Genomic DNA, 71,442 nt, shown 5'->3' on the forward strand with positions numbered 1-71,442 from the left:
ATCAACTGACAATTATACTTTGTAAAATGATAGAAAGACTTGTTGAACTTCTAAATCATATTACCAAACAAGATTAACTGAAGTGTGGAAAATATACTTGTTAGTTCTTCCTGTAGTACGTAATGTTTAATTTATGCAAGATATAAGCCTTTTCTTTACTTGACACGGTTTTCATTTTGGATGCACCTAGGAATATCTATTGAAACAGTCGTTTGAATTCTCTCTCTCCATCAGTGTGTGTGCTTTAGTTGACTTAGCTTTTTATGTTTTTCTCTTTCTTTTTCAACATCACTCATTTTTAACAGGCAATTGATGCCATTGATAATGGAATCAATCAGTATGACACTGAAAAACCTCCAAAATATGTAAATAACACAAACTTGTCTTCAAGAGTGGGAAGTCTAAATTTGGCCTGGGTGGATCCTGATCAATCATCTGACACAGAAAATGAGGCCTTTCAACGAGCAATGACTCTGGCTGGCAGTGAGTTTTTGGAGGTATCTCAAGTCTCCTTTTGCGCGTGTGTGTGTGTGTGTGTTATGTTAAAATATTTTCTCAAACGCCTGTTAACTGACTGGCAGCTCTTTCTTGAGCATACATTGTGATGTATGATTGAAGAGCAGACTAAAAGACATCAAGCGTATTCATAATAATAACCAAATCTTCACTTTTCTTTAATCACAGAGTGTTCAGTTCCATGCAAAATCTTGGTTACCAGCACAATCAATTGTAATGGAGTGTATTGCAGCAAGAGATAGTATTGATTCTAGTGGCGAAATCATGGTGCTGATGAGATCTTGCCCAGTAAGTTGGCATTACCTGCTTACCTGCCTTTATTGATAGCCTGATGAAACTGACTTTTGTTTCCAACCTCTAGTTCCTCTGGTTTTGTCGAAGGGTTGGAGTGGAAGGGACTAGGTCTTAGATTTCGATTTTAACCAGCCTAAAATTAGAAATTATATAATTATGATTATTTTTAACAATATTGATTTTTTCCAGTTTTACTTGGGTCAAATTCTGTTACTGAAATGTTGAATATCTCTGTTCTGTAGGTTTCGTACTGAATATATGTATTTGTTGCTCATTGTAAGTGTTAATTTTTAATTAACATGTTGCTGAATTTTCTATGGAATTGATATTTTAAATAAGCATGGCTTACTTTCAAACATCATAAAAAATCATTAGGAAGCCACGTTGTCTAATGTATTTTACAGGATGATCTGTTGAAGTTTACGAAATCTTGCTGAAGTCTATACAGGGAGCTAGTAACTGATGGGGGTTCTGATGCTTTATCCATGTGATTGGCTTTTGACATTTATATGTCAATTAAATATCCAATATCTGAATTTATTGTATTTGGTACACATATGTTTATGATAATATCGCCAAGAGCCTTGTAGCTCAACTAGTTGGCACCTCTTGGTGTATCCAAGCCCCTGCCCTCATTGTAATTATTGAATTATCAAAAAAATTTGTTTATGATACTTTCATCCCCCCCCCCCCCCCTCCCAGGTGTGTCTTGCACATGACGGTGTAGTGTTTAAGTAAAAAGGGAAAATAAGATAAATGGCTTATGGTTTAGAGTTGATATTGCAACAAAACATAAAACGAAAAAGAAAAGCAACTGACTTTGGTTTTTTGAATACTAGATTAAAAATTTGAGATGGCGTGTAATAAATTGTTTTGGTATTTGATATCATCCTGCTTGTTATGGAACATTCTTGCTGAATTTTCTTCTTTCAACAGTGGAAGCTTCACATTTTTGAGCTTGAGGAGGAAATGAAGATTGATCCGTCCATCAAATATGTCATTTACCAGGTACCTATAAATGATACTTGTCTTAAAATATTTCATTTCTCTCCATATGGTGAGGACTTTTTGAGAAATGAGGGACTGTTTGACTGTATTCTTTGTAGATGAGTGGCTTAGACAATATATTAAAATATTTATATTACTCTTTATATACAGGATGATAGGAGTGGAAATTGGCGGTTGCAGGCAGTGTCAGTGTCACCTGACAAATTTGAGAGCCGGAAACCTCTACCATATCTCTGGAGGGGTTTGGAGCATGACAAACTCTCTGAGGTTGCAGGGATACCTGGTTGCGTTTTTGTCCACATGAGTGGGTTTATTGGTGGAAATAGAACTTATGAGGGTGCTCTGGCTATGGCACGAGCATCTCTCAAGGCCTAGGAAAAGCTATTAATTAGAGATACTGTATTCACAGCTTTTGAATGTTATCTGGAGCTATTATATCCCTGATCTCTGTGACTAGGCCTCTTATGATAATTTCAGGGACCTTTCAGATATGTGTTGGACTAGCCATATGGCATACTCAATCTAATGGAGTGCTTAAAGATAAGCGTTAATCCATCTTTTGAATGAGTACACCAAGGCATTGTCACACTAATTATTACTTTGAAGAGGTACATATGATAAAAAGTAAATTTATTAGAATTGGAACTCTTTTTTGTCAAATGAAAATTGCATTTTGTTCAAGATCATGATTGGGTTGAGTGTCAAAAGGTTAAATACCTTGTCGTATAATTTTTTGAGTTTCTTTCTGGTTAATTATTGCTGCTGTCATTTTTAAAACCAGTTGGTATGCAGACTCAATCATTTATATTGGAATTTTTTGCTAGTAATCTTTGGTGCTCCTCATGTATTACTGTTTGACTCTAGTTCTAGATTTTATTTAGCTTTGAGTCTTGTAAAACTTGTCAAAACATCCTATTTTAAATGAATAGCTTCTTTTTGTTTCACAGAGCATTTGATGGCAAAAATTTATTTCCAAATTGGAGCCCTTATCGCAAATGACAAAAAGATATTTAAAGAGTACTTAAATCTGCAAATTTTATATTGAGATGAATTTTCATGTTCTCGTTTGCTGCTATAACAGTGTTGATGCATGCTCAATTTAATTGTAATTTGCATGCCTCACAAGAGACTTGAGCATCAATAGGGGTAAATGGAGGAAAAGCAAATATCACTAGAGGGGTTTTTTTATTCGATAAAGTTGAAGATCACACTACTTGTGTCTAGTCGTTTGAGTTGAGGGTGTGTCCAAGTTCAACCTCCTAGTGAGAAATAAATGCTGCTTCCATATTAACAATCAGTTTTATTATTATAATACATTTAGGTTCCAACTTCCAAGTAAAAATGGGTTTAATTAAAATATTTCCTACAGATTTCAACAAAAGCATCCAGTATGAATACAACTTGATCTTCATACAAAGAAGTTAATATATGGACAAAAGTAGATCAATCATGATGAGAGCTCACTGACATTCTCATTTGGGACAAAACTGGAGCTACTGTGGAAGCACCATCTATTTCTTCACTCTTCTGAAGTTATTGGCAATTCCTCTTTCGACCATTCGTATAGGCCCCCTTCTAAGTGGAAGACATTGGTATAACCATTGAGGACAAGCAAGTAGGCTGCTATAAGGGACCTGCATGGAGTAGCACAGGTAAATGTTAAGATCTCTCAGTTGAGCATTGAAGATGCAGAAGATAACCCATATAATAATAGTAATGCTGGCAAAGATGTATTACTAATTTACGTTTGCCACAAACATGTGGAACAAAGGAATATGCAAGACTGGACAAGAGACTAGGCTGACCCCATGCTTAGCCCAGTAGATGAGCATCATGAATGTTCTTCCCACTATATCGAGCTATACACTACAACTACAAGTTTCTCTACTCCTATAAATTCGTGTCTATCCACGTCTAAATGCCAAAACATAATTGCTTCTTCATTAAGCAGAATGACTTTAACCAGATAACATAGTATTAATATTTTATTGACACCTCTCCAATTAGTGTGAAATACAAATTTTGCAAAAGAATGCCTCTAGAGGGAAATTTGAAAAGTAGGCCACTGTCTAGCTTTCTATATGACCTACTTTACATTAGTTTTATTATTGAATTATCCTCATCTTAATGTACTTCAAATTTTGAATTTTTTTTAAAAAGAAAATTTTGAATTTAGTATAATGCACATGTTGAAGTTGTCTATAGTCTATAGTGCATTGCAATGAAATCTCAAAGGAGAAAAATACGGGAAGAATTGATAAAATTCACCTTGACTGTTGACCTTCTGGGAGATTTTGGGTTGGTTTCATTGTACCTCCAGCTGAGCAGGCTACTATTATCTTTGCATTTCTATCTATTTTTGATTCCACACCTGTTAGCATATGTCAAACAGTCAGTTACTTCTAAAGCTCTTACATAGTCTAAACTCTAAAGTCAATGCAAACAAGGGAACCATGATTTGACAACTATGTCATACTCTGTATGAACTCTGGATTTTCTTCTGTACCAGAGAAGATTCCAAAGAATGCAAATGCAGCACGTCTAGCAATGTCCCATGCTGTCCACTCCTTTATAAGCCTATATATTTGCACATTAATAGCTCCTGGTGGATGAGCCTACACCCAAAAGCTTTGTAATTATAATTGAGCATAGAAAAAGAGTATTACTTTAGCATCATATTTATTGCTCCTGTCCATAAACGATCTACATTGATAGAATAAAAAGTGAAGAATGCTTTTTTTGTTAATATAACAGGCTCAGTTGAGGCAGTTATTAAGTCTTCTCTACCATTTTCTTATATCCATCATTTTGGGTCCTTCTACGGGTGACTTGGGCAACTTGATTAGTAGAAATCCATATTCATCAGTGTAATAAGTATTAATTATTACCAAAGAGTGGGACTTGCAGTAGTTCCCATAATTTCAGTAAGCATGCCTAATTATTACTCCAGGTCAAAACCCAGGTCACTATAGAATTTCTTCTATTATTTCAACTTCTCTTTAGCTAATTTAGTTAAAAATGTAATAAGCAGATTACCTCTTTGAATTCTGCCTCAGGCCGTACATCAAGGATCACAAAGTTGTTTTCTTTCTGGAGGCGCAGAGCCTCCTTTACATCCACACTCCTTACCTGCAAAAAGAAATATATAATTGAGAATATCCATCTTATGTTCCAATATGCATCACCATATTCCTTCTAGTTTTTGTCTACCTTGAAACCTACATTTCATTCAACCAGAGTGATAAACTTGTGTTTCTAACCTTTTTCGTGATGAAATACATGTTCTCTTTCCCTCATATAAACACAAGATACATGATCTCATTCTCATTCTTCATTTCATGATGAATTATCTCACTCTATCCATTATTTTCATTTTTAGCTTTTATGCAGTTGAAAAGGCTGTAGTGGTCGTCGTTGCTCTGTTGATCTGTTTGTCCTCTAAAATCCTTTAGAGGTATGGATGCAACATTAAACTTTGATTGATCAGATCATGGAATGTGACAGTGTATCAACAATTCCACTAGACATTAATTTTTTAATTACTGTTGCTAGTGGCAAAAATAATTCCCATCCACTTTGAATGTGCTTTGAACCCCACACCACATGTATTTGAGAGTGCTGTTGCATAGACCTGTTGCATAAGATACAGCCTCCTACTCTACACTTTAGAATTGTAGAATTAATATCTTCTTTTAGGTCTCTGTGTGTATGGCTGTGTGCTTAAGAGAGAGAGAGAGAGAGAGAGCTGAAGCTGCACCTTTTTCTGTAGCAAATATTCCCTCTTAATCTTCCAGTCTTCTTCAGCTAACCCCTCCAATAGAAGAGTAGAAAATAAACAAATTCAGTTTCAGACTAGGAGATGAGCATATCAAAACAAACTTATAGCTATTTCAGTGATCATATTGTCTTTTGAATGTGAGGATTCTTATAAATTAAGCATGGCCTAGAACAGGAGTACCTGGTGATTTTGCAGGTTTTGTGGCTGCACTTCGGATACTCAGGGCCCTTGGCACAGTATGTGACAACAGTCTTTGCCTTGTGGAGCTGACTGATCTCACTGCTACCCGGAAGGAACTATGATCATGAGTATGTTTTGGAGAAAATGTTAGCAGTGATGAATGGAAATTAGGATGTAAGGAGGATGTAGATGAGTGTAGGGTAATTGAAGTTATAGTAGCCATTCTTCAAAGCTTCAAACAGCAATGAAATTTTTAAATATTAACAAGTTGTTAATAGTTTGTAAGTGCTATAATTTGAACTGCTGCTGCTTATTTTGCTTCTGTTATGTTGATGGATTTTTGGATACTTGGGGAGGTGGCCAGGTCATTAAACATTTTGGATATTTAGTTCTGTGGGAATCTGAGTTTGTGGTGGATATATAGAAGGACCGGTTCCTTTTGGATATCTTTCAACCCCATCACTTTTGTCTTCTTTCGGGGCTTTAGTAGCACTTCATCCGAGCTGGCTGCTAGCCTTTTAAGACTTTGTGTTCCTCTTCTACATTATGTAAGATAGTGCTATTGGCATTGAGTCTCTATCAAAATTAAGTTATTGCATTGTGTTATTACAGACAACTATTTTCACATTCAATTGCGATTATGAGTGGTTGATGAAATGTGGTAGGTCACACAAGAGTGACAAGACTATAGTATTTTCACATTCAATTGCGATTATGAGTGGTTGATGAAATGTGGTAGGTCACACAAGAGTGACAAGACTATAGTAAACAGAAAATGTCCTGACTACTCATAATCGCACAAGTCAACAAGTTGTGAATTTAGATATGTGATTTAGCGTCTCTAAAATTATTCATGTTTTCTAAGCTAAAATTTTCACCTCCTACTATAGGGAGTTTTTAATTTAATTTTTAAATAAAAATTCTAGTCTTTAACTTCCATTTATTATTCATTGTAGTCCTTTTGTCCAAATCAATTCAATATGTACCATTAAGATCACCAACATGATGTCGTTTTAGATAGCAAGTGTAAAATAGTGAAACTAATGGTGAAATTAATCACTAAAATGGTGTCATTTTAGATAGAAAGTGTAAAAATACTAAAACTAATGGCGCAATTAAACAAGCGGACTAAATTGAAATTAACCTATTTTCTAATTATTTGTAATTTGACTTATTTTTTTAAACCAATGATAAAGTTTTGATTTTGTAACTTTTTGTTTACTTTTTATTTTTTGTTTAATTAAGATGGTGAAGGACTGTCTAAATCTGTAGAATTTTTTTTTTTTTTTTTTTTTTTGAGGTAAACGATAGAAAAAGAAAGATTTCTCAATTCACCAAGAAGAAAAACATTTGCCAAAATCTAAAAAAGACCCTTGTTTTGTGATGAGTAGTGGGTCGCCATAAAAGGTGGGAAAGGTTGAATACTAATTTAAATTGGGGTCATGGAGTCATGTTATGTTAGGACCATGTTGGCATCGTTAAATAAAGATTCTCTTCTTTTTCAACATCAATCATGCAGTTATGCGAACACATGAGCCTCAACCTCACATGCCTCTTAATTTGTGTGTTACGACTTAAAAGGCGTCAACACTTTTGTGCTGGAAGTCGTATGATGTGATCTTAAGTGAGAACGAAAAAATGAATTTCTTTCAATTTCAGTCAAAGAATGAGTTATAAATTAGCTTAGCTTCCACCAAAGCTCAGTCAGTATTGGTTATTTGACTCACTAGTTCTTCACTTATTAAGAAAGGAAAAAACCGCGACTCTAAATGAGTTAAAAAAATGTGCGTTTTTATCAATGGATCCGCGGCTCTAACTGCGGCTAGCAGTTTTGAAATTGGTGTGTTATTGTAATTGTGTGTTTTACTTTTTTATCAAAAGAAAAGAAAAAAACCTAAAAAAGTCGATGAAAATATTTCTTAAATTAATACTTTTAAGGCATTTGATAATATTTTCCATATCCTTAATGAATTTGGTAATTGATTATTTTAGGAAAGTTTTGATACCACTCTTATGAGAAATATAAAAAATTATAAAAAAAAATGGTTACTTTTTTCTTTTCTCATAAAAAAAGTTGATAAAAATATTTCATAAACTAATACCCTTTAGGCATCCGTTAACATTTTCCATAATAAAAATAATTGTAGCTATTTTTTTTAGAAGAAAAATAGTGATAATTAGATGCAATGATATTGTTTTTATGCTTGTCAAAAATGTTGTATCATTATGAAAATATTCCAATTATAACATGCTATCTTTAATTATAAAAGAATTTTGTGACATTTTTGGATGGGGAAAGATTTGTTGGCAAATTAAGTTGTAGCAACTCTTGCAAAAATACACACATGTTAATGCCCCAAATAGACCCCATTTGGTGAAAAAATCATTCTTACCGAAAAATATAAATCTGGACAGGTGTTTATCTTAGTTTGCAGCAAATCCTTTATATTTTTGTTTTTTTTTTTTTTTTTGATTAAACGGATGGATATATATATATATATATTAATCAAATGGCAACAACCATTACAAACTGACCAGAGGCCAAAGTATAGGCAACACGCCTATAATAGTACAACCCGTTTTTATCTAACTCAATCAAAAAATTCAGATCAGTAGAGGGGGGGAAATCAAAAAACAAAATTCTCCATCATGGAACAACCCCTTTTGGCCAAGAAATCAACGCATTGATTCGCCTCTCTAACACATGCCCCACCCAGACCTGCACTAGTCTAGCTATGAGGGACTTACAATCATTTAACAAAGGAGAGTAACTACGGTTAGGACATTTAGCACCATTGAGCAACTCCACAATCACCTTGGCATCAAGTTCCACCTCTAGCTGGTTTATGCCCAATTGAATGGCCAAGATCAAACCATCCCGCAATGCCCACCATTCAGCACACTAGTGGTATATCCAATTGATCTTGAGTGCCCCTTACCCAAACTCCATGACAATCCCTGATTATTCCACCACCTGCCTTGTTAGGATTTCCAATAGAAGCACCATCAGTATTTAATTTGTGCCAACCAATTGACGGCTTATTCCATCCCGTAATGCCCACCATTCTTAGTTTTTTTTAGTTGTTAACTTGTTATAGTCTATTATAATAACATTATAGAGCATTGTCGACATTAATAAGATAGCTTTGCATGTACAGTTCAATCTAATTATTCAACTAAAAGTCTTGAGCACTAAGTCACTTTCTTAAACTATGGCTAATTAATCTAAATCCACCAATCACGTCAACTTAGGGCTTACCCGATTTGTACATTGATCGTATATTTTAGGACAGTAGTGATATATGAACAAGATCAAACGGTTCAAAAAAAAAAAAACCCTGACAAGTGGGTCCCACAATTCCCTCTGAAGTCGGTACAAGGTCCAATGCGTGCAATTTTTTTAAGGGAAGTTTTGTAATGTGCTCTGCCTCGCTAACAGTAGCACCGACAGCTGCTATCATGATTTCTAAAACTTTTACATTCTAGATCTCGCCACGTGGCCCATCAAAGCAATTTGGATTACATTAAATGAGTCAATCCTTAAACCGCGTCCTCTGCATGTATCCTCTGCATCTCATGGTTGTACCTTTTGACTTTAATTAAATTATTGTATATGCAATTTTATTAAAGGTATAAATGCATTTTTAGTCCTTACATTTTGGCTTCATTTCTATTTTGGTCCCTACATTTCTATTTTACCATTTTTAGTTCTTAAACCAATTAACGCGTTCCATTTTGGTCCTTACCGTCACTCACTTAACGAAAATATTCTACGTGACAAACAGAATGCACTGTTAACATAGTAAATGTCAATGTGTCCATTAAAATAATATTAAAAAATGCCACGTAACGAATAAAATAATATTAAAAATGCCACATCAGCATTTAATTTTTTTAAAAATAATTTATCAATTTTAACTAAATAAAAAAACAACATAATTAAAATTTAAAAAATACATAAGTTTAGATCTGGTTTCATCTTCAACAAGAACACAAACCCATATTTGAATATAAGATGAACACAAAATGCTATCTAATTTTCATTTTCTTTCCTCTCCTCTGTGTCGAAGCTCCATGGCCACCATGGCCGAAGCTTCCTCCATTTCCAATCTCTCTACCACTCAAATTAGATCTCACACACTTTGAACACTTGAGACCCAAAACCTGATCTGAGTCCATCTCTCTCTAGACCTTGGCTTCTCTCTCTTTGATCCAAAACGAGGCACAGCCTCCCTGTTCCACCACGGAACTCAGCCAACACCACCACGGAACCCAACACTCACAAGACTCTTGACCTAAGCCCAAAATCAACAAACACTCTCTTTAAACCCAAATCTCTTTACTCCAAAATCTAGAAGCTACTCTCCAATCTACAAGTTAAGAGCATCTTGAACGGCGCTTGATCCACAAAAATAAGACGTAAAGGTTAAAGGGCAAAACAGAGGGTAAGTGTTGGCTATATGTGTTTGTATGCTCAGTGTTGTGAGGCTTTGTGAGCATGTAACATGTGTAATAACACGCACACCTAGATTGGTGCAGGTGGAGATCGTGGTGGCTGGGTTAGATCAGTGGTGTTGGATCAGTTTTTTTGGGTCGCAGGTGGTGGGTAGAGCTGGGTTTTCTAGGTCTGGATTGGCTAGGTCCATTGGTGGGTTTAAAGAGAGGCTGAGATATTTTGCTTTGTGTTGGTATTGTTGAGGGATTGAGCTAGTTTTGTTCAATTTCGTGGGTATTTTGTTAATGATTGTATTGATTTAATTTTCGGATTTAAATATATTTTTTCTTTTGGATAATTTGGTTTGTGTATATATATGGATTGATTTTTTTTGGGTACAATATTCTTTTATGATTTTTCTGTGTTTGATTTCTAGGTTTGTATGATTTTTTTGGGTTTGCGCTTTTGTGTGTTCTTGATGGGTTTGTACGATTTTCTGGATTTGACGTGGCATTTATTTTGAGAGTAAATAGTTTATGTTTGTTATTGTGTTCTCTGTGTTTTTAAATTTGAGTTTGTGTTTGGTTTTGAGTTTGTGCTCTTATGTTCTTGTGTTGATGCTTAAATCTATGGTCATGTTCTTGTGTGTTCTCGTTCAAAATGAATTAGATCTAAATTTATGTATTTTATTGTTTTTAATTCTGGTTTTTCTTTTTTTATTTTGTTAAAATTGATTAATAAATTTCTAAAGGGGCGGGAAACCCATGTGGCATGGGTGATGAGTGCTACAGTAGATTTTTTATAATATTTTAATTCCTCCATCAGCCACCTCAGATATTTCCGTCTGTTGACTGACAAAGAGGACGAAAATAACACGTGCTAATTGGTTTAGGGACTAAAAGTGGTAAAATTAAAATGTAAGGACCAAAATGGAAAAAAGCCAAAATGTAGGGACTAAAAGTGCATTTACACCTTTTTTTAAATTAATAAATAGAAAATACTACCTCCTTTCCCCAATTGGCAAAATCATGAAACTAAGGGTGTGTTTGGATACCGCTTATTTTGCTAAAATTGAAAAATTATTACTGAAAGTATTGTAGATAAAGGTAAAAATTAGTTGAAATAGTACAGTGGAGCCCATGAACAGTGTCAAAAAGTACAGTGGGCCCATGAATAGTAGCAAAAATAAGCTGAATAGTGAAATCATTTTCATTTATAATCCCAATCCAAATGCACGCTAAAACTTCGTTTGGATTGCACTAAAAACAGGGGACGTTTGCGTTTGGCGTTTTTTCCTTGGGTCCCGTGCACTGTATAGGGGACCTGCAAGTACGAAATTCAACAAATTTTGCTTTAAAACTAGGTTTCACAGCACTATTCACACATTTAAAAATTATTTAATTACAGTGTTTTCAGTAATAAATTTTCAGTTTTCAGCAATAAGCAATATCCAAACAAACCCTAAGAATTAGCTTCATTCGAAATATAATTTACAAACCAAAACATGCATCTGTATTCTGTACCCATTTCTTAGCAACATATATTTATTTTCACATCGTATGGGAGTTTTTTTAAGTGAAAAAGAAAATAAATGAATGAGTATATTGAATTTTATTTAAAATGGATCTATATATATTAATAGGTAAAACTCAGAAAGAGTTCAATTAAAATTTATAATTGGAGTCCAATTTTCTACCATTTATCTCTACGATCTATCTTTAATTATTCCTTAATTTTGGTGCTACGTGGGGACTGCATAATATTATTAATTTCGGTGTCATCAACTCATAAATTACATATGGATTTACTTTGACAGATTTCATAATTTACTCTTTCAAAACCCTCTCTCCTTTTCTTAGCTCTTCCCCTTCTCAATTGCACGACTCTTCATTTCTCCAATTCTTCATGCCCGGGTTCAATTGCCTCTACCCTAAAAAATCAAAGAGCCACAACTATTAAATGAAAAAAATAAAAAATAAAAATAAAGATCTTTGTCCTTATTTAGAATTAAATAATGAAACCTTTAAGGGTCATAACTCCATTAATTAATTTGTCACTTGTATTTATATTTCACTAGCTGATTTCCCGCACGATATGCAGTGCAATTTATTATTAGTTTTTTTTCTTCAATATTTCAATATTGTAGCTTAACTGGTTGACCCATAAACATTATTATAAAAAAAAATAAAAATAAAAAGGTTCAAATCCTCACCCTAACTATCAATGTATAAAAACAAAATTAATAATTTTTATTCTAAAAAATAGTATTATTTAGTTCTTTTATAGACAAAATAGAAAGACAATCAGAGTAGTGTAGTGATTTGATCATACTATATATATGTGTTTACAAATTGAAAAATTGTATGATATAGTAGTTAATATAGATAGGCATGTTCCATGCCTACTACAAAAATACAAATATCCTTCAATTATTTTTTTTTTTTACATTCTTAGTTGTGTGTTACTAATTTTTTATTTTTATTTTTTGTTGGACATTGTTTCAGTTGTTGCAAAAACAACTGAATTTGAGAAAGAAAAAAACTACAATTCATATCAATTGTTTCTCACATTAAAAAAAAATTCAATTGCTTTTCATATAAATCTTAGAAAAATGATATTAAAATTTTATTATGCTTAAAATAATTAATATAACAAATAAACATATTTACTGTATTAGTAATCTTTCTAATTACATAAAGAGTTAGGAAATATAAGTGTTTAAGATTAATTTTAGTGAATTCATAATTATTTATTTTTCTATGGCCTTTGTGTCAATTGTTGTCAAAGCAACTAAACATGAAGAAGAATGTCATATTGTAAATAAATTATTATTATTCCAACAAAAAATTACTATTTCTTATATAGATTTTATAAAAATAATCATATAAACTCATTTAATATAAAATAATTAATGCACAACTTCAGATGCATTTACTCTATTGGCTAATTCAATGAGTTCATATTTTGATATAAATGCAAATCTTGTTGAAGTAAAAGTCTAAATAAAGATTGTAAGGGGGTGAATTGATCCACGGCCCAAAAATGACCCAGAATATGGCCCAATAAGCTCACTACAATAGATTTGTTAGAGAATAAGTTGGATATTGATCGCTTAACAAGTTAACATTAATCACAATGAGAAAAGATGCCAATGAGATGACTTAGACCACAAATTATGAAGAAAAAAAGATCATCGATCAGGCCTGAGGAATGTTTGTTATATATATATGTATTTCTTTCTTCTTTGAACCAATATTTCAGTTCTTTGTTCCAAAGCTCTCTTTTCTCTCTCTCTATTCTCTTTTTTTGGGGATCCCCTCATAATGATCTTCATTTCTCTTTTATATTTACATATAGATTATCTTAGTCCTACACTTGGAGGGCTAAGATCGCATTCCCAGGACTTCTGTCTCATCCGGAATGTACTAGTAAGTTTTTGTAGTGCAATTTGAGCTGTGCCACCGCTGGTCATGGTCATTTCCTCATTAATGCGGTTAAAGGAGAAGTTGTCATGCATTTAATGCAGAGGGGATAGCTTCTACACCCTTCTCCTTTCATCTCCCTCGTAACCCATGCCGAGTCTACTTTATTCCCTCTTTGCCGATGATTTGGTTCTCTTTGCCAAGGCCACTCTTGAAAACTGTGAGGTAGTTAAAGAGGTGCTTGACATGTTCTGTAAGGCTTCAGGTCAGACAATTAGTGGTGCCAAGTCAAGAGTCTTCTTCTCCCCGAATATTGATCAAGATAGTAAGGAAGAGTTGAGCTCCACCCTCGGATTTCAGTCGACGGACTGCTTGGGGAAGTATCTTGGATTTCTTATTAAGCACCGTGGGAGATCCAATCAGGATTTTAATTTCGTCTTAGATAAAGTTAAGAAGAGGCTGGTTGGTTGGAAGGCGAACCTTTTGTCTTTGGCAGGAAGGGCAGTGCTCATCCAAGCTTTTTCTTCGACCATACCAGCTTATGTTATGTAGTGCAATATGCTTCTTGGTAGGGTTTTGGAGGGCATTGATAGAGTAAATAGGAACTTTCTTTGGGGTCATCCGAAGATAGGAAAAAAATGCATTGGGTGGGTTGGAGGAAGGTAACAAGACCAAAAGAGCATAGAGGGCTGGGATTACAAACGGCTAAAGGAAGGAACACGGTTTTGCTTGCGAAGTTGAATTGGAGATTTCATAGTGAAAAAAATGCTCCATGGGCAAGGGTCTTAAGACTGAAATATTGTAATCATCAATGAGTAAATTCGAGGAATGAGAACCAGCTGTCTAGCTCAAGAATTTGGAAGGGTTTGAAAAAAGGAGAGGATACTTTTAGGAAGGGTGTTAGATGGATTCCAGGGTCTGATAGCAATCTTGACTTCTGGCAAGATAATTGGTCAGCTCTCGACCCCCTTAGACAATCCATCCAAGGCCCTTTGACCCGTGAATCATTGCATCTCAAGATTAAAGGTGTTGGACATCCGGGGGGATAGGATTGGTCAAACATCCAAATGGATCTGCCAAACAACATTAAACGGGTCATCCAAGCTACCCCAATCCCTCTAGTTTCTAGATCTGAAGATAAATTGGCTTGGAATTTGTCCTTTAAAGGTGTATTTGACATGAAATTAGCGAACCTTTTAACGCTAGAACCTGATATTGAAGCTCCATTCAGGGGGAAATGGATTTGGAAACTTAAAACCTTGCCTAGAATCCAAACCTTTGTATGGAAGTGTATGCACAAAAGCATTGGTGTGAGGGAATGCCTCTCGGCAAGAGGGCTGAACTTGGATATTGTTTGTCCTACCTGTCAGGTTGGTTCTGAATCGATTTTACATGCTTTGCGTGACTGCCCCTTGGTCAGAAATATTTGGCAGCAACTTGGTGTATCACCAGCAGATCCATCCTTTTTACAGAGAGTTTAGAAGATTGGCTCACCTCCAATTGTAAGGCTGATTCCAAGTTTGATGAAGGGCAACCCCAATGGCATCAAGTGTTCCTATTTGCTATTTGGTTGATCAGGAAAAATAGAAATCAATTTGTATTCAAAGGAAGACCTCAATGTCCTAATCTTGCTAAAGAAATAAAGGCTCGAGCATTGGAATATATGCATTGTGCGTGTAGCTTTACAGCTACCAAAAAATTGGTTTTGAGAAGGATCCGGTGGGAGAAGCCCGATACTGGATGGATGAAGCTTAATACGGATGGAGCATCTAGTGGGAGTCTTGGTTTGGCTGGAGGAGGAGGTGTAATTAGAGACGAGGAAGGGAATTGGGTCATTGGCTACGCTAGGAGAATTGGGTCAGCAAACAGTTTTCTTGCTGAGCTTTGGGCTCTTAGGGATGGTCTCTTCTTATGCTTACAAGCTCACATCCAAGCTGTGATCATTGAAATGGATGCCAAAGCCATTGTAGATGCATTCTCTCATCAGAAAAACTCTAATTCTATTATTTCCTCCCTTATGGATGATTGCCGGCAGTTGGTTTCTTAGATCCCTCAGTCAAGATTTAGACATGTCTATAGGGAAGTCAATAGATGCGCAGACTATATGGCTAAGTTAGGCACTTCTATGGGTTCTGATTTTACTGTGTTCTCTAGTCCACCTGTGGACGTCATTCCTTTCTTTGAGGCTGATAGCCATGGTCTATTTGTAAACAAGCTGTGCCCTGAATCTTGGCTTTCTGTTTAGTTTAATGTCATCCCCCTTTTTACCAAAAAAAAGAAGAAGATATTTTAGCTTCATGCACTTCTCATGGTCACTACTCGTCCCCAAGGTCAGTTTGTGCTCATCTTGTGGTTAACCAATGCTTGTCCCCGAGGTCCGAGATGCATCCTCGGAAATGATCTTGGTAGTCCATTTAAATGAGATTAGGAGCCTCGTCCACACAATGATAATCTCAAAGAATGTGCTACGTGGCACAACCCATACTCTCCAGTCTCCAACATAAGGTCTATACTTTTATATTGACTGGTTGATTTCTAATTTCAATCATTGTATTCATTAAATATTTTTGAGAAAAAAAATCATATTATAAATTGGCTCACTTTAATAGGCTTGTAGCTTGATAGGCTCCTCCCATCCTTAGTTCATGCCTCCCTCTTCTACTTAAAGAAAAAAAAAAAAAAAAACTTAGTTTAAATCTTGATTCAAATTAATTTGATTTTTTTAGTTAACCCCACCTACATAGAATAATATTCTCAGATTTATATAATTGGCAAAATATACAATTGATTACTTAAAAAAAAAGATTTAAAACTATGGTTATTTCATGATTATTATTCTTGCCATGAGCTCAAGACATCAATTAATTTTTAATGTAAATAAGATTCTAATATAAATCTTTTAGTTATAGACAATTTGTTTTTACCAATTTAACTTATTGAAATTTACCTATTCAATTAAATACTGATGTGCCCATATTAAGCTTGTTTGCCAAAAGATCAAAACATATAAGGAAAAATTTAATGGGTGCCTTAAGGCATTGATTTAGGAACTATTCATAAAAACTTTTTATAGGAAACTAATTTTTTTGATAGTTTTTTATATTTATCACATGACATCAATTAATTTTTAATATAAACGAGATTCAAATCTAAATATTTTAGTTATAGACAATTTTTTATTATCAATTTAACTAATTGAAATTTACCTTTTCAATTAAGAGTAAGTCTACAGGCACAAAGTATTGTACAACATTTTTACAAAATGTTGATGTGGCTAACCTCTTATTGGTTTTCATCTAAACCCATCATTAATATCACTTTTTCATTTACCAATAATTACTCATTACATTATATTTATCACATGACATCAATTAATTTTTAATATAAACAAGATTCAAATCTAAATATTTTAGTTATAGACATTTTTTTTTATCAATTTAACTAATTGAAATTTACCTTTTCAATTAAGAGTAATGCTACAGACACAAACTATTTTATAATATTTTTACAAAATGTTGATGTGGCTAACCTCTTATTGGTTTTTATCTTTTTTTTTTTTTGAGAAAGTTATTGGTTTTTATCTAGACCTATCATTAATATCATTTTTTCATTTACCAGTAATCACTCACCACATGAGCAGTTTGTAAAATTTTTTGTAAAATAGTTTGTATTTCTAGCATTATTCTTCAATTAAATATTGATGTACGCATATTCAGCTCCTTTGCCTAAAGCTCAAAACATACAAGGAAAAAATGTTAATAGATGCAGCATTGATTTAGAAACTATTTATAGAAATTTTTTATAGAAAAAGAAAAAATTAATTAACTTTTTTGACAATTTTCTATATTTTTTATGACAACAGTATTAAAATTTTCTTAAAATAAGTAGTAACAAATGTTCTAAGAGCACCAGTTAACCGACCATAGGAGAGACATGAGCACACAGCATAACTTTTTTTTGATACCAATAAAACAAAGTCATTACACAAGTTCTGGAGTAATCCAGCTCTGATTTCCTGGGATGGTAGCTGCTAGTTCAGCTGAGCACACAGCATAACTTGAACATTCTTTAATAAACTTAAAAAAACCAAAAGTCAAAAGTACAACAACAAAAACATTGTACAACTACGAAGGAAAGCAGAGGATAAAAACCCCAATCTTCCTCCACCTATATATATATACCATACAAATCTCTCTTCACACGTATCTCACAGTGTATCTCACTCTGCAGAGAACACACATAACATTTTGCTCCGCCATTTCCATTCTTTCTCTCTAGTAACTGACTGTGAAAACCCAAAAAGCAAACCAAAAATGGAAATTTTCTACTATTTGTTGTTTGGTGGATTGGGAGCAGTGGTGGCAGCAGTGGAGCTGAGCAAAAATAACAAAGATCGAATCACGACCACACCTGCTTTCAATTCCTTCAAGAACAATTACCTTCTTGTTTATTCTCTCATGATGGGTGAGTCACAGTTCCAAAAACCAGAGCTTTACATTTATAATTCATTTATAGATCATCTGGATCTTATTTAGTATACCTCTCTTCAGATCTCACTGTATCTTTTTTAGTTACTTTGAGATCTCAGTGTGTGTGCTTTTTTCTATGTTTATGTGTAATTATATGTCTGTATGTATGTGAGTTTGGTGAATTTAGATCTGATCTGGTCTCTGTGAATTACAAAGTCCCTTTAGAAGAAGAAAAGAAATTCTGGGTCTTTTTTGTTTTTTAGATTTGGGATATGGTGGCATTGTGTTTTGGTGATCTGGGTTTTGTTGATTGAACATTTTGGGAGTGCTTTTGTTGCTTTTGAAATGTGGGCAAAAGTGTTATTGAAAGTTTGTTGCTTTGATTTTGAAGTGGTTGAGACAGTGGATCTGGATTGCATTGCTGAAGTTGATGGTATCTGGTGTAGATTAGGAATTGAGGGAACAGAAGGTTTTGCTCAAACTGAGCTTTGTACCACTACTTGGCTTAGTTTGAAAGCTTTTACTTTTTGAGGATCCATAGCTGACCCAAAAAATTTGGGACATGCACCAATGGGTTTTGAACCCACAACTTTGCCCTCCACCCAATATTGTGGGAGGACGAAGTGCCATTTGAGCCACAGCTCTCTTTCATTGTTTTCTTGGGAACCAAGAGGAGTGTTGATGTTTTTGGACATCCTCTGTTCCTGTTGTTCCCTATGGTCATTGGCGTGGTATTATTATGTTCTGGTCTGTGAATGATTGAGTTGGTTGGATCTAGTTAGTTTCTAAACCATAATACTTGCTCCGCAGTGGATATATTATTATTTTCCTCATCAATATGTACTTTTTTGGTTTATGGTAAGCACTCTTATAAATCGACATTATTTTGGCTTATATTGAGTCACAGGGATTCATTAGGAAGAAACATGAAGTGGATATAGATAAAAATTTGAAGATCTAACACTAGTTACTCTAGAAAAAAATAAGTATTCGATATTGGACATTTTAATTTCTAGTTATGTAGTCACATGAACCCGTTTAAATTTTGATAACAATTTTTTTTGTTTAATAAATATTGATGAATGAAAAACTATCTTAAAAGCAAATCAAAGTAAAGGGCTGAACTAGCCAAACTCAGGCTCAGGGTTTTACAGCCTACCAATTAGACTTAGCCCAAAAATAGATAAATGAATAAAAAGCTTAATGAATAGACAGGTAACAATTATTACAGAGAAAGCAACCTAAGGGGAATCCCCTAATTCATACAAGGAGTCCTATTTCTTGTTGGAATCTTTTGTTCACCCAAAACTGGTAAGCCTGAATATTATATCTGCAATATTAGACTTCATGACTGCATCTTCATCATTATGGTAATCAAGGTGTATGATAAATTGATCTTGCATGTAATTATAAATATCAATTCTGGTTTTAGTTGAAAAGGAAAAAAGTTGTTTATGTTGAAGTTTCTGGTGATAGTTGTAATTCTTTACCTAATGGATTACTGTTTATGCGGCAATAGCTGGGGATTGGCTGCAGGGTCCTTATGTCTACTATCTTTATAGTCAATATGGTTTTGGAAAAGGGGAGATCGGACAGCTGTTCATTGCTGGGTTTGGTTCATCCATGTTATTTGGGACAATTGTTGGATCTCTGGCTGACAAACAGTGAGATTTTCATAGAACTTTGTTGTATTTTGTCTTGTGTTATTGATTGAATTCAGTTTCTCATGATATTTTGACTTCATGCACTTAATGCAGGGGTCGAAAGAGGGCATGTGTGACGTACTGCATAGCATACATACTGAGCTGCATCACCAAGCATTCTCCTCAATACAAGGTTTTGATGTTGGGCCGTATTTTGGGAGGTATCGCCACTTCTCTCCTATTCTCAGCTTTTGAGTCATGGCTTGTAGCAGAACATAACAAGGTGAGGGGTTGTTGCTTTACCCTTTCATGTTGATTGTTAACTTGCAAATTCACATTCAGTTGTATGGTTGATATAAATGTTCTGCTGGGTAGTCAATGGGGACTGCTTATCACTTGCAGCTGATAATGTGGAGCCATTATGCTCTCTTTGTGTTTGAAGGTAGGTGAGTAATAACGTAAATGGTAACTTGTATGGTTTAACCCTCCAGGTATTTTGACTGACCAAGCAGAGTATACGGATTTTTAATTTTCCAAAATCTACGTAGTCTCTATTTATCCCCCACCCCCTTCCCCCAACAGGGAACCGGCAGGGTGGTCAGTGAAAAATTAATTTTGTATCTTTTCAATTCCATATTGACATAAAATTCTTTATATAATACCTATCAAAAAAAAAAAAAAAAAAAAAAACTTTATATAAGCAGATTTTCCATCTCTATAGTTAATCCAAGCGTCTGGTCTGATGCAGTCATCGGCAGTAAGATACCCAAAAGAGACTGTAAACATATAATTAATGAGAGTTCTCAATAAATTCAATGTAATTAGCAGAAATAGATATTTATGCTACTTGTCAAAAAAGAAAACATATTTATGCTGCTTATAAATTTTCCACACAATTATTTTAGAATTCCATTTGCCCACAAGTTGTTTTAAATTCTAGAATATTGTAATTAGAAGGAAAAATAGTACTAGTACTCCAAGGAAGAAAACAAAAAAGAGGAAGAAAGAAAGGTTGCTTCCTTTCATGGGTGTCTGAAAGACTGAAACCTGGAAGCTGGACTGTTTGAAATTTCTTCAATTTAACTGCCTCATTCTGTCCTAATTTAATTATTTGGAAACTCTTTCACAATGCGATATTATCAGTGTCAGTGTCCTGCTCCTGCTTCTACTTCTACTTCCTGAATTCATTATTTGGTGTCTGAAGGATATAGTTTGGAAATTATCACATTTTCAGCTTTTTTTTTTTTTTTTGTTAAAACCAACTTCCAGTATAATTAACAACCGATATTTGATATCTTCTATGAATGTTATCTTCTCATATTAATAAATATTAATTGTGTTTTCCCCTTAATCTGTGCAGAGGGGCTTTGAACAACAATGGCTGTCAATCACATTCTCAAAGGCAATATTTTTTGGCAATGGTCTTGTTGCCATTATTTCTGGGTTGTTTGGTAATTTACTAGTTGATACGTTTGCTCTTGGCCCTGTGGCACCCTTCGATGCTGCTTCCTGCTTTCTTGCTATTGGTATGGCCATCATTTTATCATCATGGACAGAGAACTATGGAGATCCTTCTGAGAGCAAGGACTTGCTAACCCAATTCAGGGGTGCTGCTATGGCGATTGCTTCTGGTAAAGTTCCATTTTTGATTATACATCTGTTTTATTCTTTTTAAATACAATCATAGTGTGTGGATACTGAAAATAGATCTTCAAGAGTACATATCTTTAGAGAGTGTTTGAGCCTGCATCAAGGGCATATCTTCTGATTATTCCACCCAGCAATCAATTATGCCATTCAACTCTTGTTCAAAAGATTGTTATGCTTCTGATCCTTAACATGTCTTAAGATGGTCCCGTTTACTGTGGCAAGCTGTTGGGCCTGGTTAGCTATTAGCTTGCCATTTTTTCTAATGGTTTTGTTCAGCCTGTGTATGCATTTTATAAATACTTTCATGAAATCGTCACCTTCTCTTGGATCCAGGATATTGTGAATTAATAAGTCGATTTTGATAAAAATAAAAGATCATATAGCAGGCTAATTTTGGTTTCTTTGCCTTGCTTGTTCTTCTGTCCTCCTTTAGTATTACCTTTTGTGGTTTAGATGAGAATATTGTGTTGCTCAGTGCAATACAGCTTGCCATTTTTTTCTTATGGTTATGTTCGGCCTGTGAATGCATTTTATAAATTCTTTCATGAAATCGTCACGTTCTCTTGGATCCAGGATATTTTGAATTAATAAGTTGATTTTGAGTAAAATAATAAATCATTTATCAGGCTGATTTTGGTTTCTTTGGCTTGCTTATTCTTTCTTCATTCTCATTGTGTATTTATATGTTTCTGTGAAGTTCATTTTCTTTATTTTGCTTCATTATGTTTCTCCCTCATTTAGTATTACCTTTTGTGGTTTAGATGAGAAAATTGCATTGCTTGGTGCAATACAGTCACTGTTTGAAGGTTCAATGTATACCTTTGTGTTTCTCTGGACTCCTGCTTTGAGCCCAAATGACGAGGACATCCCTCATGGTTTCATCTTTGCGACATTTATGTTGGCTTCAATGATGGGAAGCTCCCTTGCATCTCGGTTGATGGCCCGCTCATCACTTAGAGTAGAGAGCTACATGCAGATTGTTTTTGCAGTCTCTTCTGTCTCTCTCCTGCTTCCCATTGTGACCAGTGTATGTCATGTTTCCATTATAGCACTTTGATATTGACATAGTCTTATACTCTTCTGGTGTCTTCTAACTTCAGTAATTCAAAACAGTTCATGGTGGCACCTTCCAAGGTGAAAGGTGGAAGCATCTCATTTGCAGGCTGTATTCAAGTTGTTGGCTTCTGTGCTTTTGAGGGTTGTGTGGGAATATTCTGGCCGTCCATTATGAAAATGAGGTCCCAGTACATTCCTGAGGAGGCCAGGAGCACCATCATGAACTTCTTCCGCATTCCTCTCAATATTTTTGTGTGCATTGTGCTGTACAATGTATGTTTGCTTTCCTCTAAATGCTTAAATATATTGCTTGATTTGAGACTTTATTGGCTAGGGCATGTGTAGATAGCCTCCCACTGTTTGTCACTGACTAGTTCTTTTGGTTTGTCTTTAAAGGTTAATGCGTTCCCCATCACGGTTATGTTTGGCATGTGCTCAATTTTCCTCTTTGTAGCATGTTTGTTGCAGAGGCGGCTCATGGTGATAGCAGAAAAGCCAAGTATAATTCCTAAACTATATAGTCTCGCTACTTTTATTCAGCTTTAGAATTGGATTGTATCATACTTCATTCAGGCTTGTGTTGTGTTGTAATTGTCCAAAATTAAGTCCATGAATTACAATATAACCCGAATTCTAATCCAAACTCTAAATGTATGTTCCTGGATCATCTGATTCCCGTTACTTATCATGGTATTTTGGTGCTTATAGTTGACTGTGTTTGTATTTGTTACAGAGACACAAGACTGGACATCATTGAAGGAAAAAGATACTGAGGCAGACCCATTAAACATCTAATTGATTTTGAGCAACAGAACTAGGAATTTTCGAGAGGTCGGAAGCGGCTGATTGAGGGTGTATTCATTTTATAGTGATGGCTACGTTATGTAAAGATAGTGCGCCACCCAGCAAAGGAAGGGAGAAGGGGTAGTCAATCTTTCTGTAATTGTTTTCTGGCTGTCACTAAATCAACATGGCAGTGGATTAGTTATCTCTTCAACCATTCTTCAGGGAAGAAAAGATTTGCTTTTATAATGCCGATGCTATTCTTTTCTAATAGAGATCTATAATTCTATATAGTCTGTACTGATGGAGAGCAATATTTGTTTACATTTTTGTCCATTAATATGTTGATTGAAAGTGCACTCATGAATTAATGCTCTCAACATTTTTCCTTGAATAATGAGTAAATGTATCTTATCTTAGGTGTTCAATTCAATGTTGATGTCATTATTTTTTGTGTACAAAAATTTTATTATAAGTGGAAGGGAGATCACAATTCTCCCTTGGGGTATGGCTTATCAAACATTGACAAGTTTCATACAACCAATCATATATCATATATAATTATAAATCTCTCAATCAAGAGCACTTGATTTTGTGCCATCTATCCTTCTAATGCCCTATTATTTGGAGCAAAGTGTGTTTAGATTTTAAAAGCACACAAATTTTCTACCTAGTGTCCTTATTATACTCTAATTGTTTGTTAATTGTATGTACATGCAAATTCAAGTTTCTTAATGTAGAAAATATAAAAAGACTATTCGAATATATTATGCTTCTATGAGCAGTTTTTTGCCAAATTTCTAGAGTTGGCTCTTGGATCTTGCCTTTTTAATTTTTTTTTTCAATAATATTTTTACTGCAATTTTTTTGGGTTAAAATACAAATTGAATGCGAAATTCATTTTAGTGCTATAACTTTATTTTCGTTTAATTGAATTTTTTAAGTATCAAATTTATTTAAATTCAGGCATTTTGCCTAATTTTGTTTTAAAAAAGTACCCTTAAAAAATATTATTTCACATGAAAAAAATCTATAGATTTACTAAAAATATTTTATAGATTTTTTTTTTATCAAAAAAATCAAAGCCAAGTTCTCTTGAAAATTTATATTCATTGATTTTGTTAGTGATTTGCAATTTTATGAAAGAGTGAAATGACTTGTTTGGTTGTGTTGTAGAGTGAAATGACTTGTTTGGTTGTGTTATTTAAACATGCTGTTTAAATAACACAACATGTATTTTCACAACATTTTTTCACCTACTTGTATTTCTATAACATTTACATAACGTTACTAGAACAATATTACCAAACAGGAAAAATTGCCCCTACGTTGGTGAGCACGAGTCCATTGGTTAGCCTATTGTTTGAGATTGATAGTTTAAGATGGTCCTGTTAATGGTCCCATAAGATAACTTCATTGAGTCATTCTAGACTACATGGAAATTGATAATGTTTAACCATGGATTCCCAATTACATTTCTAGAAATCAATCTTCCAAACGGACCAAACATCAATGGCAACATTAAACTGAAAATTCAATTAACTTCATTGGATACTGCTTATTACTGAGAACTAAAAACTGAAAATACTGTAATAAAATAATTTTTAAATGTGTGAATAGTATCGTGAGACCCCGTTTTAAAGTTAAATTTACTTTTTTTCTAAGTTGCAGGTCTCATGTACAGTAGCTATGAACCCACAAAAATGAAATGCAGACGCACTGAATAGTGCAAAAATGTGCTATCCAAACTCATACTTTGTGTGCCAGGTGAGTCATGAAAACAATGATCCAAAACTAAGTTAATCAGATAGTCATATGTGAGACCCATTCGGTTTGGACGGTAGATCATGAAAATTGAGTGATATCACTCCGTTTTCATGATATCTCTAACGTATTCATTCACGTCGTGCGTGAGTTGTATGGTTCCTCTCTTTCTCTCAGATATCTGTTCTTTTTACTTTCTTTCTCTTTCACCTGCACTACAATAAATTTCCGGCTAGCTAGTCTATAACCCTGCAAACCCACCAGTGCTCTAAAAAAATAATAATAATGCACACAAAACTCAGCCCCCATGACTTCTCTCCTTCTTTTTATCTTTCTCACATCTCCCACTGTAAGCACTCTGACTCTGACTCTCACAAATAGATGGAAGTAGGATAATGCTTCCTGTTAATTGTGTTGGGTCAATGTGTTATAGATGTTTGTTATAATTTTAACGCCTATATATGTCTAGGAGTCCAATATATAGCCTGCAGTTTCATCAGTTAAAGAAGGGGACGGTGATGCCAATGCCGTACATTAAAGATAAATTGCCAGAAAGGTCCTTTTTGCCGCGCTCCATTTCGTCCAAGCTGCCGATTTCTACGTCCAAAATCTCTGAGCTGAAGTGGGTTTTTCGTTCATGCGGGTGATAATTCCACCATGGAAACTATCATTGTTGAGACCTTGACTGATTGCGAGAAATGGAGCTTTCTCGCAATCAGTCATTGTGTCAACTATCATAGTGGTGCATGGCAGCAGTGGAGCTGAGCAAAAATAACGAAGATCGAATCACCACCACACCTGCTTTCAATTCCTTCAAGAACAATTACCTTCTTGTTTATTCTCTCATGATGGGTGAGTCACAGTTCCAAACACCAGAGCTTTACATGTATAATTCGTTTATATACCATCTGGATCTTTTTTAGTTTACCTCTCTTCAGATCTCAATGTATCTTTTTTAGTTACTTTGAGATCTCAATGTGTGCGCTTTTTTCTATGTTTATGTGTAATTATATGTCTGTATGTATGTGGGTTTGGTGAATTTAGATCTGATCTGGTGTCTGTGAATTACAAAGGCCCTTTAGAAGAAGAAAAGAAATTCTGGGTCTTTTTTGTTTTTTGGGTTTGGGATATGGTGGCATTGTGTTTTGGTGATCTGGGTTTTGTTGATTGAACATTTTGGGAGTGCTTTTGTTGCTTTTGAAATTTGCGCAAAAGTGTTATTGAAAGTTTGTTGCTTTGATTTCGGAGTGGTTGAGACAGTGGATCTGGATTGCATTGCTGAAGTTGATGGTATCTGGTGTAGATTAGGAATTGAGAGAACAGAAGGTTTTGCTCAAACTGAGCTTTGTACCACTACTTGGCTTAGTTTGAAAGCTTTTACTCTTTGAGGATCCAAAGCTGACCCAAAAAATTTGGGACATGCACCAATGGGTTTTGAACCCACAACTTTGCCCTCCACCCAATATTGTGGGAGGACGAAGTGCCACTTGAGCCACAGCACTCTTTCATTGTTTTCTTGGGAACCAAGAGGAGTGTTGATGTTTTTGGACATCCTCTGTTTCTGTTGTTCCCTATGGTCATTGGCGTGGTATTATTATGTTCTGGTCTGTGAATGATTGAGTTGGTTGGATCTAGTTAGTTTCTAAACCATAATACTTGCTCCGCAGTGGATATATTCATATTTTCCTCATCAATATGTACTTTTTTGGTTTATGGTAAGCACTCTTATAAATCTACATTATTTTGGCTTATATTGAGTCACAGGGATTCATTAGGAAGAAACATGAAGTGGATATAGATAAAAATTTGAAGATCTAATACTAGTTACTCTAGACAAAAATAAGTATTCAATATTGGACATTCTAATTTCTAGTTATGTAGCCACATAAACCCGTTTAAATTTTGATAACAATTTTTTTTGTTTAATAAATATTGATGAATGAAAAACTTTCTTAAAAGCAAATCAAAGTACAGGGCTGAACTAGCCAAACTCAGGCTCAGGGTTTTACAGCCTACCAATTAGACTTAGCCCAAAAATAGATAAATGAATAAAAAGCTTAATGAATAGACAGGTAACAATTATTGCAGAGAAAGCAACCCAAGGGGAATCCCCTAATTCATACAAGGAGTCCTATTTCTTGTTGGAATCTTTTGTTCACCCAAAACTGGTAAGCCTGAATATTATATCTGCAATATTAGACTTCATGACTGCATCTTCATCATTATGGTAATCAAGGTGAATGATAAATTGATCTTGCATGTCATTATAAATATCAATTCTGGTTTTAGTTGTTTATGTTGAAGTTTTTGGTGATAGTTGTAATTCTTTGCCTAATGGATTACTGTTTATGCGGCAATAGCCGGGGATTGGCTGCAGGGTCCTTATGTCTACTATCTTTATAGTCAGTATGGTTTTGGAAAAGGGGAGATTGGACAGCTGTTTATTGCTGGGTTTGGTTCATCCATGTTATTTGGGACAATTGTTGGATCTCTGGCTGACAAACAGTGAGATTTTCGTAGAACTTTGTTGCATTTTGTCATGTGTTATTGATTGAATTCATTTTCTCATGATATTTTGCCTTCATGCACTTAATGCAGGGGTCGAAAGAGGGCATGTGTGATGTACTGCATAGCATACATAATGAGCTGCATCACCAAGCATTCTCCTCAATACAAGGTTTTGATGTTGGGCCGTATTTTGGGAGGTATCGCCACTTCTCTCCTATTCTCAGCTTTTGAGTCATGGCTTGTAGCAGAACACAACAAGGTGAGGGGTTGTTGCTTTACCCTTTCATGGTGATTGTTAAATTGCAAATTCACATTCAGTTGTATGGTTGATATAAATGTTTTGCTGGGTAGTCAATGGGGACTGTTTATCACTTTCAGCTGATACTGTGGAGCCATTATGCTCTCTTTGTGTTTGAAGGTAGGTGAATAGTAACGTAAATGGTGACTTGTATGGTTGAACCCTCTAGGTCTTTTGACTGACCAAGCACAGTATACAGATTTTTAATTTTCCAAAATCTAAGTAGTGTCTATTTATCCACTCCCCACCCCCCCAAAGCAGGGAACCAGCAGGGCGGTCACAGTGAAAAATTAATTTTGTATCTTTTCAATTCCGTATTGACATAAAATTCTTTATATAATACCTAAAAAAAAAACCTTTATATAAAGCAAATTTTCCATCTCTATAGTTAATCCTAGCATCTGGTCTGATGCAGTCCTCGGCAGTGAGATACCCAAAAGAGACTGTAAACATATAATTAATGAGAGTTCTCAATAAATTCAATGTAATTAGCAGAAATAGATATTTATGCTACTTGTCGAAAAAGAAAATATGTTTATGCTGCTTATAATTTTTCCACAGTTATTTTAGCATTCCATTTGCCCACAAGTTGTTTTAAATTCTAGAATATTGTAATTAGAAGGAAAAATAGTACTAGTACTCCAAGGAGGAAAACAAAAAAAGAGGAAGAAAGAAAGGTTGCTCCCTTTCCTGGGTGTCTGAAAGACTGAAATCTGGAACCTGTACTGTTTGAAATTTCCAAAATTTAACTGCCTCGTTCTGTCCTAGTTTAATTATTTGGAAACTCTTTCAGAATACAGTATTATCAGTGTAAGTGTCCTGCTCCTGCTTCTACTTCTACTCCCTGAATTCATTATTTGGTGTCTGAAGGATATAGTTTGGAAATTATCACATTTTCAGCTCTTTTTTTTTTTGTTAAAATCAACTTCCAGTATAATTAACAACCGATATTTGATATCTTCTATGAATGTTATCTTCTCATATTAATAAATATTAATTGTGTTTTCCCCTTAATCTGTGCAGAGGGGCTTTGAACAACAATGGTTGTCAATCACATTCTCAAAGGCAATATTTTTTGGCAATGGTCTTGTTGCCATTATTTCTGGGTTGTTTGGTAATTTACTAGTTGATGCGTTTGCTCTTGGCCCTGTGGCACCCTTTGATGCTGCTTCCTGCTTTCTTGCTATTGGTATGGCCATCATTTTTTCATCATGGACAGAGAACTATGGAGATCCTTCTGAGAACAAGGACTTGCTAACCCAATTCAGTGGTGCTGCTGTGGCGATTGCTTCTGGTAAAGTTCCATTTTTAATTATACATCTGTTTTATTCTGAACTATGGAAATCCTTCTGAGAGCAAGGACTTGCTAACCCAATTCAGGGGTGCTACTGTGGCGATTGCTTCCGGTAAAGTTCCATTTTTAATTATACATCTGTTTTATTCTTTTTAAATACAATCATAGCATGTGGATACTGAAAATAGATCTTCAAGAGTACATATCTTTAGAGAGTGTTCGAGCCTGCATCAAGGACATATCTTCTGATTATTCCACCCAGCAATCAATTATGCCATTCAATTCTTGTTCAAAAGATTGTTATGCTTCTGATCCTTAACATGTCTTAAGATGGTCCTGTTTACTGTGGCAAGCTGTTGGTCCTTGTTAGCTTTTAGCTTGCCATTTATTCTTATGGTTTTGTTCAGCCTGTGTATGCATTTTATAAATACTTTCACGAAATCATCACCTTCTCTTGGACCCAGGATATTGTGAATTAATAAGTCGATTTTGATGAAAATAAAAGATCATATAGCAGGCTAATTTTGGTTTCTTTGCCTTGCTTGTTCTTCTGTCTTCCTTATTGTGTATTATTTGTTTCCTTGAAGTTCATTTTCTTTATTTTGCTTCATTATGTTTGTCCCTCCTTTAGTATTACCTTTTGTGGTTTAGATGAGAATATTGTGTTGCTCAGTGCAATACAGCTTGCCATTTTTTTCTTATGGTTTTGTTCAGCCTGTGAATGCATTTTATAAATTCTTTCATGAAATCGTCACCTTCTCTTGGATCCAGGATATTGTGAATTAATAAGTTGATTTTGAGTAAAATAATAAATCATTTATCAGGCTGATTTTGGTTTCTTTGGCTTGCTTATTCTTCTGTCGTTCTCATTGTGTATTTATACGTTTCCGTGAAGTTCATTTTCTTTATTTTGCATCATTATGTTTGTCCCTCATTTAGTATTACCTTTCATGGTTTAGATGAGAAAATTTAATTGCTTGGTGCAATACAGTCACTGTTTGAAGGTTCGATGTGCACCTTTGTGTTTCTCTGGACTCCTGCTTTGAGCCCAAATGATGAGGACAACCCTCATGGTTTCATCTTTGCGACATTTATGTTGGCTTCAATAATGGGAAGCTCCCTTGCATCTCGGTTGATGGCCTGCTCATCACCCAGAGTAGAGAGCTACATGCAGATTGTTTTTTCAGTCTCTTCTGCCTCTCTCTTGCTTGCCATTGTGACCAGTGTATGTCATGTTTCTATTATAGCACTTTGATATTGATGTGGTCTTATACTCTTCTGGTGTCTTCTAACTTCAGTAATTCAAAACGGTTCATGGTGGCACCTTCCAAGGTGAAAGGTGGAAGCATCTCATTTGCAGGCTGTATTCAAGTTGTTGGCTTCTGTGCTTTTGAGGGTTGTGTGGGAATATTCTGGCCGTCCATTATGAAAATGAGGTCCCAGTACATTCCTGAGGAGGCCAGGAACACCATCATGAACTTCTTCCGCATTCCTCTCAATATTTTTGTGTGCATTGTGCTGTACAATGTATGTTTGCATTCCTCTAAATATTTAAATATGTTGGTTGATTTGAAACTTTATGTAGGGAATTAACCCGAAATTCCCAAACCTGTGAGAAAGAAAATAGAGAAAACACACGCTAAAGAAAATAATCACATGCACAAGACACTGTTTACGTGTTCGGCATACGTTCACGGAGTTCCAGGGATTTCACTATTATCTGAGATTTTGCTACTGCTTGGGCCTGTCAGCCCAAGGTTTCGCTCCATGAACTAAGCCTCAGAAAATCTCCCATTAAAAACCACCCAACATTATTTCAGGTCGGGTCATCATCCGGATCAAACACAACTAGGCTCCACAAAACCTAACACTTTATTGGCCAGGGCATGTGTAGATGGCCTCCCACTGTTTGTCACTGACTAGTTCTTTTGGTTTGTCTTTAAAGGTTAATGCATTCCCCATCACGGTTATGTTTAGCATGTGCTCAATTTTTCTCTTTGTAGCATGTTTGTTGCAGAGGTGGCTCATGGTGATAGCAGAAAAGCCAAGTGTAATTCCTAAACTTTATAGTCTTGCTACTTTTATTCAGCTTTAGAATTGGATTGTATCATACTTCATTCAGGCTTGTGTTGTGTTGTAATTGTCCAAGATTAAGTCCATGAATTATAATATAACCTGAATTCTAATCCAAACTCTAAATTTATATTCCTGGATCATCTGATACCCATTACTTATCATGGTATTTTGGTGCTTATAGTTGACTGTGTTTGTATTTGTTACAGAAACACAAGACTGGACATCATTGAAGGAAAAAGATACCGAGGCAGACCCATTAAACATCTAATTGATTTTGAGCAACAGAACTAGGAATTTTTGAGAGGTTGGAAACGGCTGATTGAGGGTGTATTCATTTTATAGTGATGGCTACATTATGTAAAGATAGATAGTGCTCCACCCAGCAAAGGAAGGGAGAAGGGGTAGTCAATCTTTCTGTAATTGTTTTCTGGCTGTCACTAAATCAACATGGCAGTGGATTAGTTGTCTCTTCAACCATTCGTCAAGGAAGAAAAGATTTGCTTTTCTAATGCTGATACTATTCTTTTCTAATAGAGATCTATAATTCTATATAGTCTGTACTATTGGAGAGCAATATTTGTTTACATTTTTGTCCATTAATATGTTGATTGAAAGTGCAGTTATGAATTAATGCTCTCAATATTTTTCCTTGAATAATGAGTAAATGTATATTATCTGAGGTGTTCAATTCAATGTTGATGACATTATTTTTTATGTACAAAAATTTTACTTTAAGTGGAAGGGAGATCACAAATCTCCCCTGCAGTATGCCTTATCAAACATTGATAAGTTTCAAATAAATATCATATATATTTATAAATCTCTCAATCAAGAGCACTTTGATTTTGTGCCATCTATCCTTCTAATGTCCTATTATTTGGAGCAAAGTGTGTTTAGATTTTAAAAGCACCCAAATTTTCTACCAAAGTGTCCTAATTATACTCTAATTGTGTGTCAATGGTATTTACATGCAAATTCAAGTTTCTTAATGTAGAAAATATAAAAAGACTCCATTCGAATATATTATGCTTCTATGTAATACCATGAATGTGTATAGTTTAGTTTATTATTTATTAGGTAGAGACATTATATATATATACACACACACAAAATATATATGTATGTATGTATTACACCCTTGCATATATAGGGAATATAAGCTTGTCTTATACTCCCTTCATGTCAATTTAATTGTTCTCTATTCTATTTTGGAATGTCTCAAAATATTGTCATGTTTCTAAAAATAAAAATTATTAATTTACTAATGTTCCTATTATACCCCTATTTTATTTTCAAAACTATTTGAAAAGAAAACTAACAAATATTTAAAAATATCAATCTAATTGAAGCACATTTTTAGTTGCCTCATTAAGAATAACACTTTTTTTTTTTTTTTTTTAAGTTGATAAATTTATTTAAGGGTAGTTTTATAAATTTATACATTTTTATAAGGCAAACAAGACAATAAATGATATTCTCTTAAAAAGTTTGATTTTTCAAACAAGACAAACAAATTGGGACATATGGAGTATTATACCCCTATTTTATTTTCAAAACTATTTGAAAAGAAAACTAACAAATATTTAAAAATATCAATCTAATTGAAGCACATTTTTAGTTGCTTCATTAAGAATAACACTTTAAAAAAAAAAAAGTTGATAAATTTATTTAAGGGTAAATTTGTAAATTTATACATTTTTATAAAGCAGACAAAACAATAAATGATATTCTCTTAAAAAGTTTGATTTTTCAAACAAGACAAACAAATTGAGACATATGGAGTATTATACCTCTATTTTATTTTCAAAACTATTTGAAAAGAAAACTAACAAATATTTAAAAATATCAATCTAATTGAAGTACATTTTTAGTCGCCTCATTAAGAATAACACTTTTTTTTTAAAAAAAAAATTGATAAATTTATTTAAGGGTAGTTTTGTAAATTTATACATTTTTATAACGCATACAAGACAATAAATGATATTCTCTTAAAAAGTTTGATTTTTCAAATAAGGCAAACAAATTGGGACATATGGAGTATTATATATGAGGACAACATTGTAAGTGGCTTCAGGGCAATATCTCGACATGTACAGGACAAATTTTTAATAATTCCACTATTATTAAATCAATTATAATATTCTCTCAAGTTTATGTGTAACTTTAGATCCACATCAAATACAATAATCCCTCTCCTTAGAAATTTATGTGAACTCACCTTAGATCTTCACCCACTTTGAATACAACCACTTCCTAGGGTTGTAACATCCAAAGACTTCTCTCAAGAGAGGGAAAAAAAAAAAAAAAAACCCAAATTATCTTCATTATATATGCTTACGGCTAAAGAAAAATCTTATTGGAATTTGAGACAATTTTCCAATAATCTCCACCTTAACTCATATTCCATCAAGTCATCTTCTTCTTCTTCTAGGATTAGCTCCACCTTAATCAAAGCAAACTTTTCTTAGACAAAACAATCATCACTTCCTTAACTTAAGCCATACTTGTTCACACTTGGATCAAATTCCACTAGGTGCCACCAGTTCAATCATGGTTCTAGATGTCTCATCCATCTTTAATTCACACAAACCACCAACTAATCAACCAAACTCTGATACCACTTGTTGGGGAGTAAGGCCTAGGTCTGATGATCTTTATGGATTCAATGCAACTGGATGCTAAACCCAATCCAAGTCTCTTGTTTAGGAGAGAACATTGGAGATATTATAATTAAGTAGTTAAAATAACATATGTGAACACACCACTTAAATTGAAAGCTTAAGCCAATGAGTGTAAGCTTAACTATATTATATTAACCACCCACTCTTCTCATTATTATACATGGTAGGACTTCACTCACACGTGTATTAGGACAATGTGACCTTTTTTTTTTTTTTAACCGCATGAACTTCTTGTGAAGTTGTCTATGTATATGATTCGGACAAAAAAAAAAAAAAAATCTCATTTAAAGTTTTATATATAAGATGTTAAAATAAAAATCAATACAACAAAAAATTTACACTGCCACCAAGCTGGTTTTTTCAAAAATCACACTGAGCCGGTTCCACAGTAATGCATACATACAGAGACTTTACATCAATTTTCTTGTGAAGTTCAGATCCATTTACAGCACCCGGCCACGTTTTGCATCAGTAGAGGCAACTTCCAAATCCCCTATGAAAAAAAGTATTTTGTCCAAGATCCCTCTACAGGATCCCTCTTCTTGTGATCCTTCACCATTGAAATCTCTTTGTGAATCTAGAGTACAACTAATTGCACCTTTCCTTTGCCTCCTTGAACCCAGATAGCGTTGGATTTCACCTTGGTGAACAAGATAGTAGTCACCACCTTCTCTTATTATCTTCAGGCCTCTGGTAACATAAACAAGCATTATCATACGTGCGCCCAAGAATTAGAACCAGAATTATCATATTAATGACTGATTTTACTGTAACTCAAGCTCCAAGTCAGACATATTCAATCTGACTGAACCTTGAGATAGATCAAAGAAGATATGCACAAAACACAAAAAGATCAAACTACTATGATAATTACTTTGTCTTTTAAAATGCATCTTCCCTTCAAACAAACAATTTACAATGGGTTTGCACTTTGCATGATCTACCTACCTCTAAATAAGGAGAGGACCATCAGCAATTTCAATCATAAGAATTTCACAAAGCAGAAAACACTTTAATTTTTAACTTTTTAATCTCTCCAGTGTCATCAAATGCAATGCTAACAAACCAACATCAAATGCAAGCTTTTTAAATTTTTTATAGTTCACACGTTACAAGTGGGGGAGAAGGGATTTGAACCCTAACTCTCCTTATAAAAGATAGCCAGCAATGTGGGAAAGATGAAGAATGTAAACTTCTGATGCATGTGGGCATGTGGGAAAGGTGAAGAGAGGGGGAAGAGGGGAGGTGGAAAAGAGAAGGTGAAGAATGAGGGGTGATGAATTTCTTAGAACTTAATCATACTAACTAGGGCTATGAACTTACAATCCAACTCGATGACAACGATCTTGAACCTCATACACATCTTTCCATGATTTTGAACCAACAGGAGCATAGAACATGGCATGATCTCCTCCCCATCTTTCCCTAAATAGGTTAGACCATAGATTGTCGTCAGAGGCCAAGCCCTTCCACTTCCTGCATACTTTACAGCAGCAAAATCCCATGTTTATTGAAAAAAAAAAAAAAAAAAAAAAACTCAAGCTGTGAATCAGAAAAACGAAAAAGCAATGAAAACCAGCACTTAAAGCTGGAAGTTATAAATTATAGAATTATTACAGTCCAATCAAATCATTGTTCTGGAGACCAACAGACATCAGTTAAATCAATTTTAACCACATTTATGTTTGTTTTTCTTCATGCTTCCTACTTTATCATCACTAACCAAAGGATTTCAAGGCAGAAATCCAGCATTATGCAGTGGGTGATATCTTAACTTAGGCTAAGCACATAATGTTGTGGAAAATGATTTTTTCTATTTTGTTCACCATGCCAAATAAAGGGAAAATGGATGGCTAAGAGAACAAAAACACCAAACATAATCATAGAGAAATCTGAACTAAGATGAACCTGTTAATAAGATATTTTCCTTTAACAATATAAATAAGAATGTAATTTTCACACAATATGTTGTAATCCTATGAATACAATAAGAAAATGCAAATGAAAACAATGAGTGTTTTGCGTATTGCAGCATATTGTATGAGGATTTTTCAGATGAAATTTTACTCTAGGTAGTAATTTAGATATTCCCAATGTTAATTCCCCTTGTTTGGTTAACACAGAACTTGATTAAAAAATTCTGTGAATTTTTTAACTTGATACTTGCAAGCATCCAAATCCTAAGTTCAAATTCCTTGGGATAAAGTGTTGTTTACAAATTTTACCAACATTACTATACCATGCACCCTCATCACTATTCGTACTGTCGTCCCCATCAACACGTCCATGCCATTGTTCCTGCTATCAATTGCTCTTTTTTGGGAAATAAAATAACAGTTTTTTTTTTTTTTTTTTTTTTTTTTTCACTTAAATTTAAAAACTTTCCTTCTGGCAAGTTGGCTACTCAAAATCCGTAACTGGAACTAGAACAATTCCTCTATTTGAGATCTGTATAACCGTGTTCACAATCAGGTTTTCAAACTTTCTAAGTTTCTATTACCAAATCGTCATTGATGATTGATCCCCAAGCATAATTTAGAACTTGCAAAAGCTCAATCAGTCATGAACATGATCCAATCAACACTAATACCACAATTAACAACCACCAGCTCTCTACTCTCAGACTCTGATCTATCCTAACCACTCAATCAAAAAGATAAATCGAACATACATCACACACCCCATTGACAATTAACAATTCCACTAATAAACAAAGTGGATTCAACAAACCCACTTCATATATCATAAATAAATAAAAATATCTAACAGACAAAATATAACATTTCAGGTTGAATTCTCAGAACCCAGTTCAGATCTGATCCCAAATTCAGAAATCAACACAAGAAAATAAAAATAGAAAAAGCCAAAATCTGGATTTAAGAGAGAAATTTTTTGAAGTTACTAACCTTGTTGTGCAATTGCAAGGTTCTGGTGATCCAAGAAACAGAAAATCTTAAGACAGATTTCCACTGGTAAACTCTCCATATCTATTCAATGAAAAAAGTCTTACGTAAGATCAAGTTCATGTGTGTCAGCAAAGATATCTAAGAGTTCTTTTTGATGATATGCTTTCTTTGTGGAACAGTTTCTAAAAATAGTTATTTATTACAGTTTCTTTCTATTACACGTGTAGCGTTTGTACTTTGTAGTGAGTAGTTAAAACCAGGCCACGTGTCTAAAAATTACCCAAAGAAGTCTGATTGGGACAAATTTTAGTTTACAGTGATTTTTTTTTTTTCAAAAATGAGGAAATATTTAGTGGATCAGTGTCAAAAATGTGTGCTGTTTTGTGGACTTGAATAAGGCCCACTAATAAGAAAAATTTATTTTGGACCAAGTAACTTAGTTTACAATCCTTATATAAGAACAATATTGACATGGCCCATCCCAAGTTTGGGCCAACCTAGTCTTGAGAAGGGATGGTTGAATTAAAAATTTTGTATGAAATCCCATATTTGATTTATTTATATGAATAAAATTGAATTACCTTAATAATATATACTAACCTCATCACACACACTTTGCATGTGTGATGAGGATCTCTTTTTATTTTGGGTTTAATCTAATTTTTAAATCTAAATTTGTCTATTGTTAGTAAAGTTATATAGGAAATTTTTTTTAAGAAGTTAAAATTTAGGATTTTGAAAAGTAGTAAATTGCTATGCTAATTTTTAGGGAAAAATATATCAAACGTTATGTGTGTTAATTTTTAGGGAAAAAAGTTATTTTGGTAGTCTCTTTATATTATTTTGTTGAATTTCAATTTTAACCTTTTTTAAAAAAAAGGATTATCTTAATTATTAGATTAGAGGTATTTTTGAAAATTTTGAAGTTATAACTAACTTTATGAATCCTCTTAATATATAGAGATATGTGTGTATGTATTACTTACAACCTCAATATTATAATTTTTATTTTAAAACATCAATTATAAATAGGCGGAGGAGGGAAAGATGGGTTCAAACAACAAAAATGAGGCATCACAAATGATGCCATTACCACTAAGATATCAATTTGAACAAAAAAAACTTAAATGGAATTAATAATTAGAAGAGAGTGTTTCACTTGAATGAAGATAATCCATTTCACTATTGTGATTTTATTTCTTCAGCCCAACAGTGTACATATCAAAACATCATTTAAATTTTAAATGACATTATATTTTATATACTTTTAGATTTGTAATATTTAATCTATATCATCAAATGGATCCATTTCAAATGGAGATAATGTTTATCTTAGTGGTTGCAAGAGATGAGAAAAAGATTTATTTTTGTTAGTTTAAGACTTAAAGGGACATTAAATTAAATCCCTAATTCTAAGAATGTTGATACTTTTAAAGGGACTTCACATTCCTATAAAGGTGAGACCATGGGTGTTTTTTCTTTAATGTTTGCAAAATATAAGAGCATGCTAAAAAATATTCTTAGGATTCACCAAGAATTCTAAAGAAAGATAATCCAAACCAAAATTTTACATAGGGTTCATGTGCATTAACTCTACTAGATTTACATAGGGTTCATGTCCTACTAGATTTACACAGTGGAGTTCGCCCCATATGAATTGCTTCAAATTGAATTTTGATGGGGCTTCTTTTCCGGAGTTGGGTATAGCTGGATTGGGAGTGGTCGTCCATGATAGTCAAGGGAACGTGATTGCTTCACTATCGGAACAAGCGCCGCTACCATTCTCCTCAGATATCGTGGAAGCCATGGCAGCTGCAAGGGCTTTGGTTTTTGCTAAGAACTGGGTATAGCTGAATTTGTTCTTGAAGGAGATTCAGAAGTGGTGATCAACTCCTTTCGCAGCAGTGAAGCCTCTTTCTCTTCGTTTGGACACCTACTGGAATCAGCTAAGTCCATGCTTGTGTCAAGTACTTGCATATACTTCTCCCATGTACGTAGAAGTGGTAATAAAATAGCCCATAACCTAGCTAGACATGCAAGAAATGTCAGAGGTTTGTCAGTGTGGATGGAGGATGTTCCACCACACTTAATTGATGTACTCTTCGCTGATCCTGGTTGATTTTATAAAAGTTTTAGTCTTCTTTCTCAAAAAAAAAAAAAAAAAAAAAAAACTACCTCTATGATTAGCAAAAATAAACTAGCTCTACAACCTTCTCTTCTCTCTCTCTCTCTCTCTCTCTCTTTTCTTTTTGAAAATAGTAACGGGTGTCTTAAGAGTATTAGTTTATGAAATATTTTTAAAAAAATTTTAATTGTAAAAAAAAAAACTTATTTTTTGACAATTTTTTATATTTTCTATAAAAGTGGTATCATCAAAACTTTCCTAAAATTATTCATTAACAAATACCCAAGAGCATTTGCTTACAGGAACCTTTTTTTTAATCTAATGACGCAAGATTTTATTAATGAGCTAGTGTTACTTCAGGTTTAAGACAACTTGCCAAAAAAAATGTCACCTTCTCCATCCATACTTTAGCCTCTATTGGATATTGTGCATTAACAAATACCCAAGACCATTCGCTAACAGGAACCCTTTTTTTTTTATCTAATGACGCAAGATTTTATTAATGAGCTAGTGTTACATACTTACATCAGGTTTAAGACAACTTGCCAAAAAAATTGTCACCTTCTCAATCCATACTTCAGCCTCTATAACATATTGTGCATGTCTAAGTGATTTGTGATCACAAAATTTTCAGCTAATATTCTCTTCAAACTGTTTAGTCAAGTTTTGAATATTATCCACAATGCTTAGTTGAAAATAAATCATCTTATTTGTGCAACCGTGGAGAAGAGCTGTCTTAGCAACCCATAGTGGTCCAGCCCCTTGTCACGAAAGTCGTTGTACTTACTGTTCGACTAGAAACAGACAAGATGTGGTATACATGAGATTAGAGACACTGGTATATATGAGATTGTTTACATGAAGAATTTAAAGAATGAACGGCGTGGAAATTTATTAAATGTATAACACTTACCTTCAATGCATTTAACCACGCTGCATCACTACCTTTGATGGTGTTAGTATTAGAATCCCATTCCATATCGGTTCTACCAATCAGTCGGGAAAACAAATTGTATTTGATTTTGAGCCGTTTAAGTTTTCCTTTTATTTGATTGACGCTATAATGTTTTCCAGCTCGGTTGTTAAACTCATCGGTGACAGCTTGCCCACAGTCTTTCTTTATTATCCCATTACGAACATTCCCTTTACCTGTTTCTTCTATCAAAGTTACAATGAACTTCTCTTCTAGTGGTGCAGGCCAGTTCGCAGTATTGGGTGTCTCTGCCATCTAATAGGACATACACACTAAGAACAAATTTCAGTAACAGTAAACATACCATTTTTGAATTTAACAGAAACATTAAACACTTACCATAGGTGCAGGAACGGAGTTGGAGGAGGATGATGAAGATGGTGCAAAGACTGAGGAGAATGATGAAAATGGTGAATTGACTGAGGAGGAAGATGAAGATACAATGTCTGAGAGCTCCATATAATGCCAACGCGGGGTATCTGATTCCATATATATCTACTTATGAGGACTTCATTAATGCGAATAGGCCGTTCGTGGATAGAGGAGTAAATATGAATCTAAAGAATTTATAAAAATTTATGAGGTAAGAGTCCAAATGAATCTGTTGTGAAAGAAGGAGAGAGATGAGTTTGAAGAGAATATTATCCACAATGCTTAACTAAAAATAAATCAAGTTTTGAATATTATCCACAATACTTAGCTGAAAATAAATCATCTTATTTTTAACAGCGAACACAAAAACACATTGCATAATCCTACTAGAGAAGCCATAACTCAAATCCAACGACAAGAGTTTCCCAAGTGGTTTAGAGAACGTGTACGACATTTGAAATTTAATCACACACTAATAAATTTAAACATTTAATTGTATTCGTCATTGCTTATTACTAATTAATATCACTTGTTGTATGTCATTATAGATGAACAGATTGAAAGTTAACGATTCATCAGAAGCTACTAAGCAGTTATGGTCATTAGCAAATAGTCCTAAACCGTATATGAAGGAGTACATAGTTTGTATGGTCAATGGTGTAAAGTTCCATACAAGAGACCTAGACAATCATCGTGTAACCCAAAACAGTGGTGTATGTACCGAAGGGGACCATGAGGGAGAAATGCACAACTTCTATGGTCATGTGTGCAAAATTTGAGAATTAGAGTATATGTTTCACCATAAAGTTGTTTTGTTTCAGTGTGAATGGTACAATACTGGTACCAATGGTCGAAGGAGAACGATACGAACTGATGCACACTGCACGAGCATTGATGTTACAAGTCAATGGTATCAAAATGACATTTTTATACTTCCTAGTCAAGCGAAACAAGTTTTTTACCTTCAAGATACGAAATTGCGTGACCCTTGGAAAATTGTGCAATACATCCAACATAGGGGAGTGTTTGATGTCCCGGAAGACGGGGGCGGAGAATCCAATGATAATACAGAAGATAGTGACGCATTCCAACAAGAAACAATTGTTGATGTTGTCCCTATCAATGTTGAAGACAATATTATTGAGTATTGTATGGGTGATGTTGAAACTGAGGTTGTTCCTGAAGGTGAAACTTCAAGAGACACTAATCAAAATGAAGAGCATGACATACCTGATGTTGATCTTGATATGGATTATGATATGTAGAGTTATAACAATTGTCTTAAATATTATGTGCTTGTCTTAAAATTTTATGCTTGTTTTAAAGTTTTATGCTTGTCTACGTTGCAATTGTTATTGAGATGTTTTGTACTTATCTTAAACTTGATATGGATATTAATGTAGTAATTTGTTGTGTTGAGTTAGTAGCAATTGTGTTCAAATTTTGCACTTGTGAATTGCTTGATATGGATAATGATGTGGACTATAATGTTAAGTTAGTAGTAATTATACTTATCTTTCATGTCAATACATAGTTTCAAAAAATGTCCAAAAAGGCCAAATACACTTATAATATACCGAGGTATGAGATGATAAGATTGAATAGAATGAGGTAAAACTAAGAGATAATTGATGCTTTGGGATTGAAGCATATCTCAACTTCTCTAAAGGATTCCGTTCAGTTCAATTGTGCAAAAAGGAAAAGAAGTAGAGCTAGTGTTGTGGTAGATGATGATTATGTACCACCTATTGGTGACGATGAGAATGATGTTGAGTCATCTAACTTTTTAATCCATAAGGTACAATAGATGTTTCATAGGGTACAATAGATAATAACTTTGTCGTTCTATTATTTGTAATGACTTTGTTGTTCCATTATATGTATATTTATTAGTTACAGATGGCACCAGGACTACTTACACTCTCGCGAGGTGAGGCATCTATCCCGGTGGTCCAATCTACGGTTTAATCTACGGAAACACCTCTTGAAACAAATCCTCCCGTCCAAAGTTCTTCTAGTGCAGAGGCTACCGACGCATTAACTAGCACGACTGGTAATTACATAAAACATACTTAATTACAACTGCGCCTTGTCTTTACTATTGAGATTATACTTAATGTACATAGAATGTATTATTTTATAATATTGATAATTTTTAAATAGGATCTACTAGTAGAAATACCCGTGGAACAACACGTGGTGTAGTAGTACGGGCACTTGTTGAAAAAAGTGGTAAACTGCCAGTACGTATAGTTGCAGAGTATGATGCTCCTGTTGGGAAGAATGCGTGCAAGCTTGTCAATCAAATTGGTATACAAGTGCGAAGTAATTTGTCAAGTTACAATGTAAAAAATTGGAAAAGTGTTGATGCTGCTATTAGAGATGTGGTGCTTCAAAGTGTCGAGGTAAATTTATATTGATAACGTCTAACTTGTCTTTGTTGTCACTAAGCATATTAAATTCATATAAGAATAATTTTATAATACATATATACTTCAATTTACAGGATCAATTTGAGCTAGAAGGAGATTCCAACTTAGTAACAAAAACAATAAATACAAAATGTGGAAGATTATTGAGTAGCGGCTCTAACAAGTTGTATCAGACTTATAAAAAACTCGTACAATCTCATGGTGCTGACCATGCAAAAATCCAGCGGCCAAAGAATGCCACACTTGCGCAGTAGACTGTACTCATTGAAGGGAGATGGACCAATAAGTATTGGCAGGTAAATTATTTATGCGTATATTATTATTATCCAATATTTACTATATTATGTTGTCAAATGATTAGATTAATACTTAGATGAAGTAAATGTATATTGTTTTAGTCACGATCTAATAAATATTTTGAATGTTCTTTATTAGGAAAAATCAAGAATTAACTCTAAAAATATGAGCAAAACTTCAAGCAAACATAGATGCGGGACAAAGGCACTTGCTGTTAGGGTTGATGAGGAGGTGTGTTTTTCATTTTCTTAAACATTAAGTGTATTACATGTTGTGATTAATTAACTATAAATAACTAACACTCGAATGTTAATTAATTAGACAAATAATAATGGCGGTCAAGTTCCTGAATTGGCAAAATCTACAAAGATATTCATTTCAATCCAAATACAAATAGGTGGATACAGCCTGAGGATGAAGCGACATATGTAAGTGTATCATTTCATCCCTATTATTCCATCTTTATCATGTTTGTAAAGCTATAACATATGTATTATTAATGTTGTGATTACTTGTTTTTTTCTCTTTCAAATGGTAGGAAACTATTCTCAAAGTGCAAGAGGATCATTGTCAAGATCCTAATGCAATTCCCCTTACACAAGAGGAGATCTCAAACTTGGTTTTTAAGAAGAAATCTGATATTGTAAAAGGACTTGGCATGAGATCTTCCTTTTCTCTAGTAACCACTGCCTCATCTAGTTCCTCGGTGGAGTATATTCCTCGGTTAGAAAGTGAGATAATTGAGCTCAAAGAGGCAAGAGCTAGGGACGAAGAGGAGCGAGCTAAGGAGCAAGAGGCGCGAGCTAAGCAAGATGAGGTCCAAAAAAATATTCTTAATTTTTTGAGGAGTAAGGGTTATGATGATGCTTTTACCTATGGAGGTGGTTCATCTTCAAGCTAAATCACTTATTGGTTAGTACTTTATCTTTAAATTAAAACACTTCATTTTTTATGTATCATTTGAAACTAATATTTGTCACATGATAGGTTATTCAATCTTTAGTTTATGATACTGAAGATATAGAAGTGAAATTTCTGTTGGCACTATATAGAATTATATTTGACTAAAGATTTATATTTGTGCAGATTTCTTATTGGTGGCTTTAGGGGATTTCTTTTAGGCATTATTTGAAGACATATAAGGACATCTTCCTTTAGTTCTAATTATATTATGCTACATTTTTTTGTATTGTTAAAAAACATCTTAAGTTATTGTATGTGTTGCAAACAATTATTGTATGTGTTGTAAACACTTATTGTATGGAAGGAATTTGAATTAGATACTTACTTTAATTTTAACTTGTGGAATGTATGGATCGATTTTTTATAAATGTGTTGTTGAAATAAATGTGTTAATCAAATGTGAGGTTTTAATAATGTAATGACAGGTTACAGGTTAATATCAATGCCATGAAAATAATAAAAATAGAAAATAAGTTTTAGTGAAGAATTTTTTCGTCACAAATATGGCAACAAAAAATTGTTTTAGTGACGAAATATTTCGTCACTAAATACAGCGGCCAAAATGGCCAAATGGCCATTAAATCCTAACTATCTAGTTAGTAGTTCTGGTTTCTAAACTATATTTTTTACTAGCATTTCGAGTCTAAGAGACTCGATTTAGGGTCTATAAATCGAGTTTTTGGGACTCGATTTTCATGGGTTGTTCACGTCTGATGTGACACTTTTTCCACGTGGCATCTACATGAAAATCGAGTTTCTAAGACTCGATTTACATTTAAAAAGAAAACAAAAAAAACCACAAAGACAACAGGAAAAGAAAACAACAACAACGTGTTCATCAGAGAAGAAAGAAAAAAAAAAAAAAAAACCCAGAGAAGAATGTGCTCATCAAAGAAGAAAGATATTATTAAATAAACAACGGCCTGGATGGGATTTTTTACATGAAGAATTTAAAGAATGAACGGCGTGGAAATTTATTAAATGTATAACACTCACCTTTAATGCATCTAACCATGCCGCATCACTACCTTTGATGGTGTTAGTATTAGAATCCCATTCCATTCGGTTCTACCAATCAGTCGGGAAAACAAATTGTATTTGATTTTGAGCCGTTTAAGTTTTCCTTTTATTTGATCGACGCTATAGTGTTTTCCAGCTCGATTGTTAAACTCATCGGTGACAGCTTGCCCACAGTCTTTCTTTATTATCCCATTACGAACATTCCCTTTACCTGTTTCTTCTATCAAAGTTACAATGAACTTCTCTTCCAGTGGTGCAGGCCAGTTCACAGTATTGGGTGTCTCTGCCATCTAATAGGACATACACACTAAGAACAAATTTCAGTAACGGTAAATATACCATTTTTGAATTTAACAGAAACATTAAACACTTACCTTAGGTGCAGGAACGGAGTTGGAGGAGGATGGTGAAGATGGTGCAAAGACTGAGGAAGATGATGAAAATGGTGAATTGACTAAGGAAGAAGATGAAGATACAGTGTCTGAGAGCTCCATATAATGCCAACGCGGGGTATCTGATTCCATATATATCTACTTATGAGGCTGTGCGAGTAAATTCGGTGGTTGGGGAGGTAATCAGGCCGTACGGTGTGTGAGATAACATCTGATGTGGCACTTTTTCCACGTGGCATCTACATGGAAATCGAGTTTCTAAGACTCGATTTACATTTAAAAAGAAAACAAAAAAAACCACAAGGACAACAGGAAAAGAAAACAACAACAACGTGTTAATTAGAAAAAAAAAAAAAAAAAAAAAAAAAAAAAAAAAAAAAAAAAAAAAAACCTAGAGAAGAATGTGTTCATCAAAGAAGAAAGATATTACTAAATAAACAATGGCCTGGATGGGATTGTTTACATGAAGAATTTAAAGAATGAACGGCGTGAAAATTTATTAAATGTATAACACTCACCTTCAATGCATCTAACCACGCCACATCACCACCTTTGATGGTGTTAGTATTAGAATCTCATTCCATATCAGTTCTACCAATCAATCGGGAAAACAAATTGTATTTGATTTTGAGCCGTTTAAGTTTTCCTTTTATTTGATCGACGCTATAGTGTTTTCCAGCTCGGTTGTTAAACTCATCGGTGACAGCTTGCCCACAGTCTTTCTTTATTATCCCATTACGAACATTCCCTTTACCTGTTTCTTCTATCAAAGTTACAATGAACTTCTCTTCTAATGGTGCAGGCCAGTTCGCAGTATTGGGTGTCTCTGCCATCTAATAGGACATACACACTAAGAACAAATTTCAGTAACGGTAAACATACCATTTTTGAATTTAACAGAAACATTAAACACTTACCTTAGGTGCAGGAACGGAGTTGGAGGAGGATGATGAAGATGGTGCAAAGACTGAGGAGGATGATGAAGATGGTGAATTGACTGAGGAGGAAGATGAAGATACAGTGTCTGAGAGCTCCATATAATGCCAACGCAGGGTATTTGATTCCATATATATCTACTTATGAGGCTGTGCGAGTAAATTCGGTGGTTGGGGAGATAATCAGGCCGTACGGTGTGTGAGATAACGTCTGATGTGGCACTTTTTCCACGTGGAATCTACATGGAAATCGAGTTTCTAAGACTCGATTTACATTTAAAAAGAAAACAAAAAAAACCACAAGGACAACAGGAAAAGAAAACAATAACAACGTGTTCATTAGAGAAGGAAAAAAAAAAAAAAAAAACCCAGAGAAGAATGTGTTCATCAAAAAAGAAAGATATTACTAAATAAACAACGGCCTGGATGAGATTGTTTATATGAAGAATTTAAAGAATGAATGGCGTGGAAATTTATTAAATGTATAACACTCACCTTCAATGCATCTAACCACGCCACATCACTACCTTTGATGGTGTTAGTATTAGAATCCCATTCCATATCGGTTCTACCAATCAGTCGGAAAACAAATTGTATTTGATTTTGAGCCGTTTAAGTTTTCCTTTTATTTGATCGACGCTATAGTGTTTTCCAGCTCGGTTGTTAAACTCATCGGTGACAGCTTGCCCATAGTCTTTCTTTATTATCCCATTACGAACATTCCCTTTACCTGTTTCTTCTATCAAAGTTACAATGAACTTCTCTTCCAGTGGTGCAGGCCAGTTTGCAGTATTGGGTGTCTCTGCCATCTAATAGGACATACACACTAAGAACAAATTTCAGTAACGGTAAACATATCATTTTTGAATTTAACAGAAACATTAAACACTTACCTTAGGTGCAGGAACGGAGTTGGAGGAGGATGATGAAGATGGTGCAAAGACTGAGGAGGATGATGAAAATGGTGAATTGACTGAGGAGGAAGATGAAGATACAATGTCTAAGAGCTCCATATAATGCCAACGCGGGGTATCTGATTCCATATATATCTACTTATGAGGCTGTGCGAGTAAATTCGGTGGTTGGGGAGGTAATCAGGCCGTACGGTGTGTGAGATTAATGGAGGGTGTGGGAGAGGTGACGAGGGTGTGATGAATGGTGATGCGAAACTACCACCAAAAGGTAAAACAATTCCTGAAACTGGGTTGACTTGCTTTGCCTTAATTTCATTGCAAATTGCATAGAAATGCTGTATCTGATTTCATATATATCTACTTATGAAAGAATTTAAAGAATTTATGAATCTAAAGAATTTATGAAAATTTATGAGAAAGCTAGGAAGCATTTGTTAAGAGATCTGAAGTAGGATTTGAATCAAAAAGGCTTCATTAATGCAAATAGGCCGTTCGTGGATAGAGGAGTAAATATGAATCTAAAGAATTTATGAAAATTTATGAGGTAAGAGTCCAAATGAATCTGTTGTGAAAGAGGGAGAGAGATGAGTTTGAAGAGAATATTATCCACAATACTTAACTGAAAATAAATCAAGTTTTGAATATTATCCACAATACTTAGTTGAAAATAAATCATCTTATTTTTAACAGCGAACACAAAAACACATTGCATAATCCTACTAGAGAAGCCATAACTTAAATCCAACGACAAGAGTTTCCCAAGTGGTTTAGAGAACGTGTAAGACATTTGAAATTTAATCACACATTAATAAATTTAAACATTTAATTGTATTCGTCATTGTTTATTACTAATTAATATCACTTGTTGTATGTCATTATAGATGAACAGATTGAAAGTTAACGATTCATCAAAAGCTACTAAGCAATTATGGTCATTAGCAAATAGTCCTAAACCGTATGTGAAGGAGTACATAGTTTGTATGGTCAATGGTGTAAAGTTCTATACAAGGGACCTAGACAATCATCGTGTAACCCAAAACAGTGGTGTATGTACCAAAAGAGACCATGAGGGAGAAATGCACGACTTCTATGGTCATGTGTGCAAAATTTGAGAATTAGAGTATATGTTTCGCCATAAAGTTGTTTTGTTTCAGTGTGAATGGTACAATACTGGTATCAATGGTCGAAGGAGAACGATACGAACCGATGCACACTGCACGAGCATTGATGTTACAAATCGATGGTATCAAAATGACCTTTTTATACTTCCTAGTCAAGCGAAACAAGTTTTCTACCTTCAAGATACGAAATTGCGTGACCCTTGGAAAATTGTGCAATACATCCAACATAGGGGAGTGTTTGATGTCCCGGAAGTCGGGGGCGGAGAATCCAATGATAATACAAAAGATAGTGATGCATTCCAACAAGAAGCAATTGTTAATGTTGTCCCTATCAATGTTGAAGACAATATTATTGAGTATTGTATGAGTGATGTTGAAACTGAGGTTGTTCCTGAAGGTGAAACTTCAAGAGACACTAATCAAAATGAAGAGCATGACATACCTGATGTTGATCTTGATATGGATTATGATATATAGAGTTATAACAATTGTCTTAAATGTTATGTGCTTGTCTTAAAGTTTTATACTTGTTTTAAAGTTTTATGCTTGTCTACGTTGCAATTGTTATTGAGATGTTTTGTGCTTATCTTAAACTTGATATGGATATTAATGTGGTCATTTGTTGTGTTGAGTTAGTAGCAATTGTGTTCAAATTTTGCACTTGTAAATTGCTTGATATGGATAATGATGTGGACTATAATGTTAAGTTAGTAGCAATTATACTTATCTTTCATGTTAATACATAGTTTCAAAAAATGCCCAAAAAGGCCAAATACACTTATAATATACCAAGGTATGAGATGACAAGATTGGATAGAATGAGGCAAAACCAAGAGATAATTGATGCTTTGGGATTGAAGTACCTCTCAACTTCTCTAAAGGATTCCGCTCAGTCTAATTGTGCAAAAAGGAAAAGAAGTAGAGCTAGTAATATGTTTACCATAGTTTATTTATGTCTTTTCTTGCTTTGTAGAGCTTAATTAAAATTGATCCTTTAGTAATATCTTTCTTGCTTTGTAATATCTAAATAAAATTGACCCATTCATCAGAGAACAAAGCAACGTTGTTTATTACAGCTCTACTTCTTTGTAGAGAAGAATGGGTCGCCGGCCTGGATCTGTCGCGCGTGGCCTGGGTCGCCGGCCTGGATTTGGCGCGGCCTGGGTCGGCTTGAGCTAATCTCTATTTCATCTTCTTCTTCTCTTTCTTTTTTTTTCTTTCTTTCTTTCCGCGTTTTTTTCCGTTGTTTCTGCATTTTGGGTTGCATTTTGGGTCATTAATAATATTATTTTTGGGTTAGAAATCGAGTCTTAGAGACTCGATTTCCATGTAGACGCCACCTGAAAAAAGTGCCACATCAGACATTAACAACTCATGAAAATCGAGTTTCAAAAACTCGATTTATAGACCCTAAATCGAGTCTCTTAGACTCGAAATGCTAGTAAAAAATATAGTTTGGGAACCAGAACTACTAACTATATAGTTGAAATTTTATGGCCATTTGGCCATTTTGGCGGAATTTTGTAAGAAATGGTTTTAGTGACAAAAATTTTCGTCGCTATATGTGTTTGGATTTTTTTAAAAATAGTTTTAGTGACGAATTTTTTCATCACTATATATACCCGAAAATAGTTTTAGTGACGAAATTGTTCGTCACTAAATATGATTTAATAAACCGAAATGGTTTTAGTGACGAAATATTTTCGTCACTAAATACTGTTTTTAGCGACGAAAACGTTTCGTCGCTAAAAGTTTTTTTTATAAAAACAAATCGAACTTTTAGTGATGAAATTTTTCGTCGCCAGGACTTTAGCAACGGGGCTACAACGACGAAATGAATTTTGTTACTAAAAGTCCAATTTCGTCACTAAAGATTCTTAGTGACGAAAAACAGGACTTTTAGTGATGAATTTTTTCGTCACTAAAAATACATTTTCTTGTAATGTGAATAGCCATATTTCTCTTCTCTCAACATAAAACAAGCATATATAACCTTACATTCCCTTACATGAAAAGCCCATGACTCTTCATATACTTAACCATTTAACATATTGATGTGGGTAAACTATATAACTTTTGCAGGAGATAAAAATTGACAAAGCTAGCATCTCGCTTATAGGTCTGTTCTAGTTTAAGTTAGAATTTAATTTATCATTAATGACAAATTTATCAAAGCAATTGACTAAATTTTTCCAAGTTAGAAATTACAATTTACTACAACAACAGCACCATTTAAAAAAAAACAATTTTTTTTAATAATTTTTTTTTGAAAAGCAAAAAACAACTTAGGGTTTACATATATATTTTTTGTAAGTAAAAAATAATTCATATCCTGTATGATACTAGTGCAAGTGGATCTTCTGCCAAGATTTCCAAGAGTTTTAGATAAAAGACAGATGAGTTCCATATATCTTAGTAATATCAAAATTAATTATGAATGATATGGACCCAAGATGTGACATAAGGCATTGTAATTTTATATGTCATACACAAGGCTCCGAATCGGTTTCTGGCTTTTGGCTAGGGTTACAAACAAATCAAGTTATTTATAAATAGTTTCGGCTTTGGCAAAATTTTTTATAAAAAAAAAAAATTGTTCATTTAAGAAATGAGCCAAACTTAAACCTAAAATTAGGCTTAATTATTAAACAAGTCAATCTCAAACATAAAAATGTGTTTGTGAATAAGTTCGTGAATCGTGAGTCCGGGACTTGATTAAATAAAGTGTATAATATTATTTTTAATATATAAATATTTAAAATATATTTATACATACTTGAGATTTATATAGTATAAGTTTGTAAGCAAGTTCATAAGATATTAAATTAATTATTATTTATAATTAATAATTGAAGGGGTAAAAATTGGCTTGACGGACCTTCGTTATGTTGGGCCTGACGGATTCTAGCCCATGGGCCAATAGTGGGTAAGCCCAAGGCCCAGTAGAAACCCTGACTTGAAATACTTGCTATACACGCCTGAATCCTCGTAGAATCCCAAAGGAAATAGGAATCCTAGAACAAGAAGAATTCCGGAAGATACAAACATTAATGAAGACCTTCTCTACAAGGAAAACTCTTGTCCATCACATTTAAGATTATTTAAGATGATTCATATAAGGAAAAGACTTCTATATCAAGGAAGAGAGGTCAACCTTCTTCTACTATAAAAACCTCAATACTCTCACAAATCAAGGTATGCATAATTTACCCTTCTCTAACACTCTAGAGTTGTAAGAATAGTTCTAACTTGACTTTCGAAGGATATTTGGACAGCACCACACCGGTGCTCTCTGTTAGGTCACTTCTCTCTTCTTATAGGTTGTTATTTCAAGCGTGTGAGGATCGTGTAGCTCACTGGTGATTTTTACGGCATCATCAATAATAATATAAATAGTCCATGTTAAGGTACCTTTAAGGTGGTATAAGCTCGGATTCTTCACTGTAAACGCTTGAGTTTGAGTCTCATCAATAAGTGGAGTGAACGTACATGCTTAAGTCTAAAGTTTAAAACACTCTTATATTTGATCTGCGTAGCGTTATATGAGACGCTACCCTCATTTCACTTTCCGGATTTGTTTCAAAATTGATCGAGTCAATTGTTCTTTAGGTAGTCAATAAACCAAAAGAGGGGGACCTTTTAATATTCATGGTAGGTATAGGTAGGTTAAAGAAGATTATCTTGTCCTATATATAGGTCCAGTTGATTAGAATTCCCTATATCTTTATATTATTTTCCTTCGAGAAATTAGCCACATTCCCTTCAGCTAGAGTAGAAAGACTGTAGAGAGAGAAGTTCCATTTGCTCAGCCAAAAAAAGAAGAAAAAATAAAAAACCATGAGAAACGTGGCCTATACAATACACAAGTAGTTGTCTATTTCTCATTCCATATGATTAGTCCTATTCTATCTGTAATAATTACTCATGCCACAAGTGGTAGAACCCTTCGTATGCTTTTCATTTTATTAGGTGTACTTAGTAGAACTTGCATGTTTTGTGGTGCGTGAACTAATAATAATAAACACACACACATATATATATATATTAGTTTGTGAATCACAATACTATCTGTAATATTGATCCTATTATTTTTTATGTCTTTTCTTGCTTTGTAGAGCTTAATTAAAATTAAAAAAAAAAAAAAAAAAAAAAATCTTATGATTGCATGTTTTGCACCCAAGTTCCAAGAGAACCTTGCTGCCTCTAATATTGACATATAAAAGTGCAATAAGTTAGTCACGATTAGCATTTTCCATAAAAGTTAGGCCATGCTAGACTTTGTCTTTTTCTTTCTTTCTTTCTTAATTTCTTGGGTAGAAACAAATTTTTTGGCAGAATGTGTGGAAACAAAATTAAAATGCACAAAAGGACACGTCTTTCGATTGTAGAATATATTTATTTGTCAAACTTCTCAATACACCTTGCTTATTTCAATATTTATATGGTTTCCAGAACATTGTAGGGAAAAAATAAAAAGCAAAAGGTAGGAATATCTCAAAAATAAAAAATAAATAAATAACCTGCAAGATTCCCATATAATTATTTGTCTCCTTTTCTCGATCTTTCTAGCAATTTAATGGATTCCTAGAAGATAATTCACTAAAAAATTGATTGAAATCCATATGTTTGAAATTTAAAGGATTCCTTGAAGATATTTCACTAGGAAATGGATCGAAATCCATATGTTTGAAATATAAAATTAGTATGCATGCAGGACGTAACCAGGATATTTTACTAGGGAGGCGAATTATATATTCTTATGTTAAATTTAAAAATATATGGTATACAAATTGATTAAATTTTAAAAATAATAATATTATTTCTAAACTGAAATTAATGCATCGAAAACTAAAATTGAAAGGTAAAATTAGCTAGGGTAAATATGAAATGATGACGAAAAGATTAAATTTGTGAAGTAAAAAAACTCATAAGTTCAAGTAGTGTTGCCAATGCATAAAATATACAAAAGAACACAGTGCATTATTTATTTTATTTTATTTTTTGTTAACAATACCGTGTACTTTTAGATGCAAAGAACACAATACACTGCACTTTTGTATGCTTATAAAAAAGAAAGGACACATGGCGTATTTGTTAGGTAATTATTGAGTACTGTCGGATTACCATAAATGTATACTCCCTTCTTTCACATAACTATGGGTCTCACTAATTAAATTTATGATGAGACTCACAATTTATGTGAGAAAATAGAATACGCATTTATGATACTCTAGAAGTATTCAATCATTTTCCGAATTTGTTAAGCTTTGGTAAAAGTTTATGCTTTAATTGGGTGGGGTCTACTTGATAAACTAAGAATGATGCAAACTAACTAAAGGAACAATCCTTTGATTTTAAAGGAAAGAATAAGTAAACTTGTAGACTGGAATTTATGAAATTTTTGTGAAGGTTAATCATTACAATTTTAACAACTCAGTCTATTTTAATATGGATTTCAAAGTTTGGAGAGGGGGGGGGGGGGGGGGGGGGGGGGGGGGGGGCGGGGCATGGCCCCCATGTGCCGCCGCTCCTTCATGCATGATGTTATTTTTGCAACTATATATTTATAATTTTCTCCTTTTCTAGATCTTTCTAGCAATTTAATGGATTCCTAGAAGATAATTCACTAGGAAATTGATTGAAATCCATATTTTGAAATATAAAATTAGCATGCATGATGTTATTATTGCAACCATATATCAACAAGGTTTTTTTTTTTTTTTGCTGAATGTATCAACAATGGTTTGGCTCAATGATTCAGTACCCCCATTCTCTGTGCATTTTTTACAGTTGCTAGCCATAACATGTTCATTCTTACACTATTTTTGGTAGTGAAGCATGCAATTCGTACAATTTCACATGCGAGAATGATTCCACTAATAAGCAGGTTTCCTAAACAGTGAAAAAGACAGCTAGTGGGATTCGCATATTCTCATTATTATAATGTTTTTCCATTTTTCTTAGAAGTTTGGAATTGTACAGTACCCATATTGTTGCTTCTTGTTAATTATTAGCAACCACCAAAGTTTAAAGATTCAAAGTCTCAAACCCCTCTTCAGTCTTATTTATTGAGCCTCCAAAGTCCAAACTCTCCTAGCTATGCATTGAAGGAGATCATCATCAAAGTTGTAAGAAGCCATATCTGGGGAAGTAGACATGCGTGATATTGATTTGGCTCTTCTTTCTCATCACATAAGAAAAGCTATGACTATATGAGATGAGCCGAATCAATATCACTCTTGTATGCTTTCCTTGCTTTGTTCTTCTTTTGAAATGGTGTATTACATATGCTTGATCATCACTGTACCCTCTGGAGTCCCTCTATTTTCTTTCATTTACATATGCTTTTAGATTTGCAGAGATGTTCAAACAAGAAATTGTTGCAGCAAGTGTTGTCTATATCCTCCATATTTGTAGCCAGAGAGAAGATACACTAGTTTCACATCAAACTCTCTCCAACACCATAAGTAGGGTACGTATTGAATCTGTATATATATACCTATGAGTTCATATGATTCTGAGTTTAAAATATTTTCATTGGTAATAACTTGTATAAACACGCTATTTGTTGACTACTTCAACATGGTTTTATTTTCTCTCTCAGTTCATTGCACTTACAATTATTATTGTTGTTGTTATCATCATCTTTCTTTAATAATAAAACAAGAGCATAGCTTCATTACCTTAAAAAAAAAAAAAAAAAAAAAAACCTCACCTATAATCACTTTGTTGCCATACTCCTTATTCCTTTCAGTTGGTCTAAATAAATTAAGCAGACTTGTTGTTGAGTCGTAATGTTTGCATTTTAATGGTTGCTTTCAGAGACTAATTAAGAGATGGTAGCTAGATTTGTCAAATTTGTTTTCTGCACAATTGGTCATTTTCCATTCTATATGATTGAAGCAATGTAACGAAACAGCTTCGACATTACACTTAATTTCAAGAGACATAAAATACTAATAAACTGATCCTAAATCTAAATCTAAATCTGGATTTGATGAATGATTGAAAGTTTCAATGTAAGAAACTAAGTGGAAACTAATAATGAAGTGGATACAAGTATAGGTCCGTACGAATAAATAAAAGAGGATGCATAAAAACTTGCTAGTTTTAAGTACAATTGTAATTAATTCTAATATACTAAGCTCCGTATTTGCTTTTGGACCGAGCTATAAAATATTTATACAACGTTAGTCGTAGTTAAATTGACTTTAAGCTTTTGGTGTTTTCCTTTGTCCCCCACATGCAAATCCAAAATTTCATCATTAATTTGCAGATTCAAGTTTTATTTCTACTCTTGCAATTTTTTTTCAACCAAAATTATTGACCATATATAAGGAAGTAGAACAACAACCTTGGAATGAGTCTCCCTATTTTGTATTGGCTTGGAATATTTCTAGATGATCTCCAAAAAGTGTAGATTTGTCGGACCCTTGTAACTACCATGTTGTTTTTATCCTACTGTTAGTCTCTAGATGTCTTATAAAATAAATCACTCTAAATTTCTTATCTTTGGATCTGCTCAAACAATGAAATCTCCCAAATGCTGTGCTAAGCTTACCAGGAGACTTGTCTACGAACATTGACATTGAATCTATACTCTTTTTAAAGGTAAGGTGGGTTCACCCTTTTCTTCTTCACCAATGCAAGCTAGCTCTTGGTCAAAGTCCTTCATTTGATAATTGTGTCATGGTGCCAGCAAGGACTTGGTCCACTTGAAAAATCTATCATAGAGTGATGTACATTAAGGATACAACAAGTTTTACTAGTACTATATAGATTTTACAAACAATGTGTCACCAATTACACACAAAAAAAAAAAAAAAAAAACAAAACAAAACAAAAAACACACACACACAATTTTGACATTCACTAGATTGTTTGAAACCTTTTTTTTTTTTTTTGAGAATGAGATTGTTTGAAACCTTATTATTTTACAAATCATTATTTCAATATTTTTTTTAACTGAATTTAAACTCTATTCTATATTTAAACATTCCTATAGAATCTTAGTAAGTCATATTTTATTTAAATAGTATAATATATAATTTCATTTACAAACACAAACATAATAAATATTTATAATACTAGAATATATAGTTCCATATAAAAAAATCATAATAAATGCTTATTAATAACCATTAATAAATTTAAATTATATTCTATATTTAAATCATCCATTAGAATTTTAGCACATTTTTATTTTTTTAAATGGTAGAATATATAGTTCCATACTTCTATATATAAACACAATCCTAATAAATGTTTAGTACTAGAACATGAGAGTCTTGTAGCTGAATTGACACTTCCTCATGCACAAAATACTTGAGAGTTTAAGAGGAAAATTGTTCGAATTAGGAACTTAACAGCATATTGTAATTACATTGTGAACTAGCTTCAACACTTACACTATCAAGGACATTGGTGGCTCTCGTCAATTCACTTTACAAACTAATTGCGATCATCCAAGAGGCAATGTCGAATTTTTTGGATTAGTGGGGATTTGGGTCATATAGTTTAATTGAAAAAAAAAATGTTTCTACATATTCTAATATTAAAATGAATCTATTTTTATTTAAATTAAATATTTATATATATTTTTAAAAACACTATAAATGTATTTAGGAATTAGGATTTAGCACTTAGCACTGATATCAAAATTTTTAAAATAAGATAATTAGAGGAGAAAATAAGGAAGCAAATTTCAAAAACACCCAATAAAACAACTCATGTCAGATTATCTATCCTTATCCTATTTTAGGATTTTCCTATAATGCTTCCTTATTCTTGAAGTCACTATTTTTTTTTTGGGTGTCTTGGACTGTTGGTAATTGTGATAAAGAAAAATGAACCTTTTGAAAAGTGAGAAAAATAATAAAATTTAAATAAAATAGGGTTCAAAATAGAAGATTTGATATATGTGAAAATAAAGAATTTGACTAAAATAGGAAGAAAAAAAAAAGAGTAGATTTTGATCTTAAAAGAAAGAGAAAATTTTTGGTAAAAATACTAATTTCGTAAAGATTATAAATTAAAAGACAAAATTTACGTACTGTGTTATTCTTTAGTTTTTCATCTTAAGATTTAGTCATATAACTGTATTTTCATTGGATAAAAGTGTATTTTCAGTTAAACAAAGTCATATAGCTAAATTTTAAGATAAGAACTTAAAAAACAATTTAAATTATACTGTAATTAAATTTTACACTAAATTAAAAATCAAATAAACTCTCTCCATAAAAATCCTAGAAAACATGTATGCAAGGAGACGGTATATATTTTATGGATATTACTAACATTTGCCCTTAAGGTATACAATAATAAATTATTTTTATGAAAAAATAAAAAAATTTATGAACTTTTTAAAAATGTATGATTAAAATATGGTCTTAAAGGCGGGCGGACCCATGAATTTAGTTAGGAACTTCCCGTCCACACAAGGCCACCTGTATTTTGCCGTTATACTGGCGCCAATTCTCACCTTAACGTCCTTTCCACTTCGAGTTCAAGCTCAGTACCCTGTCACTCCTAACATACGTTTTTACACCCGCGGCTCAAACTCAGCCACGTGGACACTAATGCAGAAAAATTTTCTGTAGAACTGACGTGGCATCATTTCATTGGCTGTGAACATGGAAGACTATAATAACTGTACAAGGTAAGAAACACTTTGACTTGTCTTCGATCAGCTGCTGTCTTTTTATTATGTAATTTATTTCAACGTGAATGATTTGTCACTTTTCTGAGGAAAGAAAAGTATTATATTTCGAACGTAAATAACATTTTTCTTTTAACTTTCTCGAAAGGGATAGTCTGTATTTGTGTTTGAGTTGTGTGACTTGTGTCTGAGAGAGAGAGAGAGAAAAGCAGCTTTGGTTTTTGAAGAATAATAATAAAGCTCCTTGACAACCCTCTTTTCTGGGAAAGTTTTTGTTTGCTCATTTTCCTGGAAAAACTTACCAAAATAACTAGACCCGACCCATTGACTTGAAACTTGTATCTCGGGTCAGTCTCTCTCTCTCTAATTTGCATTATTTGGATTTGATTATGTGTTAATGTGGTAGATAGATAATATCTCTATGTTTTGTTGCTGAGTAAATTAAAAACAAGTAAAAATAAAAGAAAATGTAGTATTGGAATTTGTGTTTGTATGTTGTTTTGGTTTCTAAACAATGGAAATCTCAGCTTTGAGTATGCCATAAGAATTGGGTCCTAAAAAGTGAAAAGTTTAGGATATGGTTTTTTTTTTTCTTTTTTTTTTTTTTCTGCGTTTTCTCTTTGTCCTAATAGAGATTATATTTCAGCAGGCTTCACTGTTTCTTACCCTTATCACGCTTATGAAATTTAGACCACACCATTTGAATTTACTTTTGCTGTTGTTGGTTCCCGAACTACATGTTTGGCTGCTGAGAAAAGGTAGGAAAAGAAAAGAAATTGAAATATCTGGGGGCATTTTTTTTTTTCTTTTTGATATAAGACATGGGGTTCAACAACAACCACAAGTCATAGTCCCAAAACCTTTGGGCTATAGATGCTCAACCTATTAATTAGGGCCAACCATATGTATTCTTTTTTGTCATGCTATTTTATTGAAATTCATAGTCTCTGACACCTCCCTAATTGATATAAGACATTTGTTTCAAATTCAATATTTTGTTTTCTTCTATTTTCTTCACTATTTCTCAGCAACTAAATATGGGTAATTCTCATCTGTTTAATACATGATCATTGAGAATTAATACCTTAATGACTTAGTTTCTTTTCTAAATAGAAAATACTTATAGGAACTATGACCAGAGTTTAAATGGGTGTTTCTAATTGTTTTCCTACTAATTTGGGCAGGCATCTGTCTTTCATGTTTGGAATGTGGTTGATGGAGCTGTTGACAATTGTTTATAGAATTTCCTGAGTAATAAGATGGCAACAGGAGTGATTATTAGTACCTCACCAATTCCAGCATCGGACTTATTCTCCCAGACTGTCCTTGCAATAATTGATACTGTAAATGCAGCCAAGGGTGTTCTCATTCAGAAGGAAAATTTCAAGAAATTCTCAACATACTTGGAGATATTAAAAGAGCTATTGGAGCAAAATGTAGACCATTCCAAGAGCTTAGAAAATGCTCTGCAAACTATCAACCGAGAGATTAAAGTTGCTAAGCATCTAGCACTTGAATGCCGTAAAAGAAATAAGATATATATCCTAATCACTTGCCGGAAGATTGTTAAGCTTTTAGAGAGCAGTACTAAAGAGATTGGTAGGGCGCTAAGCCTCATTCCTTTGACGTCTTTGGATGTTTCATTGGATATTAAAAACCAGGTTATCAAGCTCTCTAAGGATATGCTAGATGCAGTGTATTGGGTAACTGCAGCGGAGGATGAAGTTATAAAAAAGATTGAGTTAGGAATACAAGGGAGGAACTTTGATCGGTCATGTGCAAATCAATTGTTAGTTCATATTGCTGAGGCTATTGGGATATCCCCAGAGCAGCCTGAATTGAAGAAAGAATTTGAAGAATTCAAAAGGGAAGTTGAAGATGCAACGCTGAGAAAAGACTTGGCAGAAGATGTTCAAATGGAACAAATCATTACATTGCTTAAAAAGGCTGATGCCACAACATCTCTTGATGAAAAAGAAAAGAAATATTTTGAAAAGCGAAATGCTTTAGGTAGGCAACCATTGGAACCTCTCCAGTCTTTTTATTGCCCCATCACTCAGGCTGTTATGGTTGACCCTGTGGAAACTACCTCAGGTCGGACATTCGAAAGGAGTGCCATAGAGAAGTGCTTTGCTGAAGGGAACAATCTTTGTCCCTTGACCATGGTTCCCTTGAACACTTCAGTTATCCGGCCCAACAAAACTCTTCGACAATCAATTGAAGAATGGAAGGAAAGGAATACCATCATTAACATTGTCTCTATTAAACCCAGACTCCAGTCAAGTGAAGAGACAGAAATGCTTCAGTCATTAAGCAAACTGCAGGATATATGTACAGAAAGAGAGTTGCATCGGGAATGGATGACAATGGAGGACTACATTCCAGTTCTAGTTGGACTTCTCAGTGCAAAAAATCGTGAAATAAGAAAGCACGCTCTGTTCATCTTATTTATGCTTGCAAAGGACAGTGATGACAATAAGGTACCTTCAAACTCCTGTTTTTATTTTTATTTTTTAAGAGGCTAAATGGTTAATCTAATCTTCAAGCTGTAGTACTTTATCTGGTGATGAAGTAGATATGCGTGATTTCTTTTGAATGCTTCGTTTTAAGAATTCAAAATGTGTGATTTCAATACATAGCTTTTCTACTTATGGATATAGGCTGACCTTATTTTTATCAGTTGGTGATGGAAGGGACAGTTAAATATTAAATGAATCATGCTTTTTGACAGGAAAGAATCTCGAACGTGGATAATGCACTTGAATCCATTGTTCGCTCACTAGCACGCCAAATTGATGAAGGCAAGTTAGCATTGCAGTTGTTACTTGAACTGTCCAGAAGTAATGTGGTACGAGATTCAATTGGATCAGTTCACGGCTGCATACTTCTCCTGGTGACCATGTTAAGTAGTGATGATATTCAAGCTGCCAAAGATGCCCAAGAGCTTCTGGAGAATTTGTCTTTCCTTGATCAGAATGTTATAGAGATGGCCAAAGCAAATCATTTTAAACCTTTGTTACAGCTTCTTTCTTCAGGTATGCTGGAACTCCAGTCAGGTTGTTAGATTTTTGGGTGTATGGTTAAAATAATAAGGGAAATGCCAATTAAAGAAAGTTTTTATGGAAAAAAAAAAAAAAAAAAAACAATTAATGTTTTGACAGTTTTTTTCATTTCCCATAAAAGTGATGTCAAAACTTCCCTAAAATGAATTGTTAATGAGTGCCCTTAGGGCACTCGTTAGCATGACCCTTATATCTAGTTTAATTTTTAACTTTGAGTATTATTCTGATAGTCTTTTGTGCAAAAATAGAGCAACCTTCAGGGATATTCACACTATAAAACTATGTATCACAGGGTATTTATAGAAAAACCCAACCTCACCTCATTTTAATCCTGGTAGTACTAGGTTACTTGACATGCAACTAATTTGGCCCTAATACAACTAGCATCCCCCCTCAAACTTAAGGTGGCAAATCTGAGACTAGCTTGAGTTTGGGGAGAAGCATGCAAAAAAGTGACTAGGAGCAAGGGACTTAGTGAAAATGTCGGCATGTTGTTCATTAGAAGAGACAGATTAGAGTTGGAGAAGGTCGTGAAGGAGATGATGATGAATGAAGCAACAATCGATCTTAATATGTTTTTTCTATTCATGGTGTTAAAGATATATTAGCCCATTAGTATAAGCCCAAGCTTAATTCTACTTTGTGTGCAAGCCAAGTCTCCTACTTGTACTAGAAGTCTATTAGTCTAGGGTTTAGTCTACTATATATACACATGTTATGATTTATTGTAACACAGGGATTTGTACTACACTCTAATATATTATTGATGTAGCCCTTTAGGGTTTCCTCCGTGGATGTAGGCCGTTAGGCTGAACCACGTAACTCTCGTGTGTTACTATATTCTATACTCTATGCTTTCGCTTCCGCATCTATACTAGCATATTCAACATGGTGTATCAATGCTAATATTTAACATGGTATCAGAGCCACCTTCCTGTGGTCATGGTTTTCTGTCCTTACGGTATATTTAAGAGCAATCTTTGTCTTCCTCGGTGTTTTTCTTCACTGCGTTCATCTTTTTTTGGCTTCCTACTACTGCCGTCAAAACTCTCCGGTATAGTCAAGCCACTATTAGAAGTCGCATCAACACTGCAAGACCATTGCCTTCCTCAAACTACCGTCACAGAGCCAAACTTCATTCAAGGGATCTTCTCAACCTTATCAAATCTCAAGATTTCATCAAGCTTCCATCTTGAGTTTGAGAGGGGGTGTTAAAGATATATTAGCCCATTAGTATAGGCCCAAACCTAATTCTACTTTGTGTGCAAGCCAAGTCTCCTACTTGTACTAGAAGTCTATTAGTCTAGGGTTTAGTCTACTATATATACACATGTTATGATTTATTGTAACACAGGGATTTGTACTACACTCTAATATATTATTGATGTAACCCTTTAGGGTTTCCTCCGTGGATGTAGGCCGTTAGGCTGAACCACGTAACTCTCGTGTGTTACTATATTCTATACTCTATGCTTTCGCTTCCGCATCTATACTAGCATATTCAACATGGTGTATCAATGCTAATATTTAACACATGGAAGACATCATGTGGATGAATAGCACTCTGATTATCAAAATAAATAAAAGTGTTAATAAAGACTCTCTTTTCCTTGAGAGAAGAGAGTGCAACCAAGTGAGCTAAGCAGTTGTGTCAGTAAGAGCATGGTATTCAGCCTCAATACTAGAGCTCTAGCAACAAGAAGTTGCATTTTACTTAGCCAAGAAATCAATACATCATCTTGCAAAAAGCAATATCCAATGGTGGAACAACTATGAATGGAATCACATGCCCGATCACCATTAGAATATGCATGCAGTATGGAATTACTGGTAGAAGGGAAGAAAAGTCCATGAAAGTGTGTCCTTGAGATATCACAAGATGTAGAGAACAATACTTGAAGTAAACTTCTATGATCAGGACAGCATGAGAATATATAAATTGACTGAGGATGTGTACAGCATGAGAAATAACAGGACAAGTAACAGTTAAGTACACAATACTAGTAACTAATTGCTTGTAGAGAGTAGCACCATGAAGAGACTCATCATTTGTGGCATGAAGCTTGATATTGTAGTCAAGAGGCACGTTAGCAAGTTTGCAATTAGTGAGACTCGCATGAGAGATGAGAACAGAGGCATGTTTTGCTGGAGAGAGATAATAGCTGTCATCAAAGGAAGCAACCTTCAGATCAATAAGTAGCTGAGAGTGCCCAAATCCTTCATTTTGAATTGGTGGCTGAGTGATCAATTTAGTTCCTCAATCCCTACAAGGTCATCTCCAATAATAACAATGTCATCAGCATGTAATAGCAATTGACTAACACTGGTATTTGTGAGATGAAGAAAGAAGGCAGAGTCATTAAGATTCAGAAGCTGGGCTGTTAAATTATAGCACCAAATTTGGCAAACCAGGCTTGGGGAGCTTGTTTGAGGCCACAAAGGACTTTGTGAGAGTGATAAACAGTGTACGGTTGGTGATTATAGCCAGGAGGCCGCATGTCCACTATACCATCAGACCAAGTTTCAATCTTCTAAACTCATTTACAATCAACTGTAGACTTTTCTGGAGGCAAAAATGAGACCCAAAATAGAGTAAAATTCATTGATATTGTACATCAAAGGGTATTTATAGAAAACCTAGCCCAATCCTATTTTAATCCTAATTGGACTAGGTTATTTGACCTGCCAAGTATAGATTTTCAAAGGCTTGGGCTTTACAATAAGCTTGGGCCCTAATACATTTAACATTGTGCCTTTGAGGAGCAAGATCACTGGCTTAAGGAAAATTTCATATTTCTGAACTTTGGAGTCATTCTATGTCATCATCTGGAACCCTTTTCTTCAATTAACTCTATGAAGTGAGTTGTATGAGCAAGAAATGCAAATATGAAAGAATATATTTTTAAATTGGTCTTTATTTATTTATTTTACTCTAAGCCTGTGGAAAACATCATATAAAATTAAAAGAAATGTGCAAAAGGTCCTTAAGAGATTAGGACAAGAGACACAAACTAAAATGCAGGCTAAAGACAGTGAAGGCAGGAAAAGTGTGTCCACAGTTGATGTTTCTTATGTTTTTTTGGCAAAATGTCCTTACATGTAGGTTATCCTTTCTGAGGTTCAATATAAAATACTTCCACACTTGAAGAGAATTCTTGATATTATGAAAATATATTCACGTGGTAATTGTATGAAGCTTTTATTTGGACTTTGAGTCTAGCATATGCAAATGTCCACGAGGTTGGATATTGGTTTACAACTTGTTACAGCTGGCTTAACTTGTATAGTGTAACCAGGAAAGTCTTAAATTTGTTACTACTAAGTTATGATTTGATGACTGCCTTGATGCAGGACGTGAGAATGTTAGATTGGTCATGGCTGAAACTTTTTCAGAAATTGAATTGACCGATCTCAATAAATTGTCCATAGTTAAAGATGGGGCATTGAGCCCCCTTCTTCAAATGCTTTCACATGGTGACTTAGAGATGAAGAAAGTGGCTGTTAAAGCTCTTCTGCAGGTCTCAGACTTGCCACAAAATGGCCTCCAGATGATCAAAGAAGGTGCAGTTGGGCCACTATTTGAACTTCTGTATCGTCATAGTTTATCATCACCACCTCTACGTGAGCAGGTAGCCGCCACAATCATGCACCTCGCAATATCAACCACTCTCCAAGAAGCTGATCAGGAGCAGATTTTGTTGTTAGAATCTGAGGAAGATATTTTTAAGCTCTTTTCACTTGTATCATTAACAGGACCAGACATACAAAGAAGCATTCTCCATACCTTTCAAGCACTGTGCCATTCTCCTAATGGTTTAGACATCAGGATGAAGTTGAGGCAGGTAATTGTTAAACTCCTAGGATCCTATTGGGAAACTAAAAAGGATTACAACAAAAACAGCCTAAACACGATGTTCACATTTTTTTTTGTTGAACTAAAATTTTATTTTATGTATAAGTTGATTTCTATTGTATCTCCCCATTTATTGTGGTCCCTTCTATTAGTCGAGGAATTTTTACACTTTACCATCTCAGATGAAATCATGCTTATCCTTCTTGATTGATTTTATAATTTCTAACGGAAGTGATTAGTTGGAAGCAACCACTAACTGGCATGTCTATAATTCCCAGCTCTCTGCAGTTCAAGTATTGGTTCAGTTATGTGAGGTGGATAACCATACTATACGGGAAAATGCTGTAAAGTTGTTCCATTGCTTGATAGAAGATGGAGATAAAGACACCTTTTTGGAACATGTGGGTCAGAGATGCATTGAGACATTGCTCAGGATAATCAAAACTCCCAATGATGTAGAAGAGATTGCTGCTGCAATGGGTATTATCTCTAAACTTCCTATGGACCGACAGCTCAATCAGTGGCTTATAGAAGCTGAGGCAGTTCAGACCATATATGCGTGTCTGACTGATGCAAATAAAAATGCCTTACACAAGAGGCAGGTAATAGAGAATGCTGTTGGAGCTCTCTGTCGTTTTACTGTCTCAACAAATCAAGAATGGCAGAAGATAGTAGCTGAAGCTGGCCTTATCCCTGTGCTGGTACATATGCTGGTTTCTGGAACTGCTTTGACAAAACAAAATGCGGCCATTTCACTTAAGCAGTTTTCAGAAAGTTCAGTTAGCTTGAGCAAGCCAATGAAGAAGCGTGGGATTTTCCAGTGTTGCTTGGCTGCACCCGAAACTGGCTGTCCTGTACATTTAGGAATCTGTACAGTTGAGTCTTCATTTTGCATTTTACAGGCCAATGCTCTGGAACCTCTAGTGAGGATGCTTGGGGAGCCTGATCTCGGACCCTGTGAGGCTTCCTTAGACGCACTGTTGACACTGATAGATGATGAAAGGTTGCAGAGTGGCAGTAAAGTGCTAGCTGAAGCAGATGCCATTGTTCCAATTATAAAATTATTGAGTTCACCTTCTGAAAAATTGCAGGAGAAATCCCTTACTGCTTTAGAAAGAATTTTTCGGCTGGTGGAGTTCAAGCTAAAATATGGAACTTCAGCACAAATCCCATTGGTAGAAATAGCTCAGAGGAAAAATAGTCATATGAAATCTCTGGCTGCCAGGGTACTTGCTCAGTTGAATGTGCTTGGTCAACAGTCATCATTTTTTTGATTTATGACATTATTCATTTTGATTATACATGAATCATGTTGATCAATAATCCGTAGGTTGTAATATAAGATGGGAGGAATACAGCATAAGATACGGTGAAGTCTTTTTCTTGAGATTTCAATGAGAATTTTCCTCAACAGTTACAGAAAAGGCTGAACTAAATTCACTCACATAGAAGTTAAAAGGTTTAAGGTGTCAGAGCTAGTAAATAGGCATATATACGAATGGTTTTTTTTTTTTTTTTGGTTATATTTTGAACTGAATTCAGATCAATTTTTAGAAGACATAACACCTTTGCGCTAAATCTCACCATTTTTCTTGCTAACTGTTTTGTTGTATAAAATAATTAACTTAGAAATAGCTACGTGGCATAGTATAATTAAAGAATACTCTAAGAGTACAATAAATAAGCACTGTCTCCTCTCACATAATAATGAGTTTCACTTATTAAATTCATAGTGGGACTCACTATTCTTGTTAGGGGAAGGAGAATGCATTTGTAGTATTTTGAGAGTATTCTATAATTTTCCTACGGCACAAAGGGAACACAACACCTGTCCATGTGTTTAAAAAGAGTCAAAATACATAATTACGATGTGCTAAATGGAGTGGCAGCCATATAACTGCTGATCAAACAGCTATAAAGAAGCAGAAATATGAATAAAATGGAGTTAGACTTGCAATTGAGTAACTGTCTCAAAAATCAAGGAAAGAATTACAAGGTATCAAGACAGGTGTCCCAAAGGATCAAGATACGCATGACACGTGATTTATATCAACCACCAACAACCATCAAGTCTCAAGTATCAAACATCCATATCCTTCTTGTTTATTCTTATAATTTCTCTTTTTGATTTTAATTAGCCTGTAAATACAAGTTTCTTTCCAATATTTAATCTTTTATGCAAGTAGTTTATCTTATTGAATTTATTTTCTTGTTGTGTAGATCTTATCTATTCAACAATGGATTTGTTTGATTCAAAGTCTGCACTTAGTCATTGTTAAGTTGACGAAGTAACAGCCCCGAAAAGTTTAATTCCACATACGACAACCGTTGAATTTGCATTATACTTGTATAACTTGCTAAAGTGCTCCTCTTCATTGAGGTATTTTTGGCCCCAGAACCCTTAAACACGAAATTAGATAGCATTCTCAAGACTGACCAAGAACTAGACTCAAAGTTAACTTTTTGTTTTTTTTTTTGGATAAAATTTCAACCTATATCTAGAAGGTATAATAATATTCCAAAACTTCTAAAATAATAATAATAATAATAATATTCCAAAACTAAACTTGGTGACATTGACAGGAACTAGCGACAATAAAATTGTGAGTTCACCAGTTTTTTTTTTTTTTTTTAATGACAAAAAAAAAAAGCATTATGATTCAACCACCGAATCTTTCATTATGTATATTAAAACATCTTACCAACTATCCTAATCCAGTATTATTCCCATCATATTTTTTATTATTTAAAAAAAAAAAAAAAACCATTTTACTCATCATTGAGAATGAATAATAGACAACATTCTGATTATATAACCTGCTTACATAACACAAGAAACAAAAGCAATTGGACAGTGACAACGAAAGAGAATGGTATCACTACCTTGAAAAGCAAAAACATCTATCATATATCCAAACCAAAAACAAACATTAAAAGAGTATGTATCTTTAAAACCCATAATTATTTACAAGAAATTGTTTAATTAAACTGAAGTCAGTCAATGATATGATTTTAAGAAAAAATTGGGCAACCATCAACAACAATCCCCTTTGCAGTTGGGCAAGAAGCTAAGGGGCAACCTTCCCCATTGTTTCCCCACCATTGAATTTGCGTGGCACCCAAGGCAAGGAACAACAACACAGCCATGAAAGCAGTTCCAGCATCAAGACCACCAGAGAGAACATAATTGTAACGCTTCCACATATCTGGTTTGTATTTGAACACCACAAATCCAGAGAGAAACCCAACAATGATCCAACTAGTGAAGCTTACCGCGCTAGCTGGGGGCATCATTGATGTGGAACCCAACAGCACAGGCATGTGAATCAATCGGATCCAATTTTGCTTTGGGAATGCCTTGTGTGCAAGCCAAACTAAGAGAGGTGCAATTGCTCCACCAAGAAAGAACCAATTGATATTTCCATATTCGCCAAGGTCTCCAAAGATTCTACGAGGTCCAACAAGTCCCCAAATGACGGATGCATCAAAGAAGACATGGTCCATTGGACAAGTCCAGGGGCTATCCTTAGGCAACATGGAGGTGTCACACAGGTGAGGAATGGTTTCCATCAGCCACCATGCAGTTCCTGTGTATACTATTACTGCTAAGATTGTCCCTACTACCTGGAAATGCCAACAAATTTAGTTATGGAATATTGTTATTACTCCTACAATGTGCTTATATATATATAATGAATTTGCGAAACTAAGAAAACTAAACTGACTTGTGCCATAAACATTGATCTTGGCGGAATTTTCATGTAGTGGCCAAGCTTAAAGTCTGCCAAAAAGGTTAGACCTTGAGACATGCTGATGTATCCATACACCTTGAAGCACATGTTAGCAACGGGACGCTCTGGATACATGTACCCAATAACGTATTCTGTTATAATGTTCAAACCTGGCATCTGTTTTACCAGAGATTAAAATTCAGTAGATTTTTTTTTATAAAAAAAAAATAGTAAAACGAAAAGCTAAAATCATCAGTAAAGTTTAATATATCTACCTGGTTTGTGGTGGCATAGATAATACCAATTGGGAGAGTGAAGAAAACGGCAATGGCACAAGCAAGAAGTACACCCCACCAAGGCAATTGAAGTGACTCGTTATAATACTCGCATGTAAATATTATAAGGCCAATGTTAACCACAAGGATGACAAGAAACCACCACATGGGAACTTTTTTATACTTCTTCATAAGCTTGGTATGTATATCAATTTTTGTTTTCCCTCCAAAGGCGCTTTTGCTTTGCTTCCATAGGTCTCTGTATGTGAGAAGTGAAAATAAACTTAGCTTCCAGAAAACGCTTACCAAAGTTTATATTGTCAAAAACTGGCATTTTGCACCAAATAGAATTTATTTTACAGTGACTAATGATATCAATAGGAATTTAAAGAAGGGAAATCCAGTGAGTTGAAAATAGCAAAACATTTGTAGTAGCAGGATGATTAACAAAAGTTGGGACAACAATTAATTTACCATTATCTGATTTATTTTTTACTTATTAACACAATCAGCAATTCCTAAAAGGACCGTGAAGTTTCATCATTCATGGAATGCTTTAAGTTATGCTTACCTTCCACTGAAAAGGAGAACATGCACAAGAGTAGCACCAAGTGTAGCAAATCCAAGTCCGTATGTCATTGCAAAAAATGTGCTTAGATGAACAGGCCCCATCTGTGCATACGTATCACGATCAAGATGAAAATTGGAATTAATGATGCTCAAAATGTCATATTCTGAACCATTTGTTGTGTAAAGGCCGTTAGAATATATTGGGAAGGTCTTGGCATTGTAGACATTGAACCAGTATGTGATGGGTGTCATCACATACATTATAAGGAAGAATCCCACAGCAACATTGGCAGTGGCGAACCATGGACTAGCTAGTGGACTACCAAGGTATGAGGAAATTGTAGCCCAATCAATACCGAAGGAACCAATTCCAAGGCCTTGTAAGCCAGAACCCAATTGATGGACAAGAACAGACTTAGGAGCAATCCAGCAAACCCAAGAGAAAGATGTTATCATGACGAAAAAATAGCCTGGAAAGACACAGTAAGCAAAGCTACAGATCAAGACTATGAGAAAGAATTGGGTACGTGTCATGCCGCCTTTAGGCCTTTTTTCCTTCTCATGTAGAGCCCTGTAATGGTGATATTACATCCATCAAGATACAGCAATTTAATGAATATGAATATACCTATTCATTGATTATGATTACCAAATATTACAAAGGTACAATTACCTGAACAATGCAACCTGAACAAGGTTAGATGGCCACCACATTTCCCCTGGCTCTACCAGATATTTTCGGAAAAGACCCGCCCAACCAAACCCTAAAACCTACAGTTTAAACAAAAGAACTACAACATTAGACTTTGATTGTATTTATAAGTAATCCACTGCACACTTCTATATACCAACGTTGGACAATTTATTTATTGTTCAAAATATATGAAGGATTTGAAATTTTCAAATTAACATTTTAATAGCCATTATCACAATAAAATCAAATTTACATAAATAACATTTTTATTTTGACATTTGCATTAGATATCTGGAAAGTGAGTTGATAGCAAACAACTTATGGACAGATATTATTGCAACTTAAAATCACAGGAACAAAATTCTTCATCCCAAAGGATCCCATGTTTATTTAACTTTTTCATCATACTGAGTAGCCTACAATTACCCTCAAAATCAACAATAGCTAAAAGTATTACATGATAGAGTTTCCAAGATTCTCTTCCTGACAAATAATTTAGTGCCAAATTATATTATTGTTCCAGATCTATTCTTTTAAATTTTCAAATTAGGCTGGAAGCATGTGCTAAAATTCCCACTTTAATTCTAATGTCCCAGAAGGTATAAAACATTACAACGGTCAAATATTCCACAATCCAGCATGTAAATCATCAAATAACCATTAAAAATCCTTCCTTTAACTCTTTGAAATAAAAATAAATAAATAAATAAATAAAATCAAATTTAGACATAAAGGAATAAAACCTGTGTTGTTAACATAACAATGAAGGCTGGAAGAAATGTGAGGCTCCTCTTGTAATAGAGCCTAACTGCAGACAATATATGAGCAGCATAAACCGTGCCAGCACCCGAGTTTGCAAAGATTGTGATCAAAACATGTTCCTTGATGTTAAAAGGCCCTGGATTCATTGTAAACTCAAACCGTGTACCCTTAAAGAAAGCATCTTTTGGCAAAACCTTGGCCATGAAGTGTCCAATGGGTACCACAGCAATCTGGGCAGATATTGAACTCACTGTCAATGGCATTTTTCTGTACCAAAAGAACTGGTTCACAAAAGACAGTATGACACATGCAGCAACACCCAGAACCCACATCCTGAATGTCACTGCAGGCATAGTCGGATCATCAGTTTTGGGCACTGTTAAGTCCACTTGTTTTATGGGACACTCTTCCTTAACCTCCAAGGAATCATCCTCGATCCCATCAAACACTTCACCCATGATTATATTGAGCAAAACTTCAATGTATGTGTGATTGCTGATTTTTAGAGTAAACAGCGCAAATAACTGAGAAG

General features: G+C 34.2%; 6 protein-coding genes and 1 pseudogene across 8 annotated transcripts in view; 4 read left to right on the forward strand and 3 right to left on the reverse strand.

The window, feature by feature from the left end:
- LOC126700164 (uncharacterized) overlaps positions 1 to 2,373 on the forward strand; it is a 4,390-nt gene extending 2,017 nt beyond the window's left edge. Inside the window, exons 3-6 of one of the 2 annotated variants that reach the window (XM_050398179.1) lie at positions 306 to 497; positions 685 to 804; positions 1,747 to 1,818; positions 1,969 to 2,373. In XM_050398179.1, the coding sequence (XP_050254136.1) occupies positions 306 to 497; positions 685 to 804; positions 1,747 to 1,818; positions 1,969 to 2,193 (609 nt within the window). In that variant the 3' untranslated portion in view covers positions 2,194 to 2,373. The remainder of the gene's footprint in view (positions 1 to 305; positions 498 to 684; positions 805 to 1,746; positions 1,819 to 1,968) is intronic. The other variant, XM_050398180.1, reaches the window with a different exon arrangement.
- A 708-nt stretch (positions 2,374 to 3,081) lies between these two features.
- On the reverse strand, positions 3,082 to 6,158 carry LOC126700166 (rhodanese-like domain-containing protein 14, chloroplastic). The gene is made up of 6 exons (XM_050398184.1): positions 5,777 to 6,158; positions 5,576 to 5,622; positions 4,855 to 4,947; positions 4,295 to 4,433; positions 4,087 to 4,189; positions 3,082 to 3,452 (listed from the first exon to the last, which is right to left on the reverse strand). Exons 1-6 carry the CDS (start codon positions 5,997 to 5,999, stop codon positions 3,338 to 3,340), a joined length of 720 nt encoding a protein of 239 aa, XP_050254141.1. The 5' UTR covers positions 6,000 to 6,158; the 3' UTR covers positions 3,082 to 3,337.
- An 11,667-nt stretch (positions 6,159 to 17,825) lies between these two features.
- Positions 17,826 to 23,667, forward strand: LOC126699636 (uncharacterized). Its single transcript, XM_050397578.1, has 8 exons — positions 17,826 to 18,097; positions 19,622 to 19,766; positions 19,860 to 20,028; positions 21,106 to 21,376; positions 22,157 to 22,422; positions 22,509 to 22,724; positions 22,848 to 22,950; positions 23,185 to 23,667. Exons 1-8 carry the CDS (start codon positions 17,947 to 17,949, stop codon positions 23,244 to 23,246), a joined length of 1,383 nt encoding a protein of 460 aa, XP_050253535.1. The 5' UTR covers positions 17,826 to 17,946; the 3' UTR covers positions 23,247 to 23,667.
- A 1,327-nt stretch (positions 23,668 to 24,994) lies between these two features.
- Positions 24,995 to 31,776, forward strand: LOC126699637 (uncharacterized; annotated as a pseudogene).
- A 2,359-nt stretch (positions 31,777 to 34,135) lies between these two features.
- On the reverse strand, positions 34,136 to 36,948 carry LOC126699572 (uncharacterized). The gene is made up of 3 exons (XM_050397473.1): positions 36,762 to 36,948; positions 35,179 to 35,338; positions 34,136 to 34,545 (listed from the first exon to the last, which is right to left on the reverse strand). Exons 1-3 carry the CDS (start codon positions 36,838 to 36,840, stop codon positions 34,299 to 34,301), a joined length of 486 nt encoding a protein of 161 aa, XP_050253430.1. The 5' UTR covers positions 36,841 to 36,948; the 3' UTR covers positions 34,136 to 34,298.
- Positions 36,949 to 58,101: 21,153 nt separating this feature from the next.
- Positions 58,102 to 66,302, forward strand: LOC126698597 (U-box domain-containing protein 44-like). Of its 2 annotated transcripts, none has more exons than XM_050395935.1 (5): positions 58,102 to 58,310; positions 59,148 to 60,443; positions 60,695 to 60,998; positions 64,377 to 64,867; positions 65,157 to 66,302. In XM_050395935.1, exons 2-5 carry the CDS (start codon positions 59,223 to 59,225, stop codon positions 66,150 to 66,152), a joined length of 3,012 nt encoding a protein of 1,003 aa, XP_050251892.1. In that variant the 5' UTR covers positions 58,102 to 58,310; positions 59,148 to 59,222; the 3' UTR covers positions 66,153 to 66,302. The 2 variants fall into 2 exon arrangements, with proteins under 2 accessions (XP_050251892.1, XP_050251893.1); XM_050395936.1 differs by having other exon boundaries at positions 59,205 to 60,443.
- A 1,456-nt stretch (positions 66,303 to 67,758) lies between these two features.
- The window catches only part of LOC126699069 (oligopeptide transporter 6-like), a 3,765-nt gene continuing 81 nt past the window's right edge, over positions 67,759 to 71,442 (reverse strand). Inside the window, exons 1-6 of the mRNA XM_050396625.1 lie at positions 70,892 to 71,442; positions 70,128 to 70,225; positions 69,456 to 70,025; positions 68,885 to 69,143; positions 68,604 to 68,786; positions 67,759 to 68,502 (exon numbers count right to left, since the gene is read on the reverse strand). The exon at positions 70,892 to 71,442 is cut by the window's right edge and continues 81 nt beyond it. Coding sequence (XP_050252582.1) covers positions 67,891 to 68,502; positions 68,604 to 68,786; positions 68,885 to 69,143; positions 69,456 to 70,025; positions 70,128 to 70,225; positions 70,892 to 71,368 — 2,199 coding nt within the window. The 5' untranslated portion in view covers positions 71,369 to 71,442 and the 3' untranslated portion in view covers positions 67,759 to 67,890. The remainder of the gene's footprint in view (positions 68,503 to 68,603; positions 68,787 to 68,884; positions 69,144 to 69,455; positions 70,026 to 70,127; positions 70,226 to 70,891) is intronic.

Source organism: Quercus robur, chromosome 9 (genome assembly GCF_932294415.1).
Source record: "Quercus robur chromosome 9, dhQueRobu3.1, whole genome shotgun sequence".
Taxonomy (NCBI): Eukaryota; Viridiplantae; Streptophyta; class Magnoliopsida; order Fagales; family Fagaceae; genus Quercus; species Quercus robur.

What these genes read in the sequence shown, in the direction of transcription:
- LOC126700166 (XM_050398184.1), bottom strand. Translation starts at nt 5,999, where the DNA reads ATGGCTACTATAACTTCAATTACCCTACACTCATCTACATCCTCCTTA. An exon ending in AATATTTGCTACAGAAAAAG is followed by an intron (nt 4,948 to 5,575) that starts GTGCAGCTTCAG and finishes TTCTTTTTGCAG; the next exon opens with GTAAGGAGTGTGGATGTAAA. An exon ending in AAATCCAGAGTTCATACAGA is followed by an intron (nt 4,190 to 4,294) that starts GTATGACATAGT and finishes ATATGCTAACAG; the next exon opens with GTGTGGAATCAAAAATAGAT.
- LOC126699636 (XM_050397578.1), top strand. Translation starts at nt 17,947, where the DNA reads ATGGAAATTTTCTACTATTTGTTGTTTGGTGGATTGGGAGCAGTGGTG. An exon ending in TGTTTATTCTCTCATGATGG is followed by an intron (nt 18,098 to 19,621) that starts GTGAGTCACAGT and finishes ATGCGGCAATAG; the next exon opens with CTGGGGATTGGCTGCAGGGT. An exon ending in TGCTTCCCATTGTGACCAGT is followed by an intron (nt 22,423 to 22,508) that starts GTATGTCATGTT and finishes AATTCAAAACAG; the next exon opens with TTCATGGTGGCACCTTCCAA.
- LOC126699572 (XM_050397473.1), bottom strand. Translation starts at nt 36,840, where the DNA reads ATGGAGAGTTTACCAGTGGAAATCTGTCTTAAGATTTTCTGTTTCTTG. An exon ending in CCTTGCAATTGCACAACAAG is followed by an intron (nt 35,339 to 36,761) that starts GTTAGTAACTTC and finishes GCTGCTGTAAAG; the next exon opens with TATGCAGGAAGTGGAAGGGC. An exon ending in CGTTGTCATCGAGTTGGATT is followed by an intron (nt 34,546 to 35,178) that starts GTAAGTTCATAG and finishes TTATGTTACCAG; the next exon opens with AGGCCTGAAGATAATAAGAG.
- LOC126698597 (XM_050395935.1), top strand. Translation starts at nt 59,223, where the DNA reads ATGGCAACAGGAGTGATTATTAGTACCTCACCAATTCCAGCATCGGAC. An exon ending in AGGACAGTGATGACAATAAG is followed by an intron (nt 60,444 to 60,694) that starts GTACCTTCAAAC and finishes GCTTTTTGACAG; the next exon opens with GAAAGAATCTCGAACGTGGA. An exon ending in TCAGGATGAAGTTGAGGCAG is followed by an intron (nt 64,868 to 65,156) that starts GTAATTGTTAAA and finishes TATAATTCCCAG; the next exon opens with CTCTCTGCAGTTCAAGTATT.